General features: G+C 37.8%; 2 protein-coding genes across 2 annotated transcripts; both read left to right on the top strand.

The window, feature by feature from the left end:
* Nucleotides 1–21491: 21491 nt before the first annotated feature.
* On the top strand, nt 21492–34984 carry LOC118811163 (plexin-C1-like). The gene is made up of 15 exons (XM_036575337.1): nt 21492–22397; nt 22547–22675; nt 22995–23129; nt 24146–24246; nt 26457–26562; nt 26662–26818; nt 28166–28268; nt 28620–28713; nt 29725–29760; nt 32088–32218; nt 32668–32844; nt 33240–33336; nt 33541–33711; nt 33802–33963; nt 34758–34984. The coding sequence occupies exons 1-15, from the start codon at nt 21492–21494 to the stop codon at nt 34827–34829; spliced, it is 2577 nt and encodes an 858-aa protein (XP_036431230.1). The 3' UTR covers nt 34830–34984.
* Nucleotides 34985–37026: 2042 nt separating this feature from the next.
* LOC118811162 (plexin-C1-like) lies at nt 37027–68879 on the top strand. Its single transcript, XM_036575336.1, has 26 exons — nt 37027–37218; nt 40912–41043; nt 41149–41277; nt 41691–41825; nt 42117–42199; nt 46959–47135; nt 47702–47760; nt 47875–47930; nt 48048–48209; nt 54181–55098; nt 55254–55382; nt 55805–55939; nt 56228–56328; nt 61740–61833; nt 61924–62086; nt 62380–62473; nt 63437–63518; nt 63758–63769; nt 63901–63936; nt 64336–64466; nt 64605–64781; nt 65565–65664; nt 65852–66031; nt 67106–67267; nt 68506–68605; nt 68725–68879. The coding sequence occupies exons 1-26, from the start codon at nt 37027–37029 to the stop codon at nt 68796–68798; spliced, it is 3813 nt and encodes a 1270-aa protein (XP_036431229.1). The 3' UTR covers nt 68799–68879.
* The last annotated feature ends 3210 nt before the right edge of the window (nt 68880–72089 follow it).

The raw sequence follows: 72089 nt of genomic DNA, 5'->3' as shown, positions 1-72089 counted from the left end.
GTAGGCTGTGATTTCATTCCTCTGATTCTGACTCTTCTTGTTTCTTCATTTATTATTATTATTATTATTATTATTATTATTATGATTATCACAACAACACCGATCAGGTATGCTACAATACAGGCTTTAGTTCTAATGTTCGTCTTAAAAATGTCCAGAAAAAGAACTTACAGTCAAAAAGAACCCGGGTGAAAGACACAAAACATTCTAGAACAAAGAGAATGAGAGAGAACATTTTGTAGTTTTGAGTGTTTATATACAATAATAATAATAATAATAATAATAATAACAAATACACAATAATACGTAGTATTATTATCATTATTATTATTATTATTATTAGTAGTAGTAGTAGTAGTAGTAGTAGTATTAGTATTAGTATTAGTATTGATGTAACACAGTGGATTTTCTCACAACTGTCTTCGATGTGCTCTAGCGCTTCGCACAAAAAGACGCAGGACTCGATTTTTGGTTCCTATTTTGTTTTGTGAACTGTTTATTTTTCACGCAGAGCATTAAAAGTAGAGCGTTTGAATTCAACTCACCACAAGGCGGCGCTGTAGATCATGAGAGAAGCGCAGCGCCTCACAGCCACATTAACGCCGAATGAAGGCGATGAAAACACTTTTAATCTGGGATTAAATTCTCGTTCTGCTACGATGAGATTATTCAGGACTTTCTTTTCCTCAGAGCTGAACTGTGAGAGACTCAGTATCGATCTGAAAGCTGTTTCAGTCACATAAACAGGCTGTTTTTCGGACTTTCAGCTCATTTGTGGGAGATGATAAACAGTTTGGGTCTCTGATCCAATAATATGTTTAGCTGATGTTCTAAGTGAAAATAAGTGAAAACATCCTCTACAGAGAACAAACTTCTGCACAGTGTAACACACAAACACTGTTTATGAAACATTTTACACATTAAAAAACATAAAACATGAAGCTGACACAGTTTATAATTAATGTTTATTTGATCTGAATATAAAACCCAGCAAATAATAGAAACTGTGCAGTAAAATTAGCAGAAAAATATCATATTTCAGTGTGTTGACTGTAGAGGATGTGTTACTTACTCTGACTGAGAAAATCAACAACACATAGAATTACAGTTCACATTTTACACACAGCTAAAATATCTGTGATTATAATATTGACAATAACGTTATAATAATTAATGTTTTGTCATTTGCTTAAATTAATGTAGCTCAATAACAACGATCATATCAACAATAATGCAAAAATGAATACAATTATTATAATGATTATCACTATTATTAGTAGTAGGGGCAGAAGTAATAATAATAATAATAATAATAATAATAATAATGTTATTGATAATGTTATTGTTAATGTTTTTCTTGTTGTTGTTGTAACATTTTTTAACTGAAAACAACATTTGATTCCTAGAAATGTGATTGAATCATAAGACAATGCAGAGTCAGCGAGGAAGCAACGTCACCGGGGAAGAAACTGCTGGGAAGCCCCCACAGGAGCCCCCATCTCCACAAAAACTCCGCTGCTTCCAGGATATCCTGGATATCGTCTTCAGTCTGACTGATCGGTATGTGTCTTCTTTGCTTTCAGTTTGATTCTCTGATAATGAGAAGATTCTTTAACACACTAATCATGCAATAAATGTTTTGTAGGGAATGGAGGACTTTGAGCAAAGATGTGCCGCATGCAGTAAGTATCAAAACATACTGACTAACACATCTTTAAGAACAAGCTTTAGTCAGTAAAAATCCTGAAACGTCACTGATAATTTACTGATATGTTTTGTAAACAGGGAACAAAACTGCAGTTTGCATCACTCTGCACAAAGATCATCATCTCCGTCTCCAAATCAGCAGTGCAGAGTTACCTGCCGTCTCTTCTGCGTGTGGTTGGGATGGAAGCCGTTCTGATGGCAGAAGAAAAGCTGAGTAAGAAAGCAGAATCTGCTTCCATCAATCCATCTGGCAGCAACACTGCAGAAGAAAACTCAGACAAAAGGTGAGACCAAAAAGCCCAAGAAGTGAACTTCTCATCTTCTCTCAGCCCCTTTACACTGACTGACCACTCAAGGCTTGATGGCTGTCACTAATTTCTACATTTGTTCTCTAATCTGACTCTAAAACAAAAGAAGAATGACTAAATGAATAACCTGATAATCAGCTGTATTAGAAAAAAGTATTACTGTTTGAAAAAACTCCTGAAAGTGACCACAAATCAATCAAAACTTTACTGGAGTACATGGAACTGAGTAAATGTAGCTATTTACTGTCCAGTTCTGCTGACAAACTCTATGATTTTTAGCTGTGGAAGATATAATTCCTTAGTGTTAAAGCATGTAGGCTAAAATTCAAAATCATAATGTGGAGTTTTATATTTTTATGATTAACATCCAACGTTGGTACCAGATGTTTTGGAAAGCATATTAAAAACCACACAAATGTATTTTGTCATGTTTTAAACCAGATTTAAACCTGCACACAGCTACTGAAAGGCCATTAATTATGCATTCATATAATGATACACACTCTTATAAATGATGGTTCTTCAAAGGTTCAAATAAAATGGTAGCACTATGAACACTCAAAGGACCATTTATATGCTTAGAGAGTTCTTTGCATTGTGAAATGGCTTGATATTGTAACAGTAGAAGAGCCCTTTATGTTGCTATAGAACATTTTTATAAAAGGTTCTATGTAGAACCACACACAACACATTCTCCACCAATTGTGGAAACATTTCTTGATACAAAGAACCCTTTAAAAAGGCAAATGGTTCCTCGAGTGTTCATGGTTCTATATAGAACTACTGTCTTTACTTAAGAACCTTAGAAGAACCACCTTTTGTGAGAGTGTGAACTATAATCTGTGTTAATGCCACTCGTCTCATTTCTCTTTAACAGCTCTATAAGAAGTAGCTACCAAAATGTAAAAGACATCAACTGTTGTGTTCCGGATGAAAAAGAACATGATGTTAATGACTGTGTTCTTCCTGTGTTTGTCTCATTATTTCATCTTAAACTAGATCTCCAGTGGATCCATCTGATCTTATCTGCCACATTATTGAGGATTTTGTCAGTGAGGTGAAAACGGCAATGGTGGAATCAGTCTGCAAGGTTGCCTCCTGTAAAGAATCCTCATGGTCCAAGGACTGGAAGACAACGTGCAGTCTAGTGGCTAAAGAGATGCTGAAAACTCTGGAGGGTAAAATGAGACATTCTCAACTGGAGGACACAAAAGATCTGAGAGAGAAACAAGACAAATATGAATCAGACACCAAAGCGCTGACGAATAAGATAATCGTGGTGGTGCTTGATGTCCTGGATGGAAACAGCGCTAAGAGAACTGATCACAAAACCAGTGATCTGCTGAGGGCCGCTGCTGAAAGGCTCATCCAGACTGCCTCGACTTCAGACTTTGAGAAAAGCGTCTTTTTGGATTACAGGAAGCAAAGAGTTCACTTGCCACCTGAGGAGCTCCAGACAAAAGCTACCAGGGCTGTAAGTCAGGTACTTCTCAGTAGTACTGGGGTTTGGGACATGAGCAGCAGCTCCCCTGAGATGCCCAGTAGCCTCGCCAGTGAAACAGATCTGGACTCAATGTTAGAGGCAATGGCTCGCTCAGGGTTCCCAACTGATTTGATGCGAAGTCATCTGGATGCCACGTCTAGGGACATCGTTAACACTATTCGAGGCAAAATCAGGAAAGTTCACTGTCCTCTAAACAGCGACACAGCTAAGGACTCCATGATGAACGACATTTTTCACAGAATTAATGAGAAGGTGAAGATGTTCTTCAGTGTGTTCAAGCAGTTTATGAAGAAAAGAAGTACAGAGCTTCAACAAAACACTGTCCCCTCATCAATAGATGATCTCACAATCAGCTGCACAAATGATGTCATTGGTGGGATCACACGTCTTTATCATCTAGATGTTTTAAGTTCTGATTCCCACATTTCTACAGGAGGTAAAACCTCACAGCTGTCTATGGCATCCAAACTGAGTATCCATGGAGTGACGCAGGAACTAGAAAAAATAATCAGTGCCAGCAGATCTTCTTCCAAAATCCGTTTGGAATGCAATGATTTGGAGGAGAGTAAAGTCATCTCATCTCCTGAATCAATGAATGGTAACAAAGAAGCGGCATCTTTTAGCTCTCCTTTACTTCCATGTATCGAGAGTCTTTTCAATGGCGAGTTTCAGGAGAAGGCAACACAAGTTGTGAGTGATGTTCTCCTTAAAACATGTGGAAAGGTTTCAGCCACAGTGTCAGTTCACTCCAGCAAGGACGGAAGCGATGGTGGTCGCTTAAAGGAGGTACATATGCCGGAGAGCCAACCTGTCCCATCCTTCTCATCATCAATTCTGGTGGAATCAGCTGCATCAGACATTATGAACACGTTTTTGGAAGGTTTACAGAGAACATCCTCAAGTCAGGTGGATTATGAAAGCACAACAGAACCAGCTTCTTCACCAAAGACCTTCCGTTCTGCAGCTCAGAGACTCTATAGGAATGTGCAGTACAAGATTTTTGGATTTCTTTTGAGGCTCCAAGAATCACAATCAGGAAAAGAGTCTCTCAGAACATCAACTGAGTCTGGAACCAATATCCAGACATTGAAACCTGCAGAATCTTTACAGACAGATGACAGTCAAATACCTCCAAGATACCAGGCTGATATAGATTCTTGTACAGATGACATAATTTACAATGTCCTGGATTTGTACAAGAAAGAGGTCCAGCTTGTTGAGTCCAGCTCACCTGAACAGTGTGAAGTCATCAAGTCTGCAAGTCTACGTTCAAGTGATCAGAATGATCAGGGTGTTTTAGAAAAGCAAAAAACCCACGAGTTTAGCAGCTCCGACGTCGTCCCAGTCCTCTACCAGCCTGAAGTCAACACGTCATCAGTCACGTCTGAAGGATTTCTAACCAAGGCCATTCAGGTGGTGAGTGAGGTTCTGGTGAAAAGCGCATCACAGCAGGTTTCAGTTTGTGCATCAACATCATCTAAATCTTCCTCCAGAGATTTACACAGTGCTGCTGTAGATGTTGCAGGAATCGTCGTTGATGCTTTGGATAAACTCGTTGAGTCGAGTGTGATTACTAGCAAAAGTGACTCTGATACTATAATTAGGTCACTTGTTGCACTTCCAGTTGAGCCATCTACTAATGTGCTAAGGACCTCAAACGTTTCAGTGAGGGGGTCTTGTTCAGCCCCCTTGAACTTGTTTGAAAGAGTACGAGGTTACCTTCAGGCTCTTTTCATGACTTGCTTTGAGAGCCAGACAATTTGCTCCACACAGGGTGATTTGCAGCTCTCTACAGTCCAAACTGCTTCCCACATGGATGATCTCACTGTTACATGCACTAATAGCATTATTAGTGAGGTTGTCCATCTTTATGCCTCAGATGCATCCCCTGAGTCTCAAGCACCAACAGGAGATGAAGACTCACTGAAAATATGTGACATATTTCAGGGTTTGGGAGAACTTGCCAGATCTAGTAGATCCTCATCCAAGACTAGTGCTTCAGGCAGGGATCTCACAGAGTGTAAGAACAGACCTTTCCCTGAACTTGACTCAGATTTTAAAGACACAGCACTTGAATGTACGTCTTCACACCGTTCTGTTGAGAGCCTTTTCAGTGCTCAGTTCCAGAGCAAAGCAACACAGACTGTTGGTGAAATACTTCTAAAAAGTGTAGAAAAACTTTCTACCTCTGGTTTCACCCAGTCATTGAAGTCCTCCTCCAGCTCAACTGCTATTCAGCCGTCTGTTGCAGCCTCTTCTGTATCCATACAAGCCCAGTCTACAGCTTCAGATATTATCAGAAGCTTTTTGAAATACTTGCAGAAGTGTTGTTTGTCAGTCCCACCAGATAATGCTTCTAGTTCATCTACACCAACTTCTAAGACAAAGGAAAGCATACCCTCTGCTTCTCGCAGCATATATAGAGGTGTGCAGAAGAAAGTTTTTGGATTTCTACTGGGGCTCCAGACGTCATTTTTAGAAAGAAGCAGGATTTCCGCACAAGATCAGCCTACAGGAGGAGTAGAGCTGGAATCTGAGAGTGTTTTAACAGTCAGGTCACCTCCTCATATAACTCCAGCAAGAATCCAGATTAATTTAGACTCTTATACAAACGAGGTTATTGGCAAAGTTGTGGAGTTATACAAGAGTGAGCTTCTTCTGTCAAGCTCCTCTGAAGTGTCTCTCCACGTCTCAACATCCCTTCCAGAACAGCCTTTCAGACTGAAGACTGTTAAGTCTAAGAGCTTCCTGACTGATGCTGTTAAACTAGTGAGTGATGTGTTAGTCAAAAACGCATCCTCACAGAGTTCGAGCCTCTTTTTGGATTCTTCTAGACAAACATCTTCTTCACCAATTCTGTCTACAGCCTCAAAAGATTTACAAAATGCTGCTGTGACTATTGCAGAGGAAGTTATTGATGCTTTAGGCAGATATGCTGAGTCTATGGATTCAACAATGGCAACCGTGAACAGCAGCTGTGAAATGCTGAGTTGTCTCGATGCTCTCTCATGCATCTCTGCCTCCAGCATCCCTGTAGAACCTGATACATCTGAGAGGATGGCTTATTCAGACCCCTTCTTCATCTTTAGGAAGGTGAAAGATCTTCTTAATCATCTTTTTATGGATGCAAAGACTGAAAAGACTTCAGAGAGAATTCAATCCACGCCACCCACCTCCCACGACAGCAGGTCTACAATTTCTAGAAAAACTCCAAGCTCATCACTACTTGCTGTGTCAGAGAGAACTGCTGACCCTGAGTACGACATCATTCAGAAGTCTGACTCTGCTGCTGAAACTGTAGCAGTCCCCCAGCCTCAGTCTCTCCAGCAGATGAACCAACTGCAACATCTGATTTCTGATGAAAGCATACGATGTCACGCAGATAGATTAATCAATTTTGAGGTTCTCAGACATATAAAAGGACCATCACACATTTGGAAACGTTCCTCAGACTCAGTTCTAGAAACATCTTGGGTGAGGAACAATCTGCTGAGGGACCCAGTCCAAGTTCCCTCATCACTAGTCTACGTTTTCATAGATGAATCAGTTAAGACCTTACTCCTACACTTGCTAAGTCTGAACTCAGCGTCTTCACGTGCAGCTGATCTATCAGGTACAAGTGCAGGTTCTAAGGGCCAGGACAGACATTCGGACAAGTCAGCTGGCTCACAACGTGCCTTCACTGATGCAGAAAGCCATTTGACTAAGGTGCTCAAAGACTCACAGAGCAGAATAAAGGATTCTCTATCATTGCTCGTGGATTCTGAGCAAACTAAACCTGAAAGGAGTCATGATGTCTCTCCATTAGACTTCAAGTCACCTGCTGTGTCACCCACAACCTCAAGCAGGGCTGGCAGTACGATGGTGAAAGAGACGTTGGATAATAACAGCATCTCTAGCCAGGATCATGAAACTTACTCTTCCAGCTCCAGCCCATTAAATGACCACCGTTCCTCGGATCCAAACCCTGTGGCTGTGAAAAAGAGCAGTCGAGGATTTCGTTTCATTGTGTGTAAAAAGGCTCCTTTCTTCCGTCCTGCAGTGAAGGTAGTGGACTTTTTAATTTTTAATAACTGGATGATGAGAAATCATACTAATCATATGAGTTCCTATGTTCTGAAATATTGTGTTAAGTATACGACTGTATGTTATTGTTGTTAATGTTGATTTTTTTCTGTTTTCTTTGTTGAATGTTTGATCATCTAGAAATTAAGTCAAGTTTGTCCTGCTGACATGATGTCTGACCATCATCAGTCTACCTCGTCCTCTGGGAATCTTCAGAAGCGTAAGTACTTGAATCAATACACAGAGAGCCGTTAATTCACAGTTGACGTACTCAGACCAGTGTTTCATAAGCTGAGCCTCACAGTGTTGCTCTTTTATTCTTCCACATGTAATGTAGAATATAATAGAATTAACTGGATGTTGACTGTTTTGTCATTTGCTGTTGTTCTGATTTATCTTTTACAGCTTCACAGAGAGAATCAGCCTTTAGGAAAACACGCCAACGTCTGTCCAGGATCTTCACGGCCATCCGCAAAGCACTGCCCAACCCCTTCCAGTGTATGACCCAATCATCTTAAGCTCTTAGCAGAGGAGTGCTCAATCCTGGTCCTGGAGATCTGCCACCCTACAGAGTTTAGCTCCACCCTTAATCTAACACACCTGATCCAGATAATGAAGACATTCAGGAGCACCTGAACATTAGAGCCAGGTGTGCTGGATCTGAAATCTACAGGGTGGTAGATCTGCAGAACCACGATTGAGCACCCTTGATTAAAATGTGTCTTAATAAATTCATTGCAGCAAAGCCATGTGTGTTTTTTTATTTTCTTTTTTTGACCATTTCACAAGGTTTTTATTGGTTCCCTCTTCATGATAGTAATAGTAATATCAATATACTACTGCTACTACTACTACTACTAATAATACTAATAATAATAAGAAGAATATATTTCATTTATATAGCACTTTTCATACCAGTGGCAGCTCAAAGTGCTTTACAGAAAGGTGATATATATATATATATATATATATATATATATATATATATTATATATATAATCCTGTAAAATAATGACAAATAAAATTATAAAGGTAAATATCAAGACACATAGATATTTAATTGAATGCTTGGTTAAAGAGGTACATATTTAAGTGTTTGTTAATATTGTACTCTGATTGTCTAATAAAACGTGGAAATGAGTTCCTCAGTTTCGACACATAATAACTAAAGAGTCTCTCCATGTTTTCTGTATTTTAGTGAAGGTATTTGCAGAAGGCCACTGTCTGCAGATCTAAGTTCTCACGCTGGAACATAAACAGACAGACATTCTTTGAAGAACACAGATGCTAAATCATTTAGAGCCTTAAAATCTAGTAGCAGAACTTTATAATCTATCCTGAAAGATACAGACAGCCCGTGCAGTTCTTTCTAAACGGGAGTGATGTGATCTCTCTGTTTAGTTTTTGTTAGGATCCTGCTGCTGCATTTTGTTTGAGTTGTAGAGGATGTGTTGTTTTCTTAGGAAGCCCAGTAAGAAGAGTATTACAGTGATCAACTCTGCTTGTAGCAAATACATGGACAAGTTTCTCTGCGTCGCTCTGAAATACTAAAAGCTGAAACTTAGCAACATTTCTCAAATGATGAAAAGCTAGTTAAAACACAGCTCAGAGTCTAAGATTACACGCAGGTTTTGTGAAGCTAAAGAAGTTTAGTTGTAGAAAATTTTGTTACATCCACTGAGAACTATCTGACACACAGCTGGTAAGCCTGAATACAGAGTCTGAATCATCAGAAAGAATGGAAATGTGTAATAGTGTGTCGTCAGCATAGCTATGAAAATTGATATCATGTTTAGTGACATCATCTAGAGGTAAAATGCACAAAGAGAAAATCAAAGACCCTAAAACTGAATCCACAAGAAATGTTGCATTTTTGATAATTGATCTCCCAGTAAAAACACAAAGTCTCTATTAACTACATATAATTTAAACCATGAATATAATTTAAACCATCTTGTCTGGGAATGCCCATTGGGACTGCAGGGAGACTTTGCGGCCAGTAGCCTGACCTGTTGGACCATCCAGGCAAGTAACTGCACTAAACTAGAGCACAGCACAGCAGCATCCTTTAAAATATCCAGAAACCTGCTCCCCTGCCATCTCTGCACAGTCCTATCTGCAAAGGGCTGCTGTGGCTGCAGGTTTTCAGTCCAATAAAACAGGAGGACAGCTGATCAGTTGTTTGAAGACTGTGACCAACTGAAGAGCAGAATCAGGTGTTGCTCAAGTTTGTTTGGAAGGAAAACCTGCAGCCACATCAGCTCTGGATAAGATTGAAAACTCCTGTTTCTTCTTTTGTTATAATTTCAAGCTTAGAACAATAGAAAAACTCATTTTGTCGCAATATAGAACCATTTTCAAAAAGGTTCTATATAGACGCATTTACGACACATTCTCCATCAATCTGAAGAACCATTTCACTATGCAAGGAACCATTCAATCATGCAATTTGTTTGGGTTCGTGATTCTATAGAGGCCAGGAAAGTTTATTTATAAAGCACTTTTCATTCACTGCTGTCACTCAAAGTGCTTTACAAATGAGAAAATATGAGTCCTTTAAAAAGCAAAGTAAAAGAGAATAGAAATTAAAAACATGAGTAAAACTTGCTTAAAACTATAGATATAAAAGTAAAAATCAAAATCAAATTGGAAATTAAACTGTGATGATTAAAAATCTAATTAAAAATGTAACAATTAAATTAGGATAATAAAGTGCCGTTACAGAAGAGAAGGTCCAGAAATGCTAACAGTATATTAAACTGAGCTGAAAGCTCAAATAGGACCGTTTTAATCCTGGACAGTTGAACAGATATGTTTCAGTCTATTTTTAAAAACTCTTACAGTCTGAGCTCATCTTACATCTTCAGGTTTATTCCAACTGACGGCAGCGGAATGGCTGAATGCTTCCTCACCATGTTTAATTCTGGTTCTAGGTACTGTCAGGTGGTCAGACTCCACTGATCTGAGGTTTCTTTTAGGCCTATATTTTACCAGCATATCAGTGATGTAAGTAGGACCTTGTCCATGTAATGGTTTATAAACAAAAAGCAGGTTTTTTTTTATCTATTCTGAGACTAATGTGGAGCCAGTGTAATGCTCTGAGTACTGCAGTGATGAGCTCATATCTCTTTGTCTTTGTTAGCACTCTGGCAGCAGCATTCTGGATGAGCTGCAGCTGTCTCACTGATCTTTAGAAAAGTTACTGAAAAGGAGGCCATTACAATAATCTAGCCTGCTGGAGATGAATGCGTAATTGATATAAAGAACCACTGTATTTACTAAAGAGCCCTTGAAGAGCCGTCCTTTTTAAGAGTGTAAACATACTTGTCAGAGAAATAAGAAGAAAAATAAGAAAATGTCAGAGAAAGAATAAGAAATTCTAAAACATAAAAAATCTCACTGACTGTATTTTGGCCCAGCATCACCCTGATCTTCCTCACCAGTCCCACCAACATCTCAAGCCAAGAAAAGGAATTCACTTCTTCCAGCACCTCTCACCAGAGTGGCTGGTAGTGATTGAACATTAGTTTAAGCCATATACTGTGCAGCAAGTACAGACTCTGATTGATCTGTCTGTCTAATTCACTGTATAATCGCTGTTATCAGAAAGTGAATCAGACACCTTTATTCATTCATAAGATCAACAGAAACTGACCTACAAATCCATGAAAAATATATTCACAAAACCCCTGATCAAATTAATCAGCTCAATGACAACTGCTTACTGTCTTGAAGTGGGTGTGTTAAATCAGGGTACTGCGCCGGGTTTAGAGATTCTGGGTTCTAGGCAAAAGACAGGAGTACACACACACACATATACACACAGAGATACAGACACACACACACACACACACACCACTCAAATTACAGGCCATGAAGTAAACTCCTTTGAAGTCCTGAGTCTTAGAGTTGCCAGCCCCTGTCCTGCCTCTAAATAGAATTACTTTATATTATCTACAATCTGTCATCCCCCAGGCCCTTACTCTGAGTTTCTTAAAGAGTTTGCAGAGTTTCTTATGAGTATAGCTCTCTCTGCAGATAAGGCTCTCATAATAGCAGGTTTTAACATTCATGTTGAGAATACTCAAGACCCTTTAAAAATAGCTTTTGAAGCACTTGTTGATGCTATGGGCTATACTCAAAATGTGATAGGGCCTTCACACTGCTGCAACCATACTACTAGATTTAATACTATCTATGGGAATCAGGATAGAAAACTTAGTAACTGTCTCTCAGAATGAATGCATCTCTGATCATTACTTAATTATGCATGAAGTCATTTTGGATTATAATGTTTGCGTACCATCCCACTATGATCACAAGCGCACTGTCACTGCCTCTACTATAGATGCTCTTATAAATAGCTTACCAGATTTATCAAACATCCCTGGCCTATTGGGCTTCGATGATCTTGAAAGAAAAACTTAAATTCTGCAATCCACACTTCAGTCATCTCTTGATAATGTGACACTGATTAAGATGAAAAAATGAGAAGAAAAAAGCTCACACCATGGTACAATGACCATACACGTAAACTAATACAAAAAGCTTGTAGTCTGGAACGTAAATGGCGTGTATCAAAACTAGATTGTTTCCAAATTGAATGGAAAAACAGCACCATAGAATGTAAGCATACCCTAAATGCAGCCAAAGTATACTATTTTTCATCACTAATTGAGAATAACAAAAATAATCCTAAGATCGTGTTCACGACTATATCCAAACTAACTGGTAACATTAAACAGTTTGAAGACGATACTCAAACAACATACAGCAACAATGATTTTAGCAGATTCTTCAATGATAAAATAGAAAATATTAGACTACAAATCCAAAATTTGCCTATAGGTCTAATACCACAACATGATGAGTGCCCTGCCAGCCCAAAAGTCCAATTGCTATCTTTTAGTCCTATCCAACCAAATGAATCAGTCACACTGATCAGCTCATCCAAATCATGCATTCTTGACCCAGTACCTACAAAACTGTTCAAACAGATTGTCCCCTGTGTTCTTAAACCTCTGCTGTCTATAATAAATTCATCCCTCATTCTGGGACATGTACCAAAATCATTAAAACTCACAGTCGTTAAAACCCTACTTAAAAAGCAAGATCTTGATCCCAATGAACTCGCCAACTAAAGACCGATTTCCAATCTCCCCTTCATTGCTAAGATCTTAGAAAAAGTGTTTTCACATCAACTGTACTCCTATCTACAAGAAACCTCTCAGCGAGATGTTTCAGTCTGGCTTTAGACCCTTTCACAGTACTGAAACAGCATTAACTAGAGTAGTAAATGATCTCCTTGTGTCTAGAGTCTTTACAAGGACCAAAAATTTTGACCACATACCTCCAATCCTGTCGTCATTACACTAGCTACCCCCGTAAAATTTCGTGTAGAGTAAAGATCCTTCTCTCAACGTATAAATCATTAAATGGCCCTGCAGTATCTTAGTGAATTAATTCAGTCATATGAACCCACACATACGCTCCGCTCACAAAGTAACGGCCTGCTGACATTTCCTAGAATTCGAAAAACCACAGCAGGGGGTCGAGCTTTTTCCTACGTAGACCCAAAATTGTGGAATCATCTCCCGACCTCTGTCCGGGACTCAGAGACTCTCTACATTTAAAACTAGACTCAACACGTCTGTTTGCACAAGCATTTTGGCAATATAAGTTGTTGCACTATTAACTCACTAATATCTCTCCATAAACGAACCTGTCCTATTAATCAGTTTCTCTGTCTCTCTCCCTCCCTCCCTCTCCCTCTCCCTTTATTTGAGCCCCTGAGCGATGTTTGCCTGATGGGAGCCACCAGAGCTGCTAGAGTCACCAGAGCTCCATCTCTGTTGGCTGATCTGCACCATTTTGACCACCATGGAGTTTCATGCTGTACAACGCTGTGCAAACCTCACCTGCATGAACTGACCCTGCTGATGCTGCTGCTGCATAAACTTAAGCTATCAAATTAACCATTGCTCCACCTGTTTTTCCCTGTTTTTGTATTCTAATATTTTATACTAGGGCTGTTTGCTATCCTTCGACAACCAGAGGAGGATGGGTTCCCCTTTTGAGTCCGGGTTCCTTTCAAGGTTTCTTCCTCTTGTTCTTAGGGAGTTTTTCCTGCCACTGTCGCCATTGGCGACGCTCATGGGGGCTTGGACCTGGATTTTTCTGTAAAGCTGCTTTGTGACAATACCTATTAAAGGGAAAGTAAAAAGAGGCACCACCACAGATGACACACAAACTAATCATCATGTTGATGATGTTTTTAGAGCACTTTAAAAGTAGACATTAGAGAGGGTGTTATGAACTTCCTAACACTAGTTATAAGCAGCTTATAATACATAACTAAAATTACTAATGCCCAGATTTTTTCAATCAAAGCAAATACATAAATAAAAAAACAATCATTTATTTCATGATTGTTATTTGAATTGTGCAATTTTATGCAAATAACCACTGTAGATGAGAATAATGTAAAAGGATAACATTTAGAATTTTAGATGATTTACATTGACTTTGGGACATTTTAAATTGACAGTGGTGGAAAAAAAAGCTATTCTGGAGCCAGGACACAAAAAAGAACCTGACCTCTGACCACAAGACATGACCTTAACCCTTAACTGGCACCCCACAGTTGATTTTAGAACACACGTTTAAAGCTGAAAAAGTTTGATAGAGTGGATAAGTGGTGTAACAAAAATAGCAAAACATTTATTATTATTATTATATGTGCAACACTTATCCAGTCTAGGTGTATTTTTGATTTTAAACAATAAAGCCTTTACAGTTTTAATATTCACATATCATAAAACTTTTTCTGTACAATACAAGATCTTACTTCATAAATATCAACAGTGGGGTTTTTGGGGAAAAAAAAGTAATAATTAGAAAATATGCAGATTTTAGAAATTGCTCAAAAACATTTTCTCACTCATACGTGAAGATGAATAGTCTCTGCATGGCATTACACTCATCATCATTCCTCTGGGTGTGGCTATAGGGCTCATCAAGACATATAATACGAAGTATGCTTTTTCAGTCTCTCATTGCAGGAACACTTTGAAATCCTGTTTTTCATGGGTCTTGCACCTTTGTCAACTAAGGGAACAGCCAGTGATTACTAACAGTAACAGCAAGAGAAGAGACGCTCAGTTGTAATCAGCCCCTGTATTGGTAAAATATTATTAGCGCTATCGATGCACAGTCGATGGGCAAATAATAAAAGTGATGATTTAATCCTTGATATCCCTTTTGATCCCAGAAACATTCCGCAGGAGATGTTTTTGTCCCAAACACATTTTTCCATCCCTGGGACTACAGGACACCCTTAGAGTCCTTAAAGTCTCGAGTCCTTGCACTAACCCACGTCACTAAGAAAGTAGACTACTTCCCCACCCATTAAAAAACCTATCTTGGTAACTGGTGGGAAAATATTGTCCTTTATTCGTGGTCACAAATTCATTCTCTCGTTTTCTTTTAATCGTGGTCATATTTTTAACTGAACGCATGTTGTTTGTTTTTTTATTCATGCACAAACAAAATAAATATAGCAGATTGATGCAGCTAACAGCTCCCTGACATTGTCTGATGGGTTTTAATGAGTTCGATTGATGAGATAATGGACAGAGATGCTCATCAGGTCTGATTTTGATTTGGGGCGTTATGAGGACACTGTAGATCCTCTTCACAGCAAACAGCCCACAGATTCATCAGTGCAGCTGCGGTTTGGTGGAGAATTGAAGGATGACAATAAACTACAATCACAATCTTCACTAAACTGTACTTTACAATGATTATATTTGTAGTTTATTAAGTAGCGATGATGTGAAGATGATGAAGGAGAACTCTGCTGACACTGTCTTCCCAGTATAAGATGTTTATTACAAAGTAAAACAGTATCATATCAAGCACTATAAAGTACCTGAGAGAGGATCTGTGCCAATTCTAAAGTGTCCCCTCCAGACCACTATAACCAACAGCTTATATATTGGACTTGTTGTTGAAACAGAAGACAGAACATATGGTTCTTTTTAAAATGATCTCATCTATTTGGAACTAAGAGAGAAAGGGAAAAAGTAAGAGGCCTACTCCCTATGGGCCTTTGGACCAGGGGGCACCCTTAATTTAAACTTTCCAACTCTGCAAACACAGAATGCATAGAGCTTCAGACCTCAACTTATACTAGCAGTTAAGAGTGTTTTTACCTTCTTCTATAAAATGTTCTTCTAAATACACCTCATATTAAACTCTCTGCTCCCGCGACAAGCTACGGCCTTAGAGACCATCACACAATCACAGGAAGAAATGATCTGCAGTAGTGATCATTATCCCGGTCATGCCATCAATAACAACTGATATCACATATACTCTGTGCACACTATTTGAGCATATTTACAGCGTGTACAGAAAAACGGAGCCATAATTACAGACTGCAGACAGACCACAGACAGACTGCAGACAAACTGCAGAGGGACTGCAGACAGACTGCAGACAGACTGCAGACAGACTGCAGACAGACTGCTACTTAAAGAGAAAAAATTAACATCCTGTTCAGAAACTTTGTTCTCATTATATGTTGGACGTTTTTGCTATGGTGTGTTATTGTTTTTGCTGTATGTTTAATAAATCGAGTGGTTATAGCCTATAAATTGTTTTTTTTTGATAACATAGCAAAATGGCTAAAGTGTAACCATGGGAAGTAGCTTATTGGCCACTGATACTGTAGCTTTGCACTGTCTTTTTTGTTTTCTATTAACTGATGTAATCACAACATCAATGTTTCGTGACAGAAGCTATTCAGTGCTCAGAAAGCTGCAACACACTGGCTGGAACACAGATCTACTGCACTACTGAAGAATGTTCTAAAGCCAGATAGTCAGAGCTGATTCATGACATAGACATTATACATCAACAGAACACAAGTTAAAAGAAAACAATTTGCAGACAAATAGAATTACTTTTATCCATCTTAAACTCTGGACAGATCGTCCAACTTTACTGTTTCTTCTCCTTAAAGGCCTCGAGGAAAATGGTAAGTTAGCCTGATAAGTTTCTCCATTGACACTGGAGCGAGGGCTTATTTCTCTTCCAAAATGAAATAAGCCAAGCATAAGCATAGTAACATATTTTAATGACGTTGCTGTATATAAGATTTACAACTGATGCAATTCTGGGATTCCTAATCTATTCACATGAAAAGTAGCACTGCTTTAACTCACCAGCTCAAAGACCAAAATCGTCCTTCCAACTGTAAACCACAATGTTCAGCTGAGGTCATAAACTACTAATAAATATCTAATACTATTCATTTCAAATGATGTGCATTTTATGCTACATGGCTTTCAGCATCTAAAATCAGATTATGTAGACAGTCAGAATTTGACTTTTCATATCTGTCAGTGTGTTTTTGATCTACAGAAAGGAAATCATGTTCTGACTTCTCATGCTGTGGTGTTCAAACACACCTGTAGCAGCAGAAAAGAAAGGATCCTGGGTTGGTATTACAGAAACACCCTAACTTTCAAACCTTGTCTCATCTGTTTAGTCACCATGACTAAACAGCTTCACTTAGGAGCAGATTTAGGACAGTAGCTATTATAGTGTAACAGTTCCTAAGTTCATAATCTAAATCTAACTCCAGATAAGAAAACAGTATTACAGAAACATCATAAACAGACAAAATTTCCTTCCAAAATTAGGCGTGTTGCAGTGACTCAGAGTGGTACGTACAGCACTTTGAGAGATTGCAGCGCTTCTCTGGACCCTCTCTGTGGCTGGTGTGTAACAACAAACAAGTAGGTTTATCTCATGATGTGTTTATGTAGATCTCTTATGTACATCACATTTCACACTGCATGCTTAAATTCCTTTTGCCACTTTGCACGAATTTATTTTCGCAGCAAAACAAATTTACATTTATAAGCTTATAACGCACAAAATCATTTTATAACCATGGCTGTACTCAGACATTAGCACAACACTGTAGCATGTTTTCACTCCATTCATCCCTAAACGATCCGTTTCTGCATATAGCTGTAAACACGTATAGAGATGTTGTAAACTACAGCTAAAGCTTACACTGAATGCAGGGCATTCAAACACACTGCATGGGTTTATGCATCTGAACATGCACCGAGTTCAACTTCAGGTCAAAAAAGATATGGTCCGAACAAGTTAGAAAATGTGGCTGCATAAGAGCATGTAGGACAAAACCAAACCAAAATAGTCCTTTTGATTTACAGCAGCTCACTGTCTTTGTATCATAGCCTTCCAGCACTTGGCCTTCTTTGTTTCCACATTCTCTGATTGCTTGACCTGATTCCTCTATACTGATCTAAACTGGCTCCTACAGCTCATCATTTGTTTTACTTTTGTCTTGAATCTGTGTAGGAAAAGAAACCTGGCCGTGCGCACCTCATAGAACACCACACTGAGACCCCACCATCCGTTGTACGCACACAGCCATACCCATACCCATAAGTCCATGCTCAAGATGGGGGTAATCAAGGAGTCACACAGTAACTGGAGCAGCCTCGTGGTGTTTGTGCTTGTGTTCGGTTCTGTGTTGACTACAGAAAAGTCAATGCGATGTCTAAATTTGCTGCCTATAAATGTTTTAAATCTATTTTTATTTCTGTCATAAATGACTGGTGCTTATGTGAAAAATGAAACTGCAAATGTAGGTACTTCATTTCATTTTCAGTTTTGGCAGGATATTTGCGCAGATGTTTGGAAAAAGAAATGGCAAAAAGAGGTTTGCATTTACATTTTATTGTTTTAATTTTTTATTTCTTTTTGGCTCCCAGACCAGTTATTTACACAGAAAAATCACCGAAATCACGAGTGTATTCTAGTGTCCATATACCTGTGAGACGCACGTGCAGGTAACAAAATACTTCTTAACTTGAACCTGAGCTCATCAACACCAAACCCCGTTAAATGTCGAGAGTCCAGTTTCTGAATGAAATTCGAAACGAAAAATTGAACGAACAAAAGATTGACGGACCTTAGTTGAACGAAGCTCTTCTCTATTTTTAGATTTGTGCTGAACATCTGAGATGAAGGACATTTTTGATCTGAAAACGGTGTTTTTCTCAGATATGGAGAGATGACTATACAGACTTATCCATACCAAAACCACGATCACATTTCAGTCAAAAATATAGAGCGCTTTATTAACTGTTCTTTCGCAGTTTGTCATTATCTTTCTTTATCTGTCATTATTTTTCACCTTCTCCTTTAATTTTATCCATTTCTGTGTGAATTACTTATTTAAGCATCATGAAATTGTCTTTATCAGCAGATCTTCAGTGAGTCAGACACAGCATTTAACCTCGTTGTAGGCGTTTACACAGATACTGTGTTATGTGCTGATGGAAACATTCAGGACAGCTACACAGAGTTTAAAGTAGGTATAAATGACACGAGTGTTCAAATTAAGATTAATGTAAAGTTTTCACTGCAACTTCCACAGATAAAAATACTTCATGTAGTTTCTAATTTAAACAAAGGCCTCAGTGTCAATGATCTCGATCTCTAATTCCTCACACCAGAGCAGGAAAGCAGTGAACCAGCTGTGTAAGAGTTTGACTTCCTGTCGATGTTTATTTCTGTCTGAACAATGTGGCCACATTACAAAACATCCAATTCCTCGAGGTTCCTTTGTGTGTGAACGTGATCTGTAACGCGGTTACCTGCTGATGTTTTGATGAATATCATTAACATACTTCTGCTTCATTAATTGTTTTCATGATTAGCTGTCAGTAGGAAACATTTCATTTAGTGACAAAGTAAACGTTAAAATATGTACCTTAAAGCTCAGGAGACTCACCTCACTCTCCTTCATCACACTGAGTTCATTTTTGTGTGGCTTCATGTCAGACATTTTATCTTCTGTCATACAGCTCACTGAGTGTGGATGATCTCAAAGAAATGGGACGTGAGAAAGCTGTAAGTGTTCATACTGTGGGTGTGTAGCATCACCTGCTGGTTAAAATGGGAACTACAGGATGAAATGAGCAAATGACTCAAATACAACCCACGCAGAAAAATACATATTTACAACACAGAAAATATGTGATAAATGTTCTATACTATCTATAAATAAACACACATATCTGAATGGATTATTTACATTGCAATATATTCTTGAATATCAGTGGAAATGTTTGTTTTCTAAAAAAATACTATGATATGTTTTGAAGAAAACACTTCAATATTCAACACTGTTCAACTGATTTAGAAGCAGAACTATGAGAAACATTTAGCACATTCAACTGTTTACTCATAATGAGAAATTACAACAAATACAGAGCAGTTTCTTACAACTTTACTAATAAAACATGTTTACATCAAATTATTGTTGTCTTTGATTCATTACTCTTCATATACAGACATTCAATAATAGATTTTAACAGTTATTTTTAAAATATTTGTTTATAGATGTGGGTGACATTTTTTGGGCCAATTTCAAATATTTGTATTATTCTAAAAATATATATTAGAAATTTGTTTCAAAACATTGTTTTTCTATATGAGAAAATATGGGTTTAACAATCACATAGACATTTACAGCATAATGAAAAAATAATCCTCAATCTCTGCTGATCTGAATCACTCTGAAGATGCTCTCTTGGCTTTATTCTGTTATGTTCACATGTTCACACTAAAAATGCCTGCAAACCGTAAAAAGAGACTGACAGACAGACAGAGGGACAAACAGACATTCTGAGTTGCACCACTGGGGAGCAGCACTGAACCGTGAAAGAACAAAGAAGTTGCAAAAGTCATAAACATCATCAGTGCTGTCATATAATGATCAGAATCAGCTTCCATGAGTTTTACCTGAATCCTGTTTAATGGTGTGGAAAATCTGAGTCGCTCATCCAAGATCACATCTAGTGAAGCATGTTTAATACTCATCATTATGATTACTGTTTTATACGGCCACTTAAAAAGCATTTTCCAGTGCCTAGTTCACTTTTCCAAACTCATTGCAGCAGAAAAACACAACAGAATGATAAATCCACTATATAGAAACGAATTAAGTAATAGAAAAAAATAATGCTCACCTGGTCTGTATCATTTGGCCACATGTTCTCATTACAGATAAAATCCTCTCTTTATTCTCACCCACATCAGAGATAATGTCCACTCTTTATTCTCGTCCACATCAGAGATAATGTCCACTCTTTATTCTCGTCCACATCACAGATAATGTCCTCTCTTGTTTATACACAGTGCTGGGTTCATTATTAACACAATAACTCCAGAGGTGACCCCTTTTTATATGATCAACACCTGTTTAGGACCTCAGCTGAGACAGAAATCAGCCTTGATTGGCTGATTTCATTTCATCAGCAGTTTAATCAGCAGTTTTTCTCTGTAACCATTATCATTATTTGGTGATTTCACACACTAATATGCAGGTTATTTTCATGTTAGATTCTGGACTTCAGTGTAACAGTTTTATGACGGGCTACAGGAAAAAAGGCTGAGAATGAGTGAGAAGAGAATTAAATAATTTGGGAAATTGTGCTCACTGAGTGCATTCTGTATTTAAATAACATAAAATAAAATAAAATAAAATAAAATAAACAGATCATGGTTTGGTCCTCAGGGTGTTACTGAACCGTGTAGAGTTTTGAGAAACAGAACTCAGAGCTGAAAAAGCTTGTTATCAATATTTAAACTCTGCACTAAAGAGCTCAGCAGCTGTATCACTTCAGTCTGATACTAATGATGTGAGGATGAGCTACAAACACATTGAACGCGGAAGTTCTCACCTCCATCCACTTAGAGCAGAGACGCTCTGCAGACATTAGTCCTGATCTTCTCTCAGCTCCACATGTAGATCAGACTGACTCTGTCTGAGTTTGAGCTCCACTCAGACCTGCAGGATGAGGACTGTTTATCTGGGAATGCTGCTCTTATTCCAAAGCGCTGTTTCCTCCTTAACGGAGTTCAGCGTTAAAGGAGAGATCAGGAACTTTGCTGTTGGAAACGGGAAAGTGTTCGTCGTCACCGACTCTCAGCTCCTCCAGATGAGGCTCGATCTAGTAGAGGAAAAACACAAGGACATATCTGACCACACACATCACCAAGTTAATATTTTACTGCCTTTCGACGCGAATAAGACCCTGATAACCTGCGGAACCTCTGACTGTGGATACTGTGAACTCCTGGACATCAACGACATCAGCAGAAGTCTCTACAGGGAGGATGTGTCGGTCGGACCATCTGTTAATAAATCATCTGTTTCTTTTATTGTAGATTTTGATGAAGGTAAAGAAACTTATATGTTGGTTGCCAGAGAAAAGATTTCTGATCATTGTATCTCCGATGATGAAGGAGTGTCTCTGCGGAACACTCTGGACTCTCAGTCAGGAGGAATTTTCTCTAAAGTAGCCTCTTCAAACGAAGCCAGCATTTCTCCACAGAGTGATGCTGAGTGGATTGACGGCTTCCAATCATCTCCTCCCTCTCACTCGTACCTGCTGGTGAACGTTAAGTCTGGAACAGGTCCAGCTGTGGTGGTCTTAAGGATGAAGAACAGCCGCAGTAAAACAGAAATGACCAGATCTCTACAAGGTGCAGTGCTACAGTGCTGTGATGATAAAGACCGTAAAAAGCTCTTATCCTCCTCTGCAGTTCTCTCCTCTGGATCTCCTCTTCTCTGGGCGGGAATATTCACTGCGCAAGAAGCGCACGACCCCCAGAACACTGCTTTGGCCATTTACGACCTCAGTCAGCTCAGAGACCGAGTACCTTCATATTTCAGCTGTAGACCACATTGCACAGCTCAGGTGAGAAACTGCTAGTAAATAAACTATAATTTATGATTTATATTTAAATGATCTGCACTTTATGCTTCATGTCACTCAGCCTCTAAAATCAGAATCTGTAGATCAGTATCTGTCATCTCTTTCTCTCAACATGTTTCTGGTCTCTGCAGAAAGGAGGTGATGCTCTGAGTCCTCGTGCTGTGGTGCTCAAACACAGTTCAATGTCATCTGTAGCAGCAGAAAAGAGAGGATCCTGGACTGAGCTCTACATCGGAACTGCAAATGGACAACTGATGAAGGTCAGACTTTCTGTCCATCTTCTAATACATAATAGAATATGATTCTCTCTCTCTCTCTCTCTCTCTCTCTCTCTCTCTCTCTCTCTCTGTCTCTCTCTCTCTGTCTCTCTCTTTCTGTCATGCGATTTTCTTTACTTTTTCTGTATTTCTCCTAAACCTCTTCTACACATAATTGTTTTCTTTATTTAGTTTAATATTTATGAGTTTTTAAACATTATTTAGAGATCACTGTATCCAGTCTTACTATTGGGTGCTATACAAAACATACCATAATGTATTTTATTACAAAGGAATATTGTTTTTTTTTATGTGTTTCCAGATTGTGCTGGACAAGGCTTTTAATTCTGGCTGTGTGACGTTGCTGTACAGCTCTGATGATGGCAGGATGGTGTTTCCCAGAATGCACTTTGACCCAGTGGATCATACATACATCTACATAGCTTTGAGAAATCAGGTGAGTCTTAAGTCCCATTCGAGCTGGATCAGTATTACATGGGGACGTGGTGTAATTTGAGTCATTACTGATGAGCACCATGATTTTAATCCAGTAGGTGTGGATCTGCCATGTCTGTAGTTTTTACATGTCTGCTAAGTAATAATTCCAGAGGGAATTAACTCCTATAATTCGCCAAACTCAGAACTCCACAGTTATACTAGTCCTTTTCGAATCAACATCTCAGTGATGTAATGACAAAAGTGGGTAATGGAAAATGGTTGAGGCTGAAGTCAGCTTCCTATTCGCTTCTTGTTGGAATTTTCCTGTTCCATCTTAAATGGTGCAGCAGGTACATTCCGGCGACTCATTTTCAGCTTCTTAGAAAACAGCACCTCCCTTTATTTTCCTTTTTTGTGACCTGAACGCAAAGCTAACAGCTACAACGGAGCTTAATTTAACCCAGTTCATTAATCCTCAGGTTTATGACGAACTACTGAAATCCACGTTTTTGGTAATGCTAGCTTATTTGACGCTTAGCCGCACAACGTGTTGTTATTGTTAAGAAGTGTGGCGCCTGTCACATAATGTTGAGGCAAACATCTGTGCAATGTCGTTTCAACCCAGGCTATTTGTTGTAACTTGGGGAATTTATGGAGACCCTTTATCACGTATGAATTGGCCACAAATCACAGATGTAATCGCAAATTACATTACCGGACCTCCTCTGGCAAAACCGATCCAGCTCGAATAGAGATTTAGGCCTACACACCTATCATCTCCTGACATATACAGTGTTGAAATGTCACACAAAAATATGGATTTTTGGAAAGAATCAAATAAAGTAAGTGATCATATCTGGTGCAAATAGTCATACCTATTTCCACTGCTGTCTGGAAATAAGTATAAATAATAAATGAGGTTTATCCAGGAGGCAATGCTCAAGGTGTGAAAGTTGATTGCATGACTAAACAACAGTTTAAGGAAATGGTATGTATGTGTGTGTGTGTGTGTGTGTGTGTGTGTGTGTGTTGTAGATCAGGCGGGTAGCAGTGTCTCAGTGTAGTATATACAGCACTTTGACAGACTGCAGAGCTTCTCAGGACCCTTCCTGTGGCTGGTGTGTAACCACAAACAAGTAGGTTCCTCTGCTGTCCTCTTCATGCCTCTCACACCTCTCAAACTACACACTGCATCTGTTTTTCTACTTTATGTAACCCAGACTCAGCCCTACTCTGCGGAACAATGACAGAATCTGCATCATTTTATTCTGCATAAGAACTTTCACAGAGCAACGGTCAGGTAGCATTAGACCTTTAGCAATCCCCTCGCAGATATACCTCGTGCATCAGCGTGGGATGGAAAAAGGAAGGTGAGGGTGTGAAGAGTGGGTGGCCACAGCTTAAGAGAAGCAGGGCCTGTAATTCTAAAAACAATATTCTGTTAAAACTACCAATTGACCATGCATTACACTGCTATGATGGTAGAAGAAAAAAAAGATGTAGTCAAAAAAACTGACTGGGCAGATTTTACGATGTACAAAGACTGTGATAATGCGCACCAAACAGTTCTGTCTATGTGTGCAGCCAAATGTGTATATCTAGTGTTTTAGAATGATTTTATAATGACTTCAAACACGCCTGAGGCTCGTTTTAAAATGGAAACTATCTGTTAAGAGCTCAGGAAGATTAAACACATGCAGGCATCAAAACAGCACCAGAAACTCATGTTGTCCTCGAACCAAAGAAGTTCTACAGTGAGAAGACCAAGGTTATTCTCTCTTTGGTCCATTTAGACATCTTTGCTCTATATTGCGTTCACACTTAAAATCACCCGTACCAGAGTTCGGATGACAGCATTCTCACTTGAACTGCACTATGGGTGCTTTCACATCTACCTGGTTTGGTCCAGACCTATTTTAAGTTTTTTTAAGTTTCGTCCGGACCTATTTAACCTTTTTTTTGTTTGGTCTGATTAGACAGCGCTGTACTGTCTGCATAATCTGTCTATTTTAATGTCTGATATATGTTCTTTCAGCCCAAGCTTCTGTTAATAACAGCAGACAAACAATAAAATAATATCCAAAGAATGCATATAATTTTCGGAAAATAAAAAAGTTGTCAAAACCAGAGATGTTTCCTCAGTAATGCCTTTATTAAAGTCCTCTCCACATTTCCTCTCACCAGCCATCTCTTAAACATCTCTCAAATGTCCCGATAACAGAGAGAAACATATTTTCTATAGTTATTTATTTGTTTTACTGATACTTGCTAAATAGCCATTCAGTAAAATTCTTCATAATCCAAACTAGAAACAATACTTAATAAGAAATAAAACAAGCTATTTCATTTGGGTAATTGTGATAAACATTTTAGAGTTGTGCTTCCTGATCTAAGCCTGACTGGCCCAACAAAATACTAGCTTGGGCTGTGAGCTGATATTTTATATACAACTTTGGGCTCAGGCTGGGTTTGCTTTCTTATGAGTGATTTTCTTATGTAGTAGATTTACTTCTTTGCAGTCGTGCATTTTTCACTTACACTCTCTCTTTTGCTAGCCACAGACATCAGATCAAGACAGTGTAAAGAAAAGATGCCCTCAGCTAAAGATATTTAGAGTGTTCTGAATTTGTATCGGGACTATATGGGACGATAACAACTGAAGTGAATTGTGCTTTTGTCACACTGTAACCCATGACAGCACTAACATGAAATTGCTTGTAATAGGATATTTGGTTGTAATATACTCAGTGGTTACTCATTTCACTCATACTCATTCTCATTTTTATGTGCACAATGTACATAAAAACAAAATGCATTGATGTGCAAATAATTCAAACCCTACATTTAATTAAAAATAGTACAAAGACAACATATCTAATGTTGGAACTGGGAATTTTTTAAATACATGCCCATTTTGCCTCTATCAGCATAGAAACTGAAGTTTCTACAGTAAAATGATAATCATTAGAAATCAAAGATGTGACCAATCACAAAGCAGTACAGATGCTTTTCTCCAACATAACAGAATGCAATTAAGCGCTAAAAAGGAGTTAGTAATTAAATGTTACTGACTCGCATGCAAAGTAAAACGAAGTTTCCTTTCCTCACAGATATACTTTAGTAGACGGAAAGAAAATCATCATTTAAAATATTCAGGAATGTACAAATCTAAATTTGTACAAAATTTTATTTGAGTAAATAGAACTAGTTAATACCCACCTCTTTTTACTAAACTTAAAAACTTACATTTAACAAAACGTCATTTAGCAAGAACATTACACCTAATAAATTGCAGTTGCTCATTTCTTGTCTTATGTGATTCTTTTTCTCCTTTGGGTCATTCTAGGTGCTCCACCAAGGATGAATGTTCCAACTCCATTTGGATCCCCATTCCTGAAGACTTTTTTCAGAAGGAGCTGATCACATTTCAGGTGGCCAAAGTCTCTGGAAAGGTAACTGATATTATGTTTTCAATTGATACGTCAAAATGATTTATCTTGAATTTAGCCCTATTTTTATATGTTTTTATCTACTGTGTTGTTCTCATTCAGCTCAGTCTGAGTCTCTACCTGACAGCACAGGGCACAGTAGGTCCTCCATTAAAATGCAGCATTAAGGCAGGGAATGTGGATCTGTGTGACAACCTGACCTTAGTTTCACCAAACAGCTGCTCCTGCAGTTTCTCCAGCCAACATCTGCCTCCTGAAGGTCGGTGCAATCTCAGTTTGGCTTATGATTGTTTTCAGAACTTTCAGAGTTCATTGTCTACTTTACAGTGACAAGAGTCCATTTCTAAAGAAGGTGTACTTTCCCTGCAGCAGGGTATAAATTAGATCGCTAGGCCTGCTCACCACTTAAATAGCATAATAAAGCTCAATTAGTAAGAACACTAAGGAAGTGAATGGAGTGAATGATCTTAAAGTGAATGGTCTGAATTCATGTGTAGTACTGTGCAAGTCTTAGGCATCTAGAAAGAAATTAGTTACAAATTTTAAAAATTGTTAAAAAAATGCTAATATTAGAATAAATACAAATAAAAAAATATAGCTATTTTGTGTGTGAGTGTTAGCTAAAGTATGTCCAGATCTCTCCTTGAAAAAGTCCAATATTTACAGTTACCATCCAATACCTGCTTCAGCTAATCAGTCCTTCATTAAATCGAATCAGGTGCTGCCGATGGAATCATCACTCTCCAGAAAAAAATCTCAATTTTTTTCTACATCCTGTAAACACAGCAGCTGCCATTTACATTGTGTGAAAAATTCATGATTAATGGTCTGAAAGAAATTATTTCAAATAAAATCTGTTTACATTTACTCACACTAAAAGTTTTTTTTTTTTAAAGTTACAACAGGTAAAACCACCTAAATGCTTTTGCTTTCTCCAATTTTGTTTCTTTGTTCGTTTTTGGACAGTGTCAAAAGACACTCTTGACTTCTCGATCGCTGAAGAGCACTTAACTTTTAATAATAAGTCTTTTAACTTTTTACTGTATTTATGTTGGGCGGCACGGTGGCGCAGTGCGTAGCGCTGTTGCCTCACAACAAGAATGGCCTAGGTTCGATTCCCAGCTGGGTGACCAGGGTCATTTCTGTGTGGAGTTGGCCTGTTCTCCCCGTGTCTGCGTGGGTTTCCTCCCACAGGCCAATTGAACATGCTAAAATTGTCCCTAGGTGTGTGAATGTGTATGTCTGTCTGTCTGCCCTGTGATGGACTGGCGACCTGTCCAGGGTGTATCCTGCCCTCTGCCCAATGATAGCTGGGATAGGCTCCAGCACCCCACCGCGACCCAGAAGGATAAGTGGTTTAGATGATGTGTGTGTGTTTATTTGTCTTACATTATATAGTGTTTTACTGGGAAAAGGACACTCACTGCCTACATAAATAGTTTTAATCAGTTTTCTTGGCTGCCTAAGACTTTTGCACAGTATTGTATGTACTTATTTTCATCAGTGAATCAAACAATACACCAGGAATCAAACAATATTCAGAGTCCACATTCTCTATATCTGAACTTGTGTAACCAGAATATGATACTCTGCTTTGTGTGTCCAGGACTCAGAGTCACAGCAACTGTCACTATTGGAGATCAGAAAATCACAGAGAACCTGAAAGTGAGGAGCTGCCCAAACATCACAGAGACATCACCATATGCTGCGTAAGAGGAACCAGATTCTTACAAAACTCTCTAAGCAGCTGTCCCTTAATCAGATTAGGTTTGTGACATTGGGCCACTTTAAGGCCACTTCTTTTTTTATTGAGTTAGTATATTGGAAAAAATAAAACATGAAATGTAAAATGTTCCATCACCTTAGCACAGGTCACATTTTATGTTTTCTTTAATACTTGTAATTCAACAAATCAGTAAGTGTGCATTTAAATGTGTAGAAATGTGTTCACTGTAGATGATGTGCAACTTATTTTCAATTAGAAGCTCAATAAAGCATGTGATTTGACCAGGGGTGCACAAACTTTTACATACGACTGTGTTTGTATGTTTTCTATGCAGATGTGCAGCGTGTGTGTCAGTTGGGTGTCACTGGTCTCCTGTTAGTCAGAATTGCAGCTGGACTCAGGGTTCCGCACTACAGGTACACATACAGGTGAGTTCATGTAACACATTAGTACAACATACAGGTGAGTTCATGGTGTATATAGACCAGAGGTGTGGACTTTGATGACTTGAAACTCGACTCAAGAAAATCAAGAAAGACTTGTGACTGGACTTTGTCTTCAACACCAATGCCTCAGACTTTGACTTGGACTTCCGCCTTATGATTCTGAGAGAATCGAGACCCAAAGTGGAGGTAACATGGAGGCTTAGTGGTAGTATCAATGCATACCTCACCACAATGCTGACATTTGCTTCTTATTCCAGCGTTCCGTTTCACTTTAAATGGTGCTGCAGTTACATTCTGGCACCAATGTGGCATTTGTGAAGAGTTAGTTAGCTTAGATTCCAAATGTGATATTCACTAAATAATGTTAAAGGTTTTATTCTGTTAAATCTCAGATGTGTTGTTTAACTTCATATGTGCTGTTTAACTAGAGCTATGTCTGACTAGTCGAGTGAAACTTCTTTTCCTGTCTTCTTTTCTTGTTGTGATCTTTGATCTGTTTGTCATGTAGATTCATGCTGGTCAGCTCTGCAAACATATTTAGTGAGACTACAGGCTTCAGATCAGCCAAAATCAAGAAAAGCAGGTAGAAAATGAGGATTCATTAACTGTTCTGAACCAGCCTATACAGGCTAATTCTTCCACAATGGTGGATCATCCCTAAGTCACTCCAGCATGACATCACATTCCCAAGCCCTATAGATGTAGTTCACCGTGAGGAGCAGAGAGACAGAAGAGTGAATGTTCTGCACTTTTATTCACAGAGACAACAGCACAGGAAGTAGTCAGTATGTGGGCACATATACTGGAGTGAAACATTTTTCCTCAGTGCAGTTTTTCATATTAATAAGTTGTTTACCATGTGCTGGATGCTGTAAAATGTCAATCTCTCAGACTTGCAGTGTCAGTATAAATATCAAGTCTAAGAGAGCGACATTTTACAGCATCCAGTGTGATTTAAGACAAACATTTTAACCACTTTTCTCTCCTCTGTAGGATGCATGTAAAGAATTCTTTTCTGAGAAGTACACAGTAAGTGAATTTACCCACAATATTAGTAGAAATGAGAGCTATTTCTGTCAGCGGGGAGCTGAGATTTAAAAGGGAAGCTGTGCAGAGTGGAGTTTGTTTAGGTAAAAGAGTTCTGGCCTTTTGAATATGAATGCATCGATACTGTTACTGGTAGCAAGTATCTGTCTGATACCATGCTCTTTCACTCGTACTTGTCCTCATAAAAAATTAACTGAAACCAAGTTCATTTAAAAATGCCACCAAAGCCTGCATATGCCAACTCTACTGTATTTGACTGAATAACATTGTGAAGTATAAATGTAAATATGTTGATTTTTAAAATTGTCTTCTTACAGTAGGCTGTACAGAGACTGTACAGAGACCGTATTGTCCTACCCATGTATATCACCAGTTCCAAAAAAGTTGGAACAGAATGTGAAACGCTAATTAAAACAGAAAGCAGCAATTAGTAAATTCTCTTTGGTCTGTATTAAATTGAAAACAGCACAGAAACACAATATCTGATGTTTTACTCTATGAATGTTATTGTCTGTTGTAAACACACTCATTCCAAATTTGATGCCTGCAACACATTCCAAAAGAGTTGAGACAGGAGCATGTTTACTACTGTGTTATATCACCTTTCCTTTTAACAACACTTAACAATCATTTGGGGACTGAAGACACAAGCTCATCCAGTTTTGAAAGCAAAATTTGTTGCTATTGTTCTGTTATACAAATCTTTAGCTACAACCATACAGGGCCTTTGTTGTTGTATTTTGAGCTTAAGAAGACACATTTTCAATGGGAGAGTGCAGACAGCACTCTAGCACCTGCACTCTCTCTGATTACATAGCCATGCTATTACAACATGTGCAGAACGTGGCCTGGTGTTGTTATATTGAAATAAGCATGGATGCCCCTGAAAAAAAACAAAAAAACAGCAACTAAAAGGCAGCATATGTTGCTCCAAAATGTGTTTAGTGTTAATGGTGTCTTCACAGACATGCAAGTTATCAACTAATTCCCTCCATACCGCAATAGACTCTGATTTTTCAACTGTATGCTGGTAACAATCTGGATGGTCTTTTTCTTTTTTAGCCTTTGACACAACATTCATTATTTCCATAAACATCTAAAAGGTTGACTCAGGCCCAATACACACTTCCACTGTGCATCAGTCCATTTCAGATGAGCCTGAGCCCAGAGAAGTCAGCAGCATTTCTGAACATTGTTCACATATGACTTCTGCTCTGCATAGCACATTTGTGGATGCAGCTACGAACAGTGTTTGTTGACATCTTTTTTCAAAGTATTTCTGAACCCATGCAGCGATATCCGTCATAGAAACATGCCAGTTTTTAACGAATTGCCATCTGACGGATTTGAAGGTCTCGACTGTAGTCTTCGGCCTTGTGTTTTCTGCACAGAGATTTCTCTGGATTCCCTGAAACGTCTGATGATATTATGCACTGTACAGGGTGAAATGCCTAAAATCCTTGCAATTGTTTACTGAGGAACATTATTTTTAAACTGATGGTGAATTTTTGGTGAAACCCATCCTCGCTCATTAAAGTCTTGGCCTTTCCTGGATGTTCATTTTATATCCAAGTATACGTAACCTACTTGGAATTAAGTAGTTTTAGTGTAAATGAGTGCAATGTGCCATAACAGTTAATTCATTGGTAACATTTATTTTGATGGTCCATGGTAGATGCTTTGTAGATGCACAGTGTGGTTTTAACTTCAGATAAATGTCTATTAAATGCAACGGAACTTGAAGTGTGATAGATTCAATTAAATCTAAGCCTAAACCTAACCCTAACCTTAACTTCAAGGCAAAACCTACACACATACTCCAAAGCCTAACCCTAACCATAATGCTGTTGATATTCAAGTATCATCAGAGAGTTTATCAATAATTTAAGTATCCTTATATCATCTGTAGAGACCCATCAAGTGTTCCAAATCATTAAAATCCAGCTGATTTTAAATGATCATGTGACATGGCTCATTCGGTGTGCAGTTAAACATGAAACAATAACATATTTTGAAGTTAAAATAAAAAATTACATGAATGCAATCTTTTTAATTTTCTACATATAATGTGACTGAAACTATAGTGGCAGTGGATTATATTTTAAAAAAGCTCACATTTTAGTCATTTTGTCAGTGGTGTTACAATTAGTGGTGATACAATTATACCGATCAGTATAAACGACATAAGTTTTACACTTAAATTTAATTATTAACATTCGTATCCTAATTGCCACCACAATAGTAGAATGATCCTGCTATTGATTTCATAGTCACTGTCTAAATTCTTCTTTCTTTGTCCTAATTATCAGCCAGAGATCCTTTCCATGTTGCCTAACCAAGTCTCACTTTATGGCAAAAACAATGCCATAATAAAGGGGAAAAATCTGGATACGGTTGTGAAAATTCGCTTACAGGGGTCTAAGGAGTGCGAGTTAAAAGAGTGAGTATGTGCTTAGTCAGACATGTACACAACAAACACACACACACACACACACACACACACACACACACATATAATATATATATATATATATATATATATATATATATATACTCACATGCAAACTTGCTTTTCTCTTTGATTACTTCAAATGCGGTTAATTTGCAGACAGCCTTTTACAGAAAGAAAAGTCAGTGTCGTCATTCCACTCAGCACTGACGGCTTCAAACCATAGAAAAGCATTGATAAACTAGTTTGTGTTTAATGGGAGATCAAATATTCTCTATAAGGAGTTTAAATCTGGACACTGACCAGCCCAAGACCATGTGTAAAAACCATTATATTTTGGCCTTGGCGCATATTTTTGCTCTTTGATTTCTCCTGAAAAGTTGCCATTTTGGAGATGTCGTATGTACTAACATTCGTAATTATACATCTAATGTTTCCAGGACTCCAGTGTTGGAGCGCTCCACTGACACTCTGAAGTTCAGTATTCCGAGCGGAAATAAAGGAACTGTGAGGGTGTGTGTGGTGACAGAAGACGGCCGTTGTCATAGTAACGCCACCATCACTTATGGCTCCCAGCCCACCTGTACTGGACTGCAGCCTAGAAACACCTGGGCCAGGTAGAAAAAAGACATTCTGCACATTAAAAATAATCACTACTTCTAATTCAGTTCTTCAGTTTTAACAAAGTTCTGAGTGTTTTATTAAATATATTCAACCCACTGGTTCTGAGGATGAAATGCTCTTTAGTTTTTAACTGCGTAAAACTTGTTTTCTGTTCTTTGAGTTGTCCTCTTCTCTCTGTAATGAAATTAAGACTTACATGGCAAGTGTCAGGGTCAAGTGTTTTAAAGGCATTATTGTACCATTTAATGGAGCTGGTAACTGTGATTAAATAAAAAAAATACAATTACACATATGCATACAGTTACATTTAAAAACATATTTAACACAATGTCGTATTTTTTTCTCTTTTTTCCTGCTGCTGATGTGTGATATTTACTGTGTCGGTCAGTGGGGGGAGGAAGATCGAAGTGCTGGGCAGCAGTCTGGAGTACGTGGAGAAAGTCATAGTAAACGATAAAGAAATGAGCATCAAGTCAAGCACTGTGGTAAAGTATCTGCACACACTTTTCTCATTTTTCTCTGCTCAGCTAAACAACTACAATACTCTTCTGAGCCTCTCTGATACAGATCTCACCTGTATATTCATTCAGAGCTGAGACTTTTATTTTCATCATCTTCATTATACTTCATTTGACCTGTTTTTGCTCTCTCTCTCTCTCTCTCTCTCTCTCTCTCTCTCTTTCTTTCAGGGTGTCTGGTTTCATTCTTCTCCTCTCCTCTGCTCTGGGCCATTCAGTGTCTCTCTCAGAGTGGGGAACTCAACAGTGGACTGTGTAGATAAACTCTTTTACCTCCCAAATCCAGAATTCATCAGCTTCTCCACCTCTCAGGACGTCAGTTATGTGTTAGTTTTCATTAATGTAAGTGTCTTAAATAGAATGTTTAAAACATATTTAACATAATGAAACATAGGTGCTTTCACACACAGTGCTCTTTCTCTGTTTGTCTAGAAAAAGCAGGACAGGCTGAATATGCGTGTGGAGGATGTAAAGGTGTGGGGTTTGCAGGAAGAGAAGCAGTTTGAGTGTGTGGTAGAGAAAGTCATATCTACTGCTATTGTCTGTGACATTCTGGAAACACAGGAAGTCAGAATAAATGTGACCTCACTCAGGGTAAGACTGATCAGTCTATCTCTGCAGTGAGAATGTGTAATAGAGCAGACTGAGCACTGCTGAGCCCAGTGCAGGCAAAGCTAATGTTCTCTGTAAGAGTAATTACACACATTCAGAACTTTCAGATGAAAGTCAGTGTCCTGCTTTTCTCAAATGTTTGGTCACTCCTGGTCAAAGTGCTTGCTTTAGTTCTTTTAAATTATTATTTTTTTGGTTAAAGTGAACCAGTGACCTGATCTGACCTCAGCAGAGCACAAAATTAAAGATACTTCCAGATTTTACATTTGCATTCATGAACTTGTAAATTGTAATGTTTATTTAGCAATTTACTGCCTTTCCCTCTTCTGTAAAAGCCACTATTGTTATTTAATGTTCTTGCACAACATTTTAAAGGCATAACTGCAGAAGGCAAAATTTTACTACACATTTACAGTTAAATGCTGGAATTCTTCAAACCCCACCTGTGAGGAGAAAACATTGTTCTATGCCTTATAAATAATTTTTTTATTTAAGTAATATGTGTTATAAACAGTCACTATACTAAGTTGAATGTGTAGAATGCACATAGAAATATTTTGTCATTATCACTCTAAATTAACAGAAAGAACTCAGGACTATGCACAGCTGAAACAGGGGAGAACAAACATTTCCATATAACTGTTTTAAGACAGAAAGAGATATAAAGGCAGTGAACAGGACACTGTTACACACAACAGGTTTGTAACACTAGTTAACCTGTTTCTTTATTAAAATCAGAATAATTTTGACTGCCAACCCTGTTTTTTCTGTTCCAGATCAGTGTTGGTGACTTTTCCACGATTCTAAAAACTCAAGTGGGACACACAGACAGTTTGTTCTGTGTGTAAGATTCACCCTGAATTACTGTATCCTGTAAAAAAGTGATCCTGATCATTTCTCTCTTCTCTTTGGTCAATATGTTTTGTAATTATGTGTGTTTGTTATCAGTGTTTACATGTGCACAGTTCAGATCCAACCTGCATCTAACATGCTGCTCCCCCTCTTTTTGTCATGTTATTTTTTTATTTTTCTTTGTCATTTTCTTTTTCCTTCAGTTTCATATGCTAGTGATCTGTGTAGCTGAAATATCAAAACTCACTCATTTAAAGGGCTGTCCACATACTTGTGCTGTGTGGCCATGTAGTGTGTGTAAATGTGTTCATTTTCATGATGTCACAGAAATATTTTTTAAAAAGCTATTTTTGCTGCTTAATTTTCATATATAAAGTGAAACTTATAACAGTGTTTACATACTATTATTTTTAAGGAAAATTAGGTTTTTCATGATATGGGCCTGTTAAAGTCCGTACACTAGAGATCATAAAACATTTATGATATACAGCTTTCTTATATCATACAGAGATATGCATGAGTGCATGTGTAGACAGCTACAAGCACAGTTCCTTCTGCAGTTGCTGATGTCAGATTTCATAAATATACAGGATATGAGGCACATTTAAATGTGTTATGAGTGCTCATTTGAAGTGTTAGCTGCTGTTCTCATTAAGAATATAATTGGGAATAATCATCGTAATTAACAACAGTTTTGTTCATTTAAATTCAGTTTATTTTATGGTTCTAATGATGTTTGAAGCATATCAGCTGAAACTCGGGATAAAAGCTATATCTTACTCTCCACTGTCCTGATGTCAAAATGTGCTGGGTATATGGAAAGAAACACCTTCTAGTGCAGTAGGTAGTGACTAACATAAACTACAGAGGCCTGAATGTCATGAATCGTCAACCCTATTTCCTACTCCCGGAAGAACACAAGAGCAGGAAAGCAGCAATACAAAAGCTGAGTACAATGTTTTAAGATACTTCAGATTCCTTTTGTGCATGTGATTTGTAGCAATGTTTATTTGTTGATGCGTTTGAAAAGGTAAATATCTTTAAAATGATACTTTTCTACTTTTAATACTTTTTTCAATATAACTGACTGCATTTATGACTGTTTAACTATTACTACTGTAGTATCCCAGTCAATGTACAAAATAAGAACTTTATTACTGCACAGGAAAATAGTCTCTCATTTACTCTCATCACACAGTGGGTCTTTTTTGTGTGGTATTAATGTGCTACTTTTATATATCCAATTATATAATCTTCATTAAATGGGATTTGAGAAAGCTGTATATACGTTGTTTATGTTTAACATGTATATATGTTGTTTATACTGTGGGGATGTATCTTCCCCCATCTTCTGGTTAAAATGGGAACTACAGGATGAAATGACAGAAGAAGCTTTGGGAAAACATTTTCAACAAAATCAATCAAACCAGTACAGGTGCTGTCACCACCATACCACAATGAAATTAAGCACAAAAAAGAACAAGTAAGAAAGGAAAACTAAACGATAGCAACTAAAATGTTACTGAGTAAAACAGATTACTTTCCTCACAAATATTCTTGAGTAGAAGAGAAGCATTAGAATTTGAAATACCCAGGAAATTACAAATCTATTAAATTTACTTTGGTACACATTCTTAAAAAATGGCAGTAAATTGTTCTTTTTTAGGTACAAATATTGTCACTGGTGTTGTACCCTTCAGTACCTTTAGTTTAATGTTGTTTTCAGTAATTTTAGTTAACTAACCATTATATGGTATAATTATACCATAATGCTCCATCATTTTTATTATCTCACCCCCAATTTCAGACCAAGCTAAGATTTGTTTTGTGGTTTCTCGGTTGACTGGATTGGGCTACCGCTATCTGGTCTAAAGCACAAAATCTGTCTATGAGCAATTTCTGAAAGATTTTCACATGGTTTGATCATCCACACAAGGGTTAGTGGTGAACTGCTGAATAAACTGTGCAAGGCAATTGTTCAGTTTCGGACTATGCTTTAGCTAGTAGTGGGTGGAATGAACCTGCTTTAGTCATGTTTCGTCAGGGACATAATTCTGACATACTGACTGAACTAGCCTGTAGCCTGTAGCCTGATGATGAGTTAACTCTGGACCAACTAATCATGCTATCGATTCGTTTGTATCAACTCACTCATGACCACAAGACACTCACATCAGTCCCAAGGCCAGTACCATGACCAAGCCGTTTGTCACTGTTTCCAGAGGATCACAAGACTCCAGAGAAACCAACGACCTCGATGAACTGATGGAGTGTGATTCCTTGTGCCTGTCAAGGGAAGAGAGGCACCGTTGTTTAAATGGAGGTCTGTGCATGCACTGTGCTGGTGCTGGCCACATTCTGTGTGACTGTCTGGTTCGTTCGCAGGTGCCAACGCTAGGAAAGCGTGTAGAGGGTGAGTGTTCCCAGAAAGGGGTTGGTCTCAAAGTCTTTTCTCCTGCCATTAGCTGTGTACTGTCATCAACTTTTCTCTATTGTTCCAGCCCTGATTGACTCCGGAGAGAAAATTCATACACACTCAACTAATTGAACAGCTGCAGTTTCTCGTGGAACATCTCAAGACCCTTTTGCAAGTGGCCGCTTGCAAGCTGAATCCATTACACTAAAGACTAAACTAATTCAATGAAGTACCAGTGTTCTACACGCTGAAGTTATTTCTTTTTCGGTCCTAGACTCCTCTGAATTTTCCCTAATTCTAGGTTTACCTTGGTTAGAGAAACACGATCATCGCATCTCCTGGTCTGACCATGCATTACTAATACTGAGGTCCTTCAGGACATTCCTGCAGAATATTCTGACCTTCAAGAGGTGTTTGGCAAAGGAAATGCCACCAAATTACCTCCTCCGCATACCTACAACTGTGCCATTGATCTTATTGAAGACACTACCCTTCCTAAATCTAGAATACATCCTTTGACCCAGTAGGATGGACAGATAGTAGTCAATGGACATGTACATCCAAGAGGCACTAGAACAAGGTTTTATTAGACCCTCAACCTCACCTGTAGCATCTGGCTTCTTCTTTGCAAAGAAAAAAGACAGGGGTATCCATCCCTGTATAGATCACCGAGGTTTGAATCAAATCACTAAGGAATATCCTTATCCACTTCCGCTCATTCATGCAGCTCTAGAACAATTACGGAGGCCTCAATCCTTCACCAAATTAGATCTCCAGAGTGCGTGTAACCTAGTCCGGGTCAGAGAGGGGAACAAAAGGAAGCCCGCTTTTGTCACCACTAGGGGGCACTATGAATATTTGGTAATGCCATTCGGCCTCGCTCTGTCTATATTCCAAGGTTTTATTAATGATGTGTTGAGAGGCATGATTGAAATTTGTGATTGCCTACACTGAGGACGTTATCTACTCCCCTGACCATGTATCTCATGTGGAACATGTCTGTTCAGTTCTTAAATGTCTACTAGAGAACAGTTTGTATGTGAAAGGAGACAAATGTGAATTTTATTTACAGACAGTAGCCTTTTTTTATTATGTCATCAGCCCCAATGGTGTCACGAAGGACGACCACAAGTTTGATGCCGTGGTGAACTGGCCCAAACCTGCTTCAAAGCAGTCAAAGAATTACGTTTTCTAGAATTCAACAACTTCTACCGATGCTTCATTCGAAACTTTAGTTGTATAGCTGCGTTCCTTACTGCCCTCCTGAGAGGTCCCCCCAGAAAACTGGCTTGGTCTACGAAAGCAGAAAGCAGAAAGCGCTTTTGACACACTAAAAGAGGCATTCACATGAGCACCAGCATCAAAACACCCCATAGAGGTAGACACTTCGGAAACTGCTCTTGAAGAATGGAGACATTGGTTAGAAGGTGCTAATCACCCTTTCATCATCCTTACTGATCACAAGGATCTTGAATACCTGTGTACAGCTAAACATCTCAATCCCTGACAAGCATGCTGGTCCTTATTCTCTTCTGGGTTTAGATTTAATATTTCATTTTGCCCCAGTTGTTGCAACACAAAAGCAGACGCTTTGTCAAGAATTTATGAAGGGAAGGAGGAGGGAGGGAGGGGTCAGGATCCAGAAAATGTCCTTCCCCCCACTTGTTAACATTTCCTCCATTCACTGGGAGATAGATGAAGAAATGGGGCTCTTGAGAACCTCTCTATACCAGATCAGTGTCCCTTGAGTAAAACTTACGTCCCTGAACCGTTTAGGGATTGGCTTATCACTTGGGCTCATTCGTCCCTCACCTCATCCAGGTAAATAGGACAAGGGAAGTAGGACATTGAACCCAAAATGTATTGACCTGTTTAAGATTTTTAAGACAGTTTATGAAGCTACTTGAAAACTTTACTTGCCGTCTCATTATTGAGTTTCCCATTGCTCAGCCTCACCCAAATACTGATTTGCTTCACCTGTCTCATTTATCATGTGACTCAGTTTAGTTAGTATAATAGCCCGGGCTTTATTCTAGCTCTTTGTGAGATATTGCTTCTTCCTGAGAGCTACTGAGCATTTATCCTGTGTTTATTGCTGTCCTGTGTACTGGACTTTGACTTTGTATTTCTGGATGTTGCCTTTTGCCTTTCCCCTTTTGGAACGTTTGCCTGTATTTGTCTTTATTATGTTTGTCATTTTACTTGTTCTGGATTTGACCTTTGCATGTTTTTTGACCCAAGTATTGATCATGTTCTAACTAGTAAAGCCTCATTTCCTGATTTTAACCACAAGCGTCTGGCCAGTTCGGTCTTGTAATATCGATTAACATTTCACACACTGTCTTAACTTTTTTGGTGCTGGGCCTGTACATTTTTTTAAAAAAACTTTTTTCAGTGTTGGTGGACAAAAATGTGCATTTCCCTTTTTTATGACAGTGCATGAAAGTGTGTCTTGTTACTACCCTTCACAAATATATCAGGGCTATACATACAGTGTTGTGAAAAAGTGTTTGCCCCCGTCCTGATTTCTTATTCTTTTGCCATGCTTTGTCATACTTAAATGTTTCAGATCACCAAACAAATTTAAATATTAGACCAAGATAACACAAGTAAACACAAAATGCAGTTTATAAATGAAGGTCTTTATTATTAAGGGAAAAAGAAATCCAAACCTACAGGGCCCTGTGTGAAAAAGTGATTGCACATCCTTCACCAGCAATTAGGACCATCTGCCAAAGCATATTGAAGATATTCTAGTATATTATATACCTGACTCCTGTTTTATGATCTAGTGAGTACTGGAGTCGTCCATGAAACCATCTAATGCAGGACAGTGTCAGCAGCTGTATCACTTCAGTCTGATACTAATGATGTGAGGATGAGCTACAAACACATTGAACACAGAAGTTCTCACCTCCATCCACTTAGAGCAGAGACGCTCTGCAGACATTAGTCCTGATCTTCTCTCAGCTCCACATGTAGATCAGACTGACTCTGTCTGAGTTTGAGCTCCACTCAGACCTGCAGCATGAGCTCCTCCAGATGAGGCTCGATCTAGTAGAGGAAAAACACAAGGACATATCTGACCACAGACATCAGCCAAGTTAATATTTTACTGCCTTTCGACGCGAATAAGACCCTGATAACCTGCGGAACTTCTGACTGTGGATACTGTGAACTCCTGGACATCAATGACATCAGCAGAAGTCTCTACAGGGAGGATGTTACAGTCGGACCATCTGTTAATAAATCACCTGTGTCTTTTTTTCTGGATCTTGATGGAGGAAAAAAAAGTTATATGTTGGTTGCCAGAGAGAAGATTTCTGATCGTTGTGTCTCCGATGCTGGTGGAGTATCTCTGTGGAACACTCTGGACTCTGAGCGAGGAGGTATTTTCTCTAAATCAGACATTGATCCAACTGAAGCCAGCATTGATCTAGAAAGAGCAGTTAAGTGGATTAAATGGATTGACGGCTTCCAATCATCTCCTCCCTCTCACTTGTACCTGCTGGTGAATGTTAAGTCTGGAACAGGTCCAGCTGTGGTGGTCTTAAGGATGAAGAACAGCCGCAGTAAAACAGAAATGACCAGATCTCTACAAGGTGCAGTGCTACAGTGCTGTGATGATAAAGACTGTAAAAAGCTCTTATCCTCCTCTGAAGTTCTCTCCTCTGGATCTCCTCTTCTCGACCCCGCATGACCCCAAGATCACTGCTTTGGCCATTTACGACCTCAGTCAGATCAGAGACCGAGTACCTTCATATTTCAGCTGTAGACCACAGTGCACCGCTCAGGTGGGAAACTGCTAATAAATAGAATATCAATTACAATTTATAACAATTTAAAAGCAGATACGTACCTGTCATTTCTTTCCTCAACATGTTTCTGTTTCTCTGCAGAAAGGAGATCATGCTCTAAGACCTCGTGCTGTGGTGCTCAAACACAGTTCAATGTCATCTGTAGCAGCAGAAAAGAGAGGAACCTGGATAGAGCTCTACATCGGAACTGCAAATGGACAACTGATGAAGGTCTGACTTTCTGTCCATCTTCTAAGACATAATCACTCAGGAACGTAAAAATAAATGTTAGAATATTCAGCCTTTCTTTGCTCTGTTTTTCTCATGAATTCCAACACTTTTAATGTTCTGTAGCTGTGAACTGTCTCATAGTCTTCTCACTGTCTGACAGTCTCTCTTAAGAGATTCTCTGATCACATAATCACATCAACTGTTCTTTTACATACTAAAATGTGTTAAACTCCTCTTCAAAACACAAAAACCCTTCAATGGTCCACTGTGGAACAGTTGCTACTGCCTTTCTTATTTATTTTATTTGAATTATTTCTTCTGTATTGTTTCATTTTGTAGCCAGAGGCTAATAAAAACATTATCCTGATTTATCCCCCATTATCCTTATTCTTTTCTTCTGCTTGTGTTTCCAGATTGTGCTGGACAAGGCTTTGAATTCTGGCTGTTTGATGGTGCTGTACAAATCTACTGATGACAGGATGGTGTTTCCCAGAATGCACTTTGATCCAGTGGATCATAAATGCATCTACATAGCTTTGAGAAATCAGGTGAGTCTTAGAGCCAAACACCCATCGTCGGAAGATGACATAAGCATCATTAAAGACACCTTACATGAGAGATCTTTAACTCTGGACCCTGAAATAAGGAATTTAAGGTTGAATTGAAACAAGTGTAACTACTAGCCCTTTTAAATGACTGCTCAGCTTTCTGCAAAGGCAGTTCAGGTTTATTTAAAGTCAGTTCATTTAAACTACAACAGTTTCAGGGAAGTGTTTTAGAACTAATACCTTAGATGTTTTATCGTGAGATTATATTGGTTGTATATGTTTGTGTTGTAGATCAAGCGGGTAGCAGTGACTCAGTGTGGTCTGTACAGCACTTTGAGAGACTGCAGAGCTTCTCAGGATCCTTCCTGTGGCTGGTGCAGTTTAAACTGATCTCAGCAAAACAAACCGATACTAATAATGTGCAAAATATTCACTACTTCTACTTTATAAAGAAATAACAAATAAGCAGCGACACCACATAGGACCATTTCTAAGTTGCAATATGTTTGGGACTCTGGTTCTACTTAGAGGTTTTAGGTGACTCACTGTACTGCAGTCTTGAACTCTGTGAAAGTCATGTAAGTCTCCATTTTTCTGTTTTGTGTATAATCTGTAGTAGACCATGGAACAGTGGAATATAACCCACCATGATGCTGTATTCTTGAGTTAGCAAGTTAAACTTGGGTTAAGCCTTTTAAATGGCCAGGGCCCACATTTCTATGACATTTCTATTGCATGGCCACACCTCCTGAACTCTTCACAGCAGTAAAGATATATTGCTTAATGGTTATACATACAGCAGACTGCTAACACAAAATATCATCACACTTGACATTAAAGAATAAAATGACTCATACAGCCTAATATACATACATACACAGAAATATACATGCTAATCAGAAATATAACACATACAGTATATACACGCAGAAAATTAGATAAAGCAGAATGAATACAAGACTTCATTTGCTATGTCATTAATTGACTACAGCATTAAAAGACTCCTGACTGATCAGTTATGCTGTAATTAGCCAGTTAAGTAACTTCAGCAGAACCAACAGATATTTGGAATGTCTGAGCCGTGCTGCCTACAGTGGAAACATGCCGGCCAACCTTCAAAAAAGTTCTGTCCCTGCAATTTTGTCAAGCAAAATATGGGGTAATATTATAGAAATCTGCAAATCTGGCTATACTTCTAGTACAAACCATGTTATAAATATTATTTAGTTACAGTCACTTATTGAGACCCTTGATAAAACCTGTGGAAAAGGAATGTAAAAATGTCTTTGTGGTTAATTAGCCCAATCTCACAATAAACAAATGAGAGAAAGAATCTAAACTTTAATTTAATTAAATTTAATGTAAGAAAACAAAAAGTCCTATCATTTAAAATAAATTGTCATTATTTATTATGATGTATTATGTTATTATTCTTATATTTTATAATTCTTAGCAGTACTAGAACATTTTACGAACAAATTGTAACTGAAGCATGTCCCCATGTATATTTCAAGTTACATGACTTCCTGTTTAACTGCTAATGAGGAGCCACAGAGGCCAGATTCCTATAGTCATTTATCAACATGAGTAAGATTAAAGAATACAGAAATGATTCAAAAGTGACAAAACTACGATTAACTGCCTCCTCCATGTCAATGATCTATTTGGAATGCGTCCCAGAGGTAAGTCTTTTGCTTCATCTACTCACAAATGCAAGCGTCTAGAGTTTGCTGGATGCTACAGGAACCTTGATTGGAACTGGGCTCTAGGAAAAAAACAGAGCCCTTTGAAAACAACACCCACTCAGGATTTAGCATAAAAAGAAGAATGGTTATACAAAAAGAACTCCATCTCCACTGTTAAGTATGGAGGAGGATCTAATATGTTTTGGGGCTGTTTTTCCTCCTAAGGCCCTGGGAACCATGTTAGGATACATGACATGATGGACTCCATGAACTGCCAGGTGATTTCAAATGAAAATGTAACTCCTCTCTCTCTCAAAAAAAAAAAGAAAAAAATCAGTTGTGGTTGAATCATTGAACAGGACAAAGATCTAAAACATACAACCACATCCACACAAATTGGTTTAATGACCATGGAATCAAGCTTTTGACATGGCAATCCCAGTCCACTGACCTAAACCCTTTATTAAACCTATAATAATTCTTTATTGGTTGCTTCATATATATATGGCTAAACAGAAGGGCACTAGAGGCCATGAATATATAGTTGACATGAAATGTAACTCTGAATGTACCTGAATATACTTTCAATTGTATGAAACATTCTGGATGAAATTAACTTTATTCTTTATCAGATACTTTCATCATTCAGCATTAAGAGAAAATTGCATTATCATGTTATAGTCCTTGGAGAAAAAATCAGTTACTGGCATGCCTGAATTTAGTAGTATGTAGCCCCTCCCTATATGAGGATAGCTGTGCTGTACTGCTCTACAGTATTTGATAATATGGAGAGCACATAGAAAGAGTTCTGAAATCATTCCTGCATACTGAGTAACACCACATTCCTCATAACCCTACAGTGGCTCCCAGGACAGCAAAGCAGGCTGTAAACATCAAGTATCCACCATGTGTGATCATGTGACTTGATTTCTCATTGTGGTCACTCTAGATGCTCGACCAAAGACGAGTGTCCAAACGCTACTTGGATCTTCATTCCTGAAGATTCTTTTCAGAAAGAGCTGATTTCTTTTCAAGTGACTGAAGTCTCCACTGAGGTAAATGTGTCTCTGACATTTACTGTGACAATTACTGTATCTACATTTTACAATTATTTTTAGAAAATATTTTAATCCACTACTGTGCTCTCATTCAGGTCACTCTGAATCTCCACTTAAAGCCTCCCTTAATTTGTACCTTCATGGAAGATGCAGATGTAAATTTATGTCAATGTGAGCGACTGCTCCTGCAAATTCTCCAGCCAGCGACTGCCAGTTAATGGTCAGTTTAGATTTTTATGGCTCTGAACTTTTTTTGAATGTTCTGTTTATGGGTACAGTTAAGAAAGTCTATGCTAGTTTAAATAATCTTTAGTACAAAAAGGAATGTATAACTATATAACCCAGAAAAGGTCAACAGCATATATGAATATGCAATACACAAAAATCTAATGATATTCATTTCATTCATTTGAGAGTCTCTGACACTTTCTTAGTATCTGAACATGATAATCTCAGTATCTGGTCATAATAAAACAGAAAGTGTTATCATTTGTATGTCCAGTCAAAGCAACTGTCGCTACTGGAGATCAGAAAATCACAGAGAGCCTGAAAGTGAGGAGCTGCCCAGACATCACAGAGACATCACCATATGATAAGTAAGACATTTTACATCATAAAAGCCTTTTAACCTACAGCCTGTCATCATACTATTTGTCTGGTAGTTTGAAGCATGTTGGATCAGTATATATATCTATCTATAACATATTTATAACAACTATTTTACTTTATTCATACCATTACTTTTTCAAAATATCATTTATCTTTTAATGCTCTTAATAATGCTGTTTATATGGTATATGACTGCTGGCTATTAATTTGATAGTTTTATATCCTGGGAAAGGAGGCTCCGCCTATGTAGCTTACATTAACATCTGAAAACCATGGCGTTAAACTTATTCAAAGGAATATGGAATATTCACCTGAACACCACTTCACAGTATACACTTCACAACAAAAGTACATTAATTAAAGTATTTACACATAGCAATTATGATGTAACATATGATGTAACATGTATTTCATTCATGTAGAGCCAACTTACACATTTGAATCAAGCAAATACAAAACAACCTTTAAACAATTTTTTTTTCAGTGTAGGTTGTAAACATTAAATTCATGATTCAGTTTACCTTCCTTTTCTGCTTAGAAACTAGAGGCCTTTCTTTTGTTTTGCTGTGTTGAATGTATGCAGTTGAAATCATGTTTAAGTTTTAAGTAATTCCAAATTTACAGTCAAACTCTGAATTGATTCTGTGATGCTCTGTTGGCAGGTTGTTTGGTTTCGTTCAGCAAAGGTGTGTGTGTGTGTTTTGTATGCAGGTGTGTAGCGTGTGTCTTAGCCGGGTGTTTTCCGTCCAGCAGTACTAAAAAGTGCAGCTGGGCTCACAGCTCTGCTTCACAGGTACCTATGCACATTCTGACATTTCACTTTTATTGATTTATTTAATTTGATATAAAATAATAACCTTGTAGATCATATTACACACATGTGTGTACTTCAGTGCTAAAAATTCCACACAGATTTAATTCATAGTTATACTGATGATGTGTGGTCCTAAACTTTGGTTCAGCAGAATCATGCTTTTTATACTATATTTTATTTGAGAAGTTCCAACTGAAAAAGAATTACTTTATTTGTTTATTACGTTTGGGTGACAGTGAGGGTGAGTTAACAATTACTAAAATACAAAAACATTTCAAATTAATATTTCTAAATTCAGTGATTTAAACAAGACAAAACATCTGTTTTAATGCTAAACTGAAGTGCTTTCTGTTATTTATTTCTCTCCTCTGTAGGACGTGTGTGAAGGATTATATTCTGGGAGGAATCCAGTAAGTGACCAGAACTGTCACTTACAGTGTCAGTGGAAATAAGATCTGTGTCAGGGGGAAGTTTAGGGTTTGAACAGGGAACTAAGAATAAGAACATTCTTGTTTTCAACAAGAATTATAGTATGATGGCTCCTGCATTTTTCTTGTGTATGTAGCGAAAAGTTTTATAGAAATTGAGACTTATTTATTTATTTATTTTTATTTCAGGTAACCTAGCACTGCTTAACCGGTTGTTTGTACACATAATAATACAAGTGTTATCATGTGAAGGTTTGGTTTTATAGTCTCATGTTTCTCTTTTTTATCAATTTTTCTAGCCAGATTTTCTAGCCTGGAGCCTTTTCGTCCTCCTTTCATGGCAAAAACAATGCAGTGCTGAAAGGGAAAAATCTGGAACTGGTCAAGAAAATTCGCTTTCAGGGATTCATGGAGTGCACTTCAAAGGAGTGAGTGTTAACAGAAGTGTATTTATGTGTGTGTGTGTGTGTGTGTGTGTGTGTGTTTGTATGCATGATGTATTTGATTTGTGTCTCTGTGAATCTGCTGTTTTCCACTAGGACTCCAGTGTTGGAGCGCTCCACTGATACTCTGAAGTTCAGCATTCCAAACGGAAATAAAGGAACTGTGAGGGTGTGTGTGGTGACAGAAGACAGCCATTGTCATAGTAATGCCACCATCACTTATGGCTCCCAGCCCATCTGTACTGGACTGCAGCCTAGAAACACCTGGGCCAGGTACAGCAGAGACATTCTGCACATTAAAAATAATCACTACTTTAAATTCAGTTCTGGTTTGTTTTTAACAGTTTAAGTTCTGAGTGTTCTTTTAAATATAATTAACCCCCATGCTCTGAGTATGAAATGCTCTTTAGTTCTTAACTGCATAAAACTTATTTTCGGTCCTTTGAGTTGTCCTCTTCTCTCTGTAATCAAATTAAGCTCAACTAAGTAGTAATACTTACACAGCCGGGTCAAGTGTTTTCAAAGGCATTATAGTGTTTTAAGCCTGTTTAAACCTGTTCAAAGTGAAAGTTATTCTACTATTTAATAGGGATCTGAGTATTACGATAAAACTGGGCATACTCTGATGAATCAAGATCAATTTAATGAAAAAAATATGTATTCTATTACATTTAAAACTATTTAGTAAAATATTGCAGTTTGTTTTTTGGCTATTCGTAAAAAGCATAGTTGAGCATTATAGCAGCTGAAGTGCTGCAGGGTTCTGTTAATGTACTAAAATAGCAGTGGTTTCCTGCTTGCAGTACCACTGATGTTTGATGTTACTGTGTGTCGATCAGTGGGGGGAGGAAGATTGAAGTGCTGGAGAGCAGTCTGGAGTACGTGGAGAAAAGTCATAGTAAATGAGCATCAAGTCAAGCACTGTGGTAAAGTATCTGCACACACTTTTCTCCTTTCTCTCTGACAAGCTAAACAACTACAATACTCTTCTGAGACTCTGTGGTCTGTGCAGATAAACTCTCTTACCTCCCAAACCCAGAATTCATCAGCTTCTCTGCCGCTCAGGATGTCAGTTATGTGTTAGTTTTCATTAATGTAAGTGTCTTAAATAGAATGTTTAAAACATATTTAACATAATGAAACATAGGTGCTTTCACACACAGTGCTCTTTCTCTGTTTGTCTAGAAAAAGCAGGACAGGCTGAATATGCGTGTGGAGGATGTAAAGGTGTGGGGTTTGCAGGAAGAGAAGCAGTTTGAGTGTGTGGTAGAGAAAGTTATATCTACTGCTATTGTCTGTGACATTCTGGAAACACAGGAAGTCAGAATAAATGTGACCTCACTCAGGGTAAGACTGGTCAGTCCATCTCTGCAGTGAGAATGTGTAATAGAGCAGACTGAGCACTGCTGAGCCCAGTGCAGACAAAGCTAATGTTCTCTGTAAGAGTAATTACACACATTCAGAACTTTCAGATGAAAGTCAGTGTCCTGCTTTTCTCAAATGTTTGGTCACTCCTGGTCAAAGTGCTTGCTTTAGTTCTTTTAAATTATTATTTTTTTGGTTAAAGTGAACCAGTGACCTGATCTGACCTCAGCAGAGCACAAAATTAAAGATACTTCCAGATTTTACATTTGCATTCATGAACTTGTAAATTGTAATGTTTATTTAGCAATTTACTGCCTTTCCCTCTTCTGTAAAAGCCAGTGTTTTATTTAATGTCTTTGCACAACTTTTTAAAGACATAACTGCACAAGGCAAAATGTTCTACAATTTACAGTTAAATGCTGGAATTCTCCAGACCCCACCTGTGAGGAGAAAACATTGTTCTATGTCTTATAAATAATCTTTTATTTAAGTAATATGTGTTATGAACACTCATATATATGACTGGACACATTTATGCTAAGGTGAACGTGTAGAAATGCATATTTTGTAATTATCAATCCAAATTAACAGAAAGAACTCAGGACTATGCAGAGCTGAAACAGGGGAGAACAAACATTTCCATATAACTGTTTTAGGATAGAAAAGGATGCAAAGGCAGTGAACAGGACACTGTTACAAACAACAGGTTTGTAACACTAGTTAACCTGTTTCTTTATTAAAATCAGAACAGTTCTGACTGTCCTCCTGTTTTTTCTGTTCCAGATCAGTGTTGGTGACTTTTCCACAATTCTAAAAACTCAAGTGGGACACACAGACACTTTGTTCTGTGTGTAAGATTCACCCTGAATTACTGTATCCTGTAAAAAAGTGATCCTGATAATCTCTCTCTTCTCTTCGGTCACCATACTTTTGTAATTATGTGTGTCGGTTATGTTTACATGTGCACAGTTCAGTTCCAGCCTGCATCTAACATGCTCCTACCCATCCTTTGGTCATGTTATTTTTTATTATTATCATTTTTTTTTTCCTTCAGTTTCATCTTTTTTTTTTCTATGTGGCTGAAATACCTAAACACACTCATTTGAAGTGTATGTAAATATGTTGATGATGTAACTGAAATAATAAAAAAAAACTGTTTTTGCCGCTCAATTATCATATGTGAAGTGAAACTTATAACAATGTTTACATACTATTGTTTTTAAGGAAAATAAGGTTTTCCATGATATGGGCCTATTCACACTCCAGGGATCATAAAACATTTACGATATACAGCTTCCTTATATCATACATAGACATGCACAAGGACACTTATAGACAGCTACAGGCACAGTTCCTTCTGCTGATGTCAGATTTCATAAATATACAGGATATAGGGGCACATTTAAATGTGTTATGAGTGTTCGTATAAAGTGTTAGAGTTTTGTTCATTTAATTTCAGTTGATTTTTTGCTTCTAATGATGTTTTAAGCACATCTGCTGAAACTCAGGATCAAAGGTACATCTTAAATACTCACCACTGTCCTGATGTCAAAATGTACTGGTAAATAGAAAGAAACATCTTCTAGTGCAGTGGTTAGTAGCTCATTTAAACCATGGAGGCTGAAATGTCATGAAATGCTGTTCCTAGTTGTTCATACTGCTGGAAGAACACAATATTTGAATAATGTGGCCACATTTTATTATTATCTTATGCTATACACCGGTTAGTTCGGCCACGCAAGCTGATTGGTTGAGAGGCGTTCTAACTGTGCTGATATTTCGCCATAACATCACGGGTTTTTCACAAACACTGTATCACGCCGCTGAGACGCCGTTGCTAAGCAATGAATTTGACAGCTGTAGGAGACGCTCAAGCCATTTGAACGTTTTTACTTCTTACTTTGCCACAAACCGAAAATGGACACTTTTGAGATTATATTTGACCGACAGCTGATTTGGTCAGACTCTGAAGATGAGACTACACTAAATTCACAAACTGTCATCACCACTGAGCAGCTTTTCAGTCGGCAGCTGAGACAGAAGAACAGATAAACAACCTGGAATCAGCCAGAAACTTACTGTGACGTTGGAACGAGCTGCTTGTTAAGGAACTATAATTTGGCGGAAGGAATTGCTAACATTAAAATATTTCAAACGCCACGTTTACGGTCCATTTTATTTATTTCTTACTTTATTTATTTAACTGTTGTATAAAAGCAATAGAACACGACAGGGAGTGTGTTATGGCGAAATAACATCACGGCTGTGATGATCTAGGGATCTACTGCGACCAAATCACAGCCGTGATGTTATTTCGCGATAACTCAGTTCCTCTCGTGTTCTATTGCTCAATTTTAAGATACTTCAGATTCCTTTGTGTGCACGTGATGTAACAATGTTTATTTGTTGATGCGTTTGAAAAGGTAAATATCTTTAAAATGATACTTTTTACTTTTCATACTTTTTTTCAATATAACTGACTGCGTTTATGACCGTTTAACTATTACTACTGTAGTATCTCAGTCAATGTACGAAATAAGTACTTTATTACTGCACAGGAAAATCATCTCTCATTTACTCTCATCACACAGTGGGTCTTTTTTGTGAGCTATTACTGTAATACTTATATATTTAATTACATAACCTACTTCATTAAATGGGATTGGTGAAAGCTGTAATTGTTTACACTGTGATAATGTATCCCCATCTGCTGGTTAAACTGGGAACTACAGAAAGAAATGATAAACATGCAGAAGATAAATATACAGACGTAGATAGATTTGTCTAAACGCATACTCATGTCAAAATGTTGTTTTAATGATGTAATGACTCAAGTAAAAGTATATTTACAAAAACAACTTGAGAAGAAGTACAAAAGTATGTAAGCACAGTTTGTTAGGTGTTACAAGTTTGTGTTCTTCTTTTGGACTAAAATAATAAGTCAGAGGTGTGAGTAAAAGCACAGCAGTACAGATGCTGTCACCACCAAAACACAATGAAATTAAACACTAAAAAAGGAAAACTAAAATGTTACTGAGTAAAACATAATTACATTCCTCACAAATATTCTTGAGTAGAAGAAAAGTATTATAACCGAAAATACTCAGGCAAGAACAAATCCATCAAAACTCACATTCACAAAAAACAGTTTTAAACTGTTCTTTTTTAGGTACAAACATTGTCACTGGGGTGATGCCCTTTAGTACTTTTAGTTTAGTGGTATTTCTTAAGTACCTTTGGTTAAAGAATATAATTGTACCATATTGTTTTGCAATTCCATTTTAAATGTTTATTTATTGTGCATTTAAGTCTTCTCCAGACTCCAGCATTTTCATTTTATTTTTTACTTCAATAAAGTTATGAAAAAGTACAAATATGTGCCTTTCCCCTGGGAAACGTAAATGTAACTTTGGACCTAAAGGACCATGTTGAACTTTTAAGAGTACATTTACATTTTTGTTGCTTCACTGAATAAAAGGTTGCTTGAAATGTACTTGATTCAAATACATATGGTTCCACAGCAATGAAATATACAATTATAAAAGACACAATTATTGTCTTTCATTTTACTTACCTTTGACTTGTATTAATGTAACAAATTCCATACATGTGGAATTGATGTGCCCTTTTGAATCAAGTACAAACACAATTCCAAAAAGGTTTGGACAGTAGATCATTTCTTTTGTAAATAGAAGCTCATTCTGAAACTGATACCTGCAACACATTTCAAAAGAGTTGTTAGAGGGGCAATTTCAGACTAAAGACTAGGAACATTGTGAAATGTTCAAAAAACATGTTAAGCAGGCGATGCAATCATGCTTGGATATAAAAGGAGCATTTAGAAAAGGCCTAGTCCTTTATGAGAAAGGATGGGTTGAGGCCACTTTGCAAAAAATCCACAGTGTAAAAAATAATGTTCCTCAGCCAGGGATTGCTAGGATTTTACATACTTCACCCTCTACAGTGCATAATGACATCTAAAGATTGAATGAAAGATTGAAAAATCTCTGTGCGTAAAGGAAAAAGCCAAAAAACACTATTGAATGCCCATGACCTTCAACCCCCTCAGACGGCACTAAAAACCAGCATGATTTTGTGAGGAGGATCACCAAATGGGTTTGGGAAAACTTTCACAAACCAATGATAATAAACACCATCCTTCACTGCACCAACAAATACAAGTTAAACCTGTACACAGTGGAGGTCACACATCAACAACAAAGTTCAAAACCAGCCTCTGTGAGGTTCAGGACCAGCGTAAACATGCACCCATGCTTATTTCAACATGTCAACACCAGCCCACATTCTGCATGTTACAATAGCACTGCAACAGCAGTGTAATCAGAGAGTGCAGTTGCTAGACTGACCTGCCTGCAGTCCAGAACTGTCTCCCATTAAAAACAAGTGTCTTATTAAGCTCAAAATACGACAACAAAGACCCTGTATACAGTTGCACAGCTGAAGACTTGTGTATAACAGCAAATGGCAAAAAATGTATGTTTTCAAAATTGGATGAATTGTTGTCTTTAGTACCCAGACAATTATTAAGTGCTGATAACAGGAAAAGTGATGTAACACAGTGATAAACTTGATTCAGTCTCAACCTTTTTGGAACATGTTGCAGACATCAAATTTGGAATGAGAATATATTTATAAACAACAATAAAGTCAAGTCAAGTTTATTTATATAGCACTTTTTACAACAGACATTGTCGCAAAGCAGCTTTACAGAAAAATCCATGTCCAAGCCCCCATGAGCAAGTTCAATGGAGACAGTGGCAGGAAACACTCCCTAAAAATAAGAGGAAGAAACCTTGAGAGGAACCCCGACTCAAAAGTGGAACCCATCCTCCTCTGGTCAACACCGGATAGCAAAACAATAACACAAGAGCAAAATGAACAGAGGAAAAGATTTTACCATGAGTATAAAATATTACAATACAGAAAAGGGGAAAGCAGGTGAAGCAATGGCCATGATTAAATAGTTCGAGTAGAGCAGCAGCAGCATCATCAGGAGGGTCAGTCAATGCAGGTGAGGTTTGCACAGCGTTGTACAGCAGAAGTTCCATTAAACAAATTAGTTCACTATTTATCAAAATAAGCCTTGTAATATGTAATCAATAAATACCTGTATATTTCTAAGTTGGCATCATAGGTCTAATAATGAGAGAGTTTAATAGATTAATTGAACTATTAAAATCATTATCCAACACATTAGTTTACTATTTACCAAAAAAAGCCTTAATAAAAGGCTAATATTGATAGAGTTAAATAGCTTCAGTCTACCAATTTTGCATATAAAATACAGTTTAAAATCCTAAAAAGAAGGGGAAAACATTCCAATGTGTTTTTCTAAGGTGGTTTGACACCATGAGGTCAGCCACTTAAGGGCACATCAACAATTACTTTAAAATTAAATAAAACATGAAGTGATGGAGTGGAAAAACTGAAAGAAAACATTTTAGTTCAAATCAAATAACAACACAACCACAAACTATAGAACATAAATGTCTTTATGATTTGATGATCTACTCTGGTCATTTAGAGGCAAAGTTACAAGCTTCAATTTCCATGCAGTTCTGCATTTCTCAAACCCAATAACGAACAGCCAGCTTCAAACTCTGAATAATGATAATGAGGTGATGAGTTCTTGCCGTCTGAGCGGCACCACTAGAGCGCAGCACTGAGTCGCGAATGACCAAAGAAGTTTCAGGTCATTGAGACCACTAACAGATTACTGATACAGATCAGTGTCAGATACACGAAGAGCTCAGCAGCTGTATCACTTCAGTCTGATACTAATGATGTGAGGATGAGCTACAAACACATTGAACACGGAAGTTCTCACCTCCATCCACTTAGAGCAGAGACGCTCTGCAGACATTAGTCCTGATCTTCTCTCAGCTCCACATGTAGATCAGACTGACTCTGTCTGAGTTTGAGCTCCACTCAGACCTGCAGGATGAGGACTGTTTATCTGGGAATGCTGCTCTTATTCCAAAGCGCTGTTTCCTCCTTAACGGAGTTCAGCGTTAAAGGAGAGATCAGGAACTTTGCTGTTGGAAACGGGAAAGTGTTCGTCGTCACCGACTCTCAGCTCCTCCAGATGAGGCTCGATCTAGTAGAGGAAAAACACAAGGACATATCTGACCACACACATCAGAACCAAGTTAATATTTTACTGCCTTTCGACGCGAATAAGACCCTGATAACCTGCGGAATTTATGGCTGTGGATACTGTGAACTCCTGGACATCAATGACATCAGCAGAAGTCTCTACAGGGAGGATGTTTCAGTCGGACCATCTGTTAATAAATCATCTGTTTCCTTTATTGTAGATTTTGATGAAGGAAACGCAGAAAGATACATGTTGGTTGCCAGAGAAAAGGTTCCTGAAGACTGTGGCTCTGATGATGAAGTATCTCTGCGGAACACTCTGGACTCTCAGACAGGAGGAATTTTTTCTAAAGTAGCCTCTTCAAACGAAGCCAGCATTTCTCCACAGAGTGATGTTGAGTGGATTGATGGCTTCCAATCATCTCCTCCCTCTCACTCGTACCTGCTGGTGAACGTTAAGTCTGGAACAGGTCCAGCTGTGGTGGTCTTAAGGATGAAGAACAGCCGCAGTAAAACAGAAATGACCAGATCTCTACAAGGTGCAGTGCTACAGTGCTGTGATGATAAAGACCGTAAAAAGCTCTTATCCTCCTCTGCAGTTCTCTCCTCTGGATCTCCTCTTCTCTGGGCGGGAATATTCACTGCGCAAGAAGCGCACGACCCCCAGAACACTGCTTTGGCTATTTATGACCTCAGTCAGATCAGAGACCGAGTACCTTCATATTTCAGCTGTAGACCATATTGCACAGCTCAGGTGAGAAACTGCTAGTAAATATAAATAAAGCATCAATTATGATTTATATTTAAATGATCTGCACTTTATGCTTCATGTCATTCAGCCTCTAAAATCAGAATCTGTAGATCAGTATCTGTCATCTCTTTCACTCAACATGTTTCTGGTCTCTGCAGAAAGGAGATCATGTTCTGAGTCCTCGTGCTGTGGTGCTCAAACACAGTTCAATGTCATCTGTAGCAGCAGAAAAGAGAGGATCCTGGATTGAGCTCTACATCGGAACTGCAAATGGACAACTGATGAAGGTCTGACTTTCTGTCCATCTTCTAATACATAATCACTTAACAAAATAAAAATCAATGTTTGAATATTCAGCCTTTCTTTGTTCTGTTTTTCGCACAAGTTTAAACACTTTTAATGTCCTGTAGTTGTGAACTGTCTCAAAGTCTTTACTGTCTGACAGTCTCCCCAAAATGTCATGATTACCACATAATCACATCAACTGTTTCATTTACATACTTGTAAAATATATTAAACTCTTCTTCAAAAAACAAAAAAACCTTCACAGGTCCAATGCAGAACAAACACAGACAGTAATTCATATCGTCTTTCTTACTTGTTTTAGGTGGGCAAACATTATTTGCTCTCTATTGTTTCATTTTGTAGCCAGAGGCCAATAAAAACATTATCTGTATTTCTTATTGTTTTCTTCTGCTTGTGTTTCCAGATTGTGCTGGACAAGGCTTTGAATTCTGGCTGTTTGATGGTGCTGTACAAATCTACTGATGACAGGATGGTGTTTCCCAGAATGCACTTTGATCCAGTGGATCATAAATACATCTACATAGCTTTGAGAAATCAGGTGAGTCTTAGAGCCAAACACCCATCATCAGAAGATGACATAAGCATCATTAAAGACAACTTACATGAGAGATCTTTAACTCTGGACCCTGAAATAAAGAATTTAAGGTGGAATTGAAACAAATGAAACTCTCTGCCCTTTAAATGTCTTTGCTCATCTTTCTGCAGTGACAGTTCAAGTTTATTTGAAGTCAGCTAACAACGTACAGCCATTTCAGGAAAGTGTTTTGGAACTGATATCTTTAGTTTTATTGTGAGATTAAATTAGTTGTATATGTTTGTGTTGTAGATCAGGCGGGTAGCAGTGACTCAGTGTGGTCTGTACAGCACTTTGAGAGACTGCAGAGCTTCTCAGGATCCTTCCTGTGGTTGGTGTGTGACTACTAGCAAGTAGGTTTCTCACTCATTCTTACACATCTCCTTTTCAACACTACATGTCTGCCTTTTTAACCATTTTTGTTCTATAAGTATTGAAACATTATGTGTCGGGTGTCTCTGCGACTCTCTTTATCCACCTCACATGCAGCCGACACTGATCTCAGCAAAACAAACCGATACTGATAATGTGCAAAATATTCACTACACCTGCTTTACAGAGTTACAAATAACCAGCCAAACCTCATAGGACCATTTGTTGTCATTATGTTTTAGGACCTGCTTCTACTCAAACTTTGGCTCTTGTCATGTACGTCTCTGTTCATCTATTTTGCGTGTAACCTGTATTAGGCCACATAACAGCGGGGTATAGCCATGATGGCATATTCTTGGGTCAGCAAGTTAAAGTTAGGTTTAATTCAGCCTTAATAGCATCATATTAGCAGCATAACATTCAGTCATTTTAGTCAAAGGCAACTTACTCTCCAGTCTTACTGTGTAGCTGCCCTTGTCCATGTTATGTACATGAACAGTCCTTGATAAAAAAAGCTATTTTAGCATCATCAACAAAGTTTTTAGGATACTGTAGTTCAGTTAACATAAAGAGGCTTATTTTCTATTCCATACATTTTAACAGGTGGAATGGGAGGCAGTCAATAAATAACTAACTACATAGCATATAGCTCATATTGTATATGATATATGATCATATTGTATATGATTATATATCATTCTTTTGTGTGAAACTCTTTCATTTATTGGAAAGAAAATAATTGGCTCTTTTATTTACCCAGGGAAGAGAATCATAGTAAATACTGTGCTACTAAAAAGGCGTGACTGTTGTTGTTGTTAGTCTGGGTTGACGGGGGAGGGGAACAGGGCTCCTAAATAAATTATAATTATCTGTTAGCTTACAGTTTCTCAGGAATATAACAACATCAGTGTAAATGTCCTTATCTGAACTTTATTTGCTAACCCACAATGCAAAAAAAGCATGACATCAGCATGTTAGTCCAAACACAAATCATATGTGGATTCACATTTAAATGAATAATACCTAATCCAGCTTATTTAAGCATGTATTGCTTAATGATTATACATACAGCAGACTGCTAACAAATTATCATCACACATGACATGAAAGAATAACATTATTAGGTGCAAAGCAGAACTATTACAAGATTTTATAACATTAATTAACTACAGCATTAAAAGGCTCCTGCCATTGGCTGATTAATTATACTATAACTACCAACTGAATAACCAGAGCTAACCGGTTTTTGGAATGTCTGAGCTGTGCTGCATACACTGGGAACATGACCCCCATCTTCAAAGAAGTTCTGTCCCCTTCATTTTTTGTCAATCAAAATATTGAGAGAGAAATCTGCAAATCTGGCTAATTTCTACCATATTCTACCATTTAAACCATATTACAAATACTACTTAGTCACAGTCAGCTTCAGAATTATTGGCACTCTTGGTAGAACCTGTGAAAAAGGATGTGAAAAATGTCTTTGTGACTAATTAGCCCAATCTCACACTAAAGATATGGGAAAGAATCTTAAATTGAATTAAATGCAGTCTAAGAAAACAAAAAAAATCATTTAAAAAATTTTCATTATTTATTATGTTATTATTCTTATATTTTGTCATTATTGGCACCCTGAACTTCTTCTTAACAAAATGTAACTAAAGCCTGTTTCCATTTATATTTTAGTCCACCTGCATGTTTAGCAACCCTTAAGTGGTCTTGCATGACTTTCTGTTTCACTGGGTATGAGGATCCGCAGAGGCCAAATCCCCGTAGTTGTTCATCAACAAGGGGAAGATTTTTCCCATCTCTGACCATTTATTCTTAAAAATGTAAAATCAGTCCATGATAGTTGTGATAATCATGTAATTATTATAACAGTTAAGGTATGAAGGGCTATACGTTACTTTGAAGGAGGGTCTAAATTAACTTTCTGTTCTAACACCAGTTATTAATAATCTTGAACTCATGCCAGGTAGTCATGATGCAGACTTCCGAATTTGGCTGGCCAAAGGCATTAAAAAGTTAGCGGACCTTTTTAAAGATGGACATTTTTTTTAACCATTGACTCCGTAATATAATTTATCGAGACAAGATTTTTTTAGATTTTTCCAAATTCGTAACGTTACATTTTCGAAAACACTTTACTGACCAACCATTTTGATGAATCCCATGAAGAAAGACTCCTATTTTACCCCCCTGGGAAACTAACGGTGAGTCTATTCTATAATGTGTGGAAAGTTAACCAGCTTCTCAGACATCTGAGCTTAACAATATAACAGTAGAGGGACCTCTGTGTAGCTGTAAGTGATGAGGAATAGGAGAACATCTGGAAATCTGTGTGTAACCATGCAAAAGTGATTCAGTACTGAATCATACATCGGATGCACATTTCTCCCAGTCGAAGGCATGCTTAAACAGTTCAGCCTAACCACTTTGTCTTAAGTGTAAAACTCAGAGGGGGTCTCTTACAGATTGTTGTTGGACATGTTATAAGTTGTAGGAATACTGGGCTAAGATAGCACAAGAAATTGGGAACATCTTTGATATAGAGGTTGATTTAAAACCGTTATGTTTGATTTTTAACTTCACTAAATGAAAGAAAGTTATACAACATGCTCACCTTTGCAACAACAAAGAATATTCTATTACAGTGGATTACTGAGAAGATTCCAACTGTGATTGGTTGGCATAAGATATTAAGAGAAATAATTTCAATGGAGTATTTAACGTGTACACTACATTGTAAGACAGACCACCTTTACCTCACCTTTTTAAGGTTTGGGAGCCTTATATTAACTTAATCGGATCTATTTTACATATAATGACAAACTGGAATCTGTTGAATTTTATGAGCTTGTTGAGTTTGTGCAACCTCTTTAGTTGTGCATTGTTAAGTGTTTTAAAGACAAAATCCAATAAAAATATTCAAAAAAAATAAAAAACATAGGGAAGATTGGAGGATTCAAGAATACAGAAAGGCAATAAGCGAAAAGTGTGCTAACCTTCATAAATTCTACAATAAAAAAGGCTATAAAATAGTTGCATGCCTGAAAATGCCCATATCCTCTGTTAGGGCAACAATAAAGAAGTTTAAAACAACCAGAGCTACAGTAAGCCTGCCTGGAAAGGGAACACGAGCAATTTTATTTTATCTGCCAACAAATGTAAGCAACTGAAGTTCATTATTACCTTGGAACCTACTGGAACCTTTACTGGAACCTGGTTCTAAGGTTAGATGAGACAAAAAAAGAGCTTTTTGAAAACAGCACTTAGTGAAGATCAGGCATGAAAAGAAGAATGGTTATACAAAGGAAACCTGATCCCCACTGTTAAGTATGGTGGAGGATCTATTATGTTTTTGGGCTGTTTTTCATCTAAAGGCTCTGGGAACCTAGTTAGGCGACATGGCATAAGTGGAAATCTGGGCCTTCTCTGCCAAAAGATCAGATAAACTTTAGTTGTAGTTGGATCTTCTAGCATGACAAGTATCCAAGCATAAATCCAATAAACTTTACACAACAGTCTACAGCTGTATAATCCTGTCTTGTCCTGCTTTGTCTTTCCTTGTTTCCGTCTGCATCTTGCTCCATCAGCTTTTGTTTATGTCTGCCATGTGCTTTTGTTGTTTTGGTCTGTCTCCTGCCCAGTCATCTGTCCCACCTGTGTGTAATCTGTAGCCCGGTCCTCTCGTTAGCCCTGGGTATTTCTCATGTGTTCTTTTGTTTATATTCCCCTTTGTTTGGTCAGTTCCTTGCTTGTTGTTGTTTGTAGTATGTTCTTAGTTTGAGTGGTTATTCCTGTGTATTTTGTTCTCTGTTCTTTGCTTTTGGTGGTTCTTTTCATTTCTTTAGTGTTTGCCTCATTTTGCTTTTCTTTTTTTTATTGTTCTGTTTTTGCTGCTTAGACAACAATAAAACTGCTAGCTCACACATGCCTTCTCGTCTTCCAACACGTTACAACAGCTGTGACTACTTTTACTTCTCTTTGATACTGAAGATTGAAGCTGTACGTAGAAAACACAGAAGCAAGCCTGGTTAAGAAAGTTGGCTGCATGCCCTTACAGATGATGTGTCCCTCACAACTGACCATACAGCGTTCAATACAGCCTGCTGTTTTCTGACCTGAAAAAAACAAATGAAGAGTTAACCACTGGCAGCAAGGATAGTGCCATTTTGCTGAAATACAAAATTGTTGTTGACTTATGCAGATTCTTTACAAACATAGCAAGCAGGAGCAGCTGAGGAAATGCCAGTAGGGTGAACATCATCTTCACATCAGCTGCAGTGGCAAACAACTAGAACAGAATAACAACAGCATGCACTAAACACATGTATCTGTCCCTCACTGAAGCACCAGTATCACCACTGAACAGATTCCTGAATTTCCACTCTTCAGATCTAGTTATATGAAATAGTCTAATATCAACCATAGGCTAGCACTCTGCAAGTGCTTTCAGACACCAACTAGCTAAACTACATTAGTGTGGTATTTTTTACAGAGAGAAGATGTAATGTTACTCAGGCCAAACACTGCATACAAAACACATTTTCTCTCACAAAATTGTGATTTCAGTTTCAAAAAACCACTGACATGATCACAAAGTTCAGCTGTTAGCTAATTTATTTACTAAAGGTGCTAAAAGGACAAAAAATGTAGTCTCCTACAAAACGATAATCTAGACAGCTGGAAATGTAACAGATGAGTTTTGTATTTCCTCACAAGCAAAATGAAATGCCATGCTATAACGTAAAACATGAAGGTGGATGAAAATCACAAGGAATTGCCACAAGCTACTGCTACGCTAGCTTCATATCACGCAACTCCTGTAATGCGATAGTTTTACAAAAACTAGCTGTTTTAAGGATAACGTGATAATACCGTAAAAAGCGGCTGTAAATTTACAGCTGCAGTTCGTTTTACAGTAAAGAGCTGTTTTTTGTGTATAACGGATATATAAGAATAATACCATTGTAAACTGGCTGTTAATTTACAGCAATTTTTTTACTTTTTATTTTTTACGTGTGTTAGCATGTTAAAATAAGGTTTAACTTGGATGACAGCAGCTCAACATTCAGGCAATTAGGTCAAAGGCAATTTACCCTCCGGTCATATTAGCTGACCTGGTCCAGGTTATGTGCATGAACAACAGTTCATTAAAAACTGAAATAGCTATTGTAGCATCACCAACAAAGTTCTTAAGATACTGTAGGTGCACTAACACAAAGAGGCTACCGCACATATAGAAAGGGTTCTGAAATCATTCCTTCATGCTGAATAACACCACATTCCTCATAACCCTATAGCTGTTCCCAAAACAGCAAAGCAGACTGTAAACATCAGTTATCCACCATGTGTGATTGTGTGATTTGATTTCTCATTGTGGTCACTCTAGCTGCTCGACCAAAGACGAGTGTCCAAACTCTACTTGGATCTCCATTCCTGAAGATTCTTTTCAGAAAGAGCTGATTTCTGTGATTGTAACTGAGGTAAATGTGTCTCTTTGACAGTTATTGTATCTTTGTTTTACAAATATTTTTAGACAATATTTTTATCCAGCACTGTACTTTCTCACTCAGGTCACTCTGAATCTCTCCTTGAATGTGGAGGGAACAGAAAAGCCTCCCTTAACATGTACTTTCAGGGGTGAAGATGTAAATAGTGGAAATCTATGTAATAGTGAGGCTGCAGTTTTCCCCAGCTGCTCCTGCGAATTCTCCAGCCAGCGACTGCCAGTTAATGGTCAGTTTAGTTCTTCATAGCTCTGAACTTTAAATTTTCCATTTATGAGTCCCGTTATGAAAGCCTTTGCTGTTTTAAATTATTTTTCGTACTGAAAGGAGTGTAGAACTGTATAACTGTAGATATCTCAGAAAAGCATATTTGAATATGCAATACACAAAAAATCTAACGATATTCATTTAAATCATTTGAGAGTCTTTGACACTTTCTCAGTATATGAACATGATAATCTGATACAATAAAACAGAAAGTGATCATACTAAAACAGAAAGTGTTTTCTTTTGTATGTCCAGTCACAGCAACTGTCACTATTGGAGATCAGAAAATCACAGAGAGACTGAGACTGAGGAGCTGCCCAAACATCACAGAGACATCATCATATGCTAAGTAAGACATTTTACATCATAAAAGCCTTTTAACCTACAGCCTGTCATCATACTATTTGTCTGGTAGTTTGAAGCATGTTGGATCACTTTGGGTAATGTTTGCCAGTATAAATAGAACCTTTACCATTATCATTAAACATCATCATATTTAACCTGCATGTATTTAAAGTGGATGTTTCCATGGGCGGAATATGCCAGAGAATAAACTCACAATAAAGTCACTGTCCAGTCTTGTTTGATAGCAACGAATTTCCTGGTTGATCACAGGCAGCAGGAATACTATAACCACTATTTTACTTTCATACCATTACTTTTTCAAAATATCATTTATCTTTTAATGCTTTCAATAATGCTGTTTATATGGTATATGACTGCTGGCTATTAATTTGATACTTTTGTATCCTGGGAATGGAGGCTCCTCCTATGTAGCTTACATTGACAACTAAAACCATGGTGTGAAACTTATTCATAGGAATATGGAATATTCACCTGAACACCACTTCACAGTATACACATAAAAAACCTTAACATGTGCACACTACATACACTGAAAAAATACTTACATATAGCAATTATGATGTAACGTAGCATATTTCTTTCATATAGAGCCAACTTACACATTTGAATGAAGTAAATTTAAAACTTTTAAACATTTTTTTTTTCTGTGCAGGTTGAAAACATTAAATTCATGATAGTCAGTTTACCTTCCTTTTCTGCTTAGAAACTGGAGGTCACTTTTGTTTTGCTATGTTGACTGTCAGGTTTAAATATTAAAACATGAAAATGTATGTAAGTTTCAAGTTATCCTAAATTTACAGTCAAACTCTCAACTGATTCTGTGATTCTCTGTTAAGGCGGGTTAAGTTGTTTGGTTTGGTTCAGCAAGGGTGTGTGTGTGTGTGTGTGTGTGTGTGTGTGTGTGTGTGCGTGTGTGTGTGTGTGTGTGTGTGTGTATTGTATGCAGGTGTGTAGCGTGTGTCTCAGCTGGGTGTCATTGGTCCAGCAGTAGTAAACAGTGCAGCTGGTCTGATGGCTCTGCTTCACAGGTACTTATTCATATCTTATTCATTTTAATATACTATAATAACCTTGTAGATCATATTACACACTTATTTGTACTCCAGTGCTGAAAAATCCACACAGATTTAATTCATGGTTATTGTGCACACTATAGTAACTATATGTGTGGTCTTAAAATTTGGTTCAGTGAAATCATGTTTTTATACTATATTTTATTTGAAAAGTTCTGAGTGAAGAAAAACTGTTTTATTTTTATTACATTTAGGTGGCAGTGATGGTGAGTTAACAGTTACTAAATCACTTAAACTTCAAATTTAGCATTTTTGAATTCAGTGATTTAAACAAGACAAAAATCTATTTTAATACTAAAATGAAGTTCTTTCTGTTATTTATTTCCCTCCTCTGTAGGACGTGTGTGAAGGATTATCTTCTGGGAGTAATGCAGTAAGTGACCCACAGAACTGTTACTCACAGTGTCAGTGGAAATAAGATCTGTGTCTGGGGGAAGTTTAGGGTTTGAAAAGGGAACTAAGAATGAGAACATTCTTGTTTTTCAGCAAGAATCATAGTATGATGGCTCTATGATGGCATTTCTCTTTTGTATGTTACAGATTTTCTTCAACTAAAATAAGATTTATTTTTTTATTTTAATTTTTAATGTCATTCTTTTACTTTTATATATCAACAAATGTCAACAACACTGATGTTAAATAAATAACATTTCTGCACGCAGATGACACGGCACTTCCTAACTGGTTATTTGTACACATTGTAATGCAGGAGATTTCATATGAAGGGTTGATTTTATAGTTTCAAATATCTCTTTTTTATCATTTTTTCTAGCCAGAGATTTTCTCCCTGGAGCCTAATCAGGTCTCCTTTCATGGCAAAAAACATGCAGCGCTGAAAGGAAAAAATCTGGATCTGGTCGAGAAAATTCGTTTTCAGGGAGTCATGGAGTGCACTTCAAAGGAGTGAGTGTTCCCAGCAGTGTATTTATCTGTGTGTTTGTGTGTGTCTGTGTGAGTGTTTGTGTGTGAGTGTGTGAGTGTGTTTTCTGCATGCATAGTACGTTTGATTTGTGTCTCTGTGAATCTGCTGTTTTTCACCAGGACTCCAGTGTTGGAGCGCTCCACTGACACTCTGAAGTTCAGTATTCCGAGCGGAAATAAAGGAACTGTAAGGGTGTGTGTGGTGACAGCAGATGGCCGTTGTCATAGTAACGCCACCATCACTTATGGCACCCAGCCCACCTGTACTGGACTGCAGCCTAAAAACACCTGGGCCAGGTACAGCAGACACTGTATATCTTTGTGTAGAACCTGTTTCTACCCACATTTCTTAATTTAAATACTGTTTTTTTTTAAAGACGTGTGGTTCCTGTTTTAAGCTAACTAATGCACAATGACAAATCTGGCAAGATACTAATGCTTTTTCATTTCAAAACCATACACATCATAAAAGCTTCAAACATCTCTGATATGCATTGCATTCATCCATTTGGAAAGCAGAAAATGAAAAGGATTTAACTTTTAAAAATGCAGAACTCAGCAAACTGTGAGACACTGGAGGTCTGCGTTCTGGATGGCGAGACTAAATGAAAGTAAATTCATTGAGTGGCACGCTTACTTAGCTATCTCTACTGAGTTGTAATACACTGGTCTGGTCGAAGGAAAAGTTATCCATTTATTTAGACTGGAAAAACAACAGCAACACCCATTAGCCCTCATTCTGTAGCAGTCTTGAAGATGAAGAACAAGTTTTATTCCAGCACCAGCTAATTGTGTTTTGCTGTCTTCACTTCTCTTTTCTCAGTCTCTAGTAATTTTGACTATGTTTACACTTCGGCCGTTGACATTAGGCTGACAAATTACTTCTGTTTTATAAGTGGAAATGGGGCCCAGTGTTTCTTGATTTGTTTCAGCTAAAGCTTTGCTAATTTTGTCCTCACTTCCTTCTGTATCACTTCTAGTTGTCAGAATTCACTGGTTTCGTCCCCATCAGCTCCCACCTCTGCTGTTCTGAATCCTTTCTCTGATTGACTGAATAAGCGTTTAATGTTTTTCTTTCAGTGGTTGGAGGAAGATCCAAGTGTTGGGAAACAATCTGGAGTTTGTGGATGAAGTTACTGTTCATTCATCTCTCAAACCGATCACCCTCAACTCAGACAAGGTATATAAGTGTGCTTTGCTTGCTTATGAAGTAGATGCAACACAGGATGTCAAACAATGCGGATTTATGTAACTTGCAACAAGAAAAACAAAATGAGGGAAAACAGAAAGGCTCAGAAATGCACATATACATGGCAAACCATCCATCACTAATATTAAAATCTGATTTATCTTTCTGATTCTCTCAGACCTTTTGGTTCCACACTCATAATCAGAGAGAATACATGGACTCTGGGCCGTTCAGTGTCTCTCTCATAGTGGGAAACTCAAAAGTGGACTGTGTAGATAAGCTGTCTTACCTCCCAGATCCAGAATTCACCAGCTTCTCCACCTCTAAAGTGGACAGTGATGTGCTGGTCACCATACAGGTAGGGTCAGCATTTCTGTTGACTTTAATCATGTCCAAGATCTACGACGGCGTTTTAGGGCCACTGTTAATAAAAATAAAAATAGTAGACTTCGAGAATAAAGTCTTAATATTTCGAGAAAAAAAAGGGATAAAGTGGGCTAACTGTAGGGGTGCTATAACACGTTGGGGTCTCAGCTGCTGTACTGGCGCCGGAGTCCCACACACTCCTGTCACCCTGTCAATCAATCATTTTGATTATTATTCTCATTGTCTGTAAAAACGTCATGCCCTCTTTGAATGGCACAGAGATGTAGCCACTGATAGCCGTGTAGACAGATAGACAGTTTCCTCCGAGTCTGCCTGGTTCTTTCATGTAAATAAACACAGTTTCCTGCACAGCCGTTTACTATACTAATACCAGGCTGGTGCTGATGTGCCAGACAGGGAGACAGGGAGACTGAGTATTTCTTTATGGGTGAAATTGATATGAAAGTATAACTCCACCAGTTCCTCAATGCCCCTCATTTCAACATGAGGAGGTGCTACCTTCCCTTTGCAATGCCTTTGGCCACAATATTGCGACCTTTCCTGGTATTAATACCACTTTAATGTTGTAATTCTATGACTTTTTTCTCAAAGTAGTACAATTTTATTTGTGAAGTTTACTATTTTTATTTTTTATTAACAATGGTCTAAAACGCTGTCGTAATAATCACTATCAATCCATTAAAAATGACAAAAAAAAGAAAAAAAAAGTTTGTAAGTACCTCAGCAATAAGCATTATATGATTAACTGCTGGAACATGAGAGCCAAATTGCATGCCTATACATTTTCTCTGCTGTTTTGTACTTCATTCAGCTCAACAAGGGCTTAAAATAAGACGGATGATAATGAGGTGTCCTACAGTAAAAACTGTTTACTGTGTTATGAAAGTACAGTGCTTCAGGCTGAGTATGAGCTACAACATTTATTTTGAGTACTGCATCATTAAGGTTGTAATCTAGTTGTGGCCTGTAGTCCTTCGTTTGCAAGTGATTGTTATAAAATTAAACCGTATCTTGGCTCTGCTTTGCTTTGCTTTAATTCCACTAGAAAACAGATGACATGCTGAATATGAGTAGAGAAGAGATGATAGTGTGGGGGCTGCAGAACGAGAAGGAGTTTGAGTGTGTGATTGACACAATTAAGTCCACTGCTCTCACCTGCAGAATTGTGGGAGAAAATAGACGTGAAATCAGAGTGGACTCAATCAAGGTATGACCGTTCAGTCTGTTACTGCTTTAATGGATCAGTCCACCAAATTAGTTCAAACTGCAGTCCCGCAGTAACAAACTGTTAAAATAATTTAGTATTCAGGCCTCAGATAGTTACAAGGATTATGTTGTGATCCATTTTAAACCAAGGCACTAATTGAGATTAATAATAAGTAATATTAGCTTTTTTCCTTTTTTATTTCTTTTAAAGTGAGGTTGAAAAATTTAGTTTATCATGAATTTAATTTTTAAATAATACTTTCATAAATAAATAAGAATAAAAATAAATAACTTTATTCAAAAATGCTATCCCACATGTCACTACCGAAACACAAAAGGTTTTAGTCAATAGGTGGAGTCTTATTTCAGCCATGCCCCTATATTTTAGAGCAGGAAGTGAAACTGCATCCCCTCATGGCCACATCGTGAGCAGTTAGATCTCACTCATTTTAAATGTAACTGAATGAATGTAACTGCTCTTGCATTTAAGGTGGAACTGAAAATTGGTTTGCCCAAGAATTGAACTGCTGGGACATTTAAAATGGGACAGAATACTCAAAAAAGGCAATTCTAGCTTAAACACACAATTAAAGACATTTCATGTTTTACATGAAGCTTGTGACAGACATTAGCATAGATTTTACCTTGTAGCAGTTTCACAGTGACTCTTTTAATAGAGAGGCTGATGTAGAGCTGCCGCCATTATTTTTGGTTTCTAACAGTCAGCTGATTAGACTGTGGCTCGTATTCACAGTCAGTGACGTATCTAAAACTTCAGAAGGTGTAAAGTGACCTTTTTCTTACAAAATTCCTCTGTTACTTTGTAATTATGCTGATGGTTAATCTAACGTGTTAGGCCTTCTTTCAGCTCTTGAAGTTCTGAACAATAGGAGAGCTCGTTTAGCTGTATCTACCCAGATACCACACAGCAAAACAATTCCTGATTGACCATTTTCCCCATCAGTATTTTAAGAATTTCACTCTTTTGTTTGCATCCAAAACTTTGCAATGAAACAAGAGTAATACTGTAATACGTGCTGAGATTAAATACAAGCATTATTCTACTGAATAAAACCAACTAAATCACAGAAATGTATGTTTTAGTTCTAGTTTAGTTCTAGAAGCCCCTTAAGGTTCCCGTCTGCAAATTAGAATGTACTTTTACAGAGTCTTGCAGACTTTAATCTAAGCTAGCGCTCAGCTACAAACCAAACATCTGATTTCTTTAATCTTTTTCAGATCATGGTTGGCAATTTTACCAAATTTATGACACAGCATGGCATAAAGTGTTCGTGTGCACCTGTTGCAGTAGCCATTGTGATTCTTCTTGGTGTTCATGGTGAGTATTGAGCTGATATTTTTGTGCCAGGTGTGTCTGTGGTTACTGTCATCTGGTCTTATATGCTTAGTTAAAATGTATTTGTTTCTCTCTCTCTTTCTCTCTCTTTCTGTGTCTAGCTGGAATATTTATCAGAGGTGTGTTCTCAAGACACATGACTCAGATCTCAGGCAGATTTGAGTCGAGCAAATAATGACTTCAGACTCAACTTACCAAAATGAAAGAAAGACTTTTGGATTTTAACACCAGTGACTTGAACTCATAGTCACTGGTCAGAAATGCATAATAGGTTGCAAACAGGTGGACCAGAGACTCTGCTGACTGGATGCTAACAGAGGAAACACCTTAGCAACTTTGACAAACTGCTGCCTTGTGGTAGCGAAAAAAAAACAAAAAAAAAACTTGCTTACATCATATGTCCGTATCAGGACCTTAGACCAGTCAGAATTGTAATTGGGGGAGGCACTTAAAGGTCACAACACACCAGGCGTCACATCACTCAGCGCTGTATCCCATATGTCTTCAAAGGGAAGCGTCGGTTCTGTCAGACACGGCCATGTGGTGCATGACAGGTCTGGCACGTCGAGTCTGTGGGATGGGGTGTGTTGAAATATCGCAGGCCTTGGGGTTCAGTACACATGGGAATCCTTGTGTTAACAGACCGAATATTTATGTGTTAACACAAAATTATGTTTACGTGTTAACACAGGAATTCCCATGAGTTTTGAGCCCAAAGGCCTGCGACACAACTGGTCTCCGATACCGAATCTGAGCTTTATACAAATTAATCCAGTCAATGCGACGCTTCTACCCAATCAGGAGGCAGCTGGTGTTTGCGTTACTCGTGTCTGCAGCTCAAGGTATTAAACGCTGGTTCTGCTTTTTTAAACGTTTCTGTATGACAAGGAATACCAGCAGCAATAGCTAATATATTTAAGCACAACTGTTTACCTCCTAAATTTTATTTTTACAAGGTTATTTTTACAATTTAACCTTATTACCATTTTGGAAAATGTCAGCTTAAAGATGGATTCTACAGTGACTTTCTGATTATTCAAAAAGTAGAAGCATTACTTACGTAAATATCGACTTAGCAAGACTACATTTCAAATGGATTTCGCTGGGACCTCCCTAGAACACCCACATGCAGCCAACTGAAAGGGGAGGATGTGTTTATGTTGATGCACCGGAGCAGAATAAATGTAGCGTAAGTCAACGTGCAGTGGTGCTCACAACTCTGTTAGCTAGTTTTTTTTGGTAAACACACAAATGCTAATGGTAAGTTACCTCAGCTAACGTTATTAGCCTAGCCTTTTTCAGTACAGTCTGGCCCCACCAGACATCGCTGTGGAGCAGTGCACGACATGATCAATAATTCAGTATAACAACTTTTTCTTATTCTTTTCAGTAACATTTTTTTTCTTTGTAATCAACATTGTGGCACGTTTATTACAGATGACAATGGTAGGGCTGTCTGATACATTCCAAACGTCTTCCTGTACATGTTGCGTAAATGCGAGTATGCCTTGTATTTCTCCTAGTGGTCTTCGTTTGTTGAGCGTGGAGCCCGCTCATCAACGTTCTTTTTTAATCAGTACACAATGTTTTGTATTATATGAAACCGAATGTAATAAATGTAATGGATGCATAAATTCAGAATCTATTTTAATAAAACGTGATTTATACTGGCTGATATCATGTTTATTTTATATTCATACAAAATAAACTTATACTCATAAGTTGCCAAATTATATGAATACCTAAGATTATTTATTTATTTTAAGGTGTTTTATTTGGCCCCATTTGTAGCCCACATGAGCTAATACACACAGGGCCCTTATGGAGCTGATGGACAAATCTTTGTGGGCCCCAAATGTGTTGCACAAAGGGGGCCCAATTACTAGCCCATTGCTAACCCATGTGGGGCTCAAATGGATCATAAATGGGTCCCACCATTTACCAGTCTCTCAACCATTTTTTTTTCTCTTTTGATCTCTCTGCATTTTATGTTAAACCTGAATTCTGAGAATTCCCCCACCCATACTGCATGTATATACCCTAAGCGTCTAGTTAAAATTGGAAATATAGGATAAAATTCAAGATATCATTAATTTTACTAGAGATATTTTTTTAAGATGTAAGATAATCCACATGTATATGGAAGGAGAAAGTCAAAGGAAAATAAGTGAAAAAATGCATCAGTTCAAAGAAAAAAAAGATGGAAAATTAGAATTTTTTTTTCTTGGCTGAATTGCTTAGACTCTGCTATGGCATCAAGTGCAACAAAGCACTGGGTCTAAAGGTAGGCCCTTAAATACAGCCACGGTTTAAAGAGACACATAAGAGACACATAAAGAGACACATACACACAGCTTGGTGTATGTAAACTTTGACCCTCTGGAGCTCTGAAACAGTAATTTAAAGCTGAAATCAATCTATCTCTAATCGACTGCTTTAAAATTTCCCTACATTTTGAATGAAGTACATACCATAAGTGACTCGCCAAAAGAAAAATATGATAACATAATATGTAGGTCTTGTGTATGTGTGGGGTTTGAAGGTCTTTGATCTATCATATGGGAAACAAATGGATGACAAAGACAAAGACACATTTTTTGTGTTGGGCCACCTCGTGCTGCAAAACAGCTTCAGTGCACCTTGTAAGTGCAAACTGTACTGGAGGGATGGAGCAAGTGGGTTGAGATCTGGTGTCTAAAATTTCAGTCCAAATCTCCCACTGGTGTTCGATTAGGCTGAAATTTCATCACTGCGAAGGCCTTAGCAAATTATGTACATTGTCTTTATACTCATTAAAACATTCAGGAACTCCTCTTGCTCTGTGGAACAGGGCCCTGTTTCATGTTTTGTCATAAGATAAAGGAGATCAGGCAGAAGAACCTTGTATTGATTTACAGTGACCTTCCCTCTAGTGGAACAGGTGGACTCAAACTGTGCTAGCGTAACAGAGCAACTGATGGGTGGAGTTTTAACAGCTTTTGCATGGATCAAGTAAAAAGAAAAACACAGCCCCAATTGGAAAAATGCCATTTTGAGAGAGATGTATGTCTGTTTTTCATTCAGAAAATGTCAAATGGTTTATATTTCAACAAAAATCAAGATCCTTTCATCATATAAGCATTTCCTCACACACTTGTGATTAGGTTTTCTGCAATTAAAATATTGTAATGTGTTTTTAGAATTGTGTGTTTTCCTACACCTGTCCAGGGTGTATCCTGCCTCCCGCCCAATGACAGCTGGGATAGGCTCCAGCTCCCCCGCGACTCAGAAGGATAAGCAGTTTAGAAAATGTGAGTGTGTGGTTTTTCTACTCATTGTTGTCTGCGAGTTAAGGCAGAAACTTTGTTAATTATTGAGCGAGATCATGAATGCTAGTTATTCACAGAACTTCCAGTCAGTTTTTATTGAACTTTACTGCATTTGGATGCATGTAGAAGTGCTGGCGCTTTCATTCAAGATATGATAA

Source organism: Colossoma macropomum, unplaced genomic scaffold, assembly GCF_904425465.1.
Source record: "Colossoma macropomum unplaced genomic scaffold, Colossoma_macropomum, whole genome shotgun sequence".
NCBI lineage: Eukaryota > Metazoa > Chordata > Actinopteri > Characiformes > Serrasalmidae > Colossoma > Colossoma macropomum.
Note: the sequence above shows the minus strand (reverse complement) of the source record. Positions and strands in the feature narration are given on the sequence as shown.

What these genes read in the sequence shown, in the direction of transcription:
- LOC118811163 (XM_036575337.1), top strand. Translation starts at nt 21,492, where the DNA reads ATGAGGACTGTTTATCTGGGAATGCTGCTCTTATTCCAAAGCGCTGTT. An exon ending in TGGCCAAAGTCTCTGGAAAG is followed by an intron (nt 26,563 to 26,661) that starts GTAACTGATATT and finishes GTTCTCATTCAG; the next exon opens with CTCAGTCTGAGTCTCTACCT. An exon ending in ATGTGTTAGTTTTCATTAAT is followed by an intron (nt 33,712 to 33,801) that starts GTAAGTGTCTTA and finishes CTGTTTGTCTAG; the next exon opens with AAAAAGCAGGACAGGCTGAA.
- LOC118811162 (XM_036575336.1), top strand. Translation starts at nt 37,027, where the DNA reads ATGACCAAGCCGTTTGTCACTGTTTCCAGAGGATCACAAGACTCCAGA. An exon ending in CCTAGAAACACCTGGGCCAG is followed by an intron (nt 47,136 to 47,701) that starts GTACAGCAGAGA and finishes TGTGTCGATCAG; the next exon opens with TGGGGGGAGGAAGATTGAAG. An exon ending in CCAGCGACTGCCAGTTAATG is followed by an intron (nt 62,087 to 62,379) that starts GTCAGTTTAGTT and finishes TTGTATGTCCAG; the next exon opens with TCACAGCAACTGTCACTATT.